This window comes from Ochlerotatus camptorhynchus, unplaced genomic scaffold, assembly GCF_037179485.1.
Source record: "Ochlerotatus camptorhynchus isolate MF236.1 unplaced genomic scaffold, CSIRO-AGI_Acam_v1.1 ptg000539l, whole genome shotgun sequence".
Lineage (NCBI taxonomy): Eukaryota > Metazoa > Arthropoda > Insecta > Diptera > Culicidae > Ochlerotatus > Ochlerotatus camptorhynchus.
The window spans coordinates 1282251-1354339 of record NW_027041022.1 but is presented as its reverse complement, the minus strand read 5'-3'; the positions used below and the strand labels follow the sequence as shown (position 1 = coordinate 1354339).

At 40.5% G+C, this 72089-nt stretch overlaps 7 protein-coding genes across 7 annotated transcripts in view; 4 read left to right on the top strand and 3 right to left on the bottom strand.

Annotated features, from left to right (window-relative positions):
* The window catches only part of LOC135713135 (cytochrome P450 6A1-like), a 1667-nt gene extending 783 nt beyond the window's left edge, over positions 1-884 (top strand). The window contains exons 1-2 of the mRNA XM_065236250.1: positions 1-411; positions 469-884. The exon at positions 1-411 is cut by the window's left edge and continues 783 nt beyond it. Of these exons, the coding sequence (XP_065092322.1) occupies positions 1-411; positions 469-884 (827 nt within the window). The remainder of the gene's footprint in view (positions 412-468) is intronic.
* The window catches only part of LOC135713154 (uncharacterized), a 25035-nt gene extending 22336 nt beyond the window's left edge, over positions 1-2699 (top strand). Inside the window, exons 3-4 of the mRNA XM_065236269.1 lie at positions 1125-2223; positions 2278-2699. Of these exons, the coding sequence (XP_065092341.1) occupies positions 1125-2223; positions 2278-2699 (1521 nt within the window). The remainder of the gene's footprint in view (positions 1-1124; positions 2224-2277) is intronic.
* Positions 2700-8369: 5670 nt separating this feature from the next.
* On the top strand, positions 8370-13706 carry LOC135713153 (uncharacterized). The gene has a single exon (XM_065236268.1). The coding sequence runs from the start codon at positions 8370-8372 to the stop codon at positions 13704-13706; it is 5337 nt and encodes a 1778-aa protein (XP_065092340.1).
* Positions 13707-29754: 16048 nt separating this feature from the next.
* Positions 29755-31376, bottom strand: LOC135713152 (probable cytochrome P450 6a13). The gene is made up of 2 exons (XM_065236267.1): positions 30299-31376; positions 29755-30245 (listed from the first exon to the last, which is right to left on the bottom strand). The coding sequence occupies exons 1-2, from the start codon at positions 31374-31376 to the stop codon at positions 29755-29757; spliced, it is 1569 nt and encodes a 522-aa protein (XP_065092339.1).
* A 15486-nt stretch (positions 31377-46862) lies between these two features.
* On the bottom strand, positions 46863-48482 carry LOC135713146 (probable cytochrome P450 6a14). The gene is made up of 2 exons (XM_065236262.1): positions 47405-48482; positions 46863-47340 (listed from the first exon to the last, which is right to left on the bottom strand). The coding sequence occupies exons 1-2, from the start codon at positions 48480-48482 to the stop codon at positions 46934-46936; spliced, it is 1485 nt and encodes a 494-aa protein (XP_065092334.1). The 3' UTR covers positions 46863-46933.
* Positions 48483-49279: 797 nt separating this feature from the next.
* LOC135713151 (uncharacterized) lies at positions 49280-50236 on the bottom strand. Its single transcript, XM_065236266.1, has one exon. The coding sequence runs from the start codon at positions 50234-50236 to the stop codon at positions 49280-49282; it is 957 nt and encodes a 318-aa protein (XP_065092338.1).
* A 9322-nt stretch (positions 50237-59558) lies between these two features.
* LOC135713130 (probable cytochrome P450 6a14) lies at positions 59559-61198 on the top strand. The gene is made up of 2 exons (XM_065236239.1): positions 59559-60703; positions 60762-61198. The coding sequence occupies exons 1-2, from the start codon at positions 59620-59622 to the stop codon at positions 61181-61183; spliced, it is 1506 nt and encodes a 501-aa protein (XP_065092311.1). The 5' UTR covers positions 59559-59619; the 3' UTR covers positions 61184-61198.
* The last annotated feature ends 10891 nt before the right edge of the window (positions 61199-72089 follow it).

The following is a 72089-nucleotide window of genomic DNA, read 5'->3' as shown; positions in this document are numbered from 1 at the left end:
TTAGGTTCAACGATGAAGACGTTTCGGAGTTTTTCTTTGGAGTCGTAAGGGAAACGATTCGATATCGGGAGGAAAATGGTGTTCAGAGGAAGGATTTTATGCAGCTGCTGATAGAGTTGAAGAACAAGGGATACATGGAAGGCGACAGTGAAGGGTTGGTCGAAGAAGTGGGAAATGGTCGTTTGGAAAAGCTGACGTTCGAAGAGATTGCTGCTCAGGCGTTCGTATTCTTTTTTGCTGGATTTGAAACGTCTGCCACTACTATGACATTTGCTCTGCATCTGCTGGCATCGAACCAGGAAGCACAGGAGCAAGGTAGGAAATGTGTGACCGAGGTTTTAGATAGGCACGATGGAAAATTCTCGTACGAGGCTTTGTTGGAGATGAACTACATCGACTGCATAATCCAAGGTGAGTTCGTCTGAAGTCAGTTACAATAAGATCATGTCATCACTTTTTTTTTTGTAGAAACCCTAAGGATCTACCCTCCGGTAGCGACAATTCATAGAATGACCACAAAGCCTTACAAACTACCAAATGGTTCCGTTCTTCCGGAGGGTATCGGTGTTGTCATTCCAAACTTGGCCTTTCATCGTGATCCTGAGCTTTTCCCTGAACCAATGCAATTCCGTCCGGAACGATTCTTCGAAGCGGAGAAAGAAAAGCGGCATAATTTCAGTCATCTTCCATTCGGCGAGGGACCTCGCGTTTGCATTGGAATGCGATTCGGTTTGCTACAAACGAGAATGGGCATTGCAATGCTGTTGAAGAACTTCCACTTCCGATTGTGTTCGAAATCGGATGTTCCTTTAAAAACTGATCCGGTTAACTTGATCTACGGACCAGCCGGGGACGTTTGGTTGGGTATTGAGAAAATCCAATAAGAAGCCGCCTATTATGTCATGCGTTTGTTTGTAAACATACTGCCGAAAAGCCTTGAAATTACTAATACGATGAAACGGGATGCTTCACACACACACTGTTGCATTTTAAATGAATTCTTTTTGATGAACTCATTCATTTGACCGGAATTCATGGTAGCACTTAACTGTTCTACTAAACATTAGATTGATCTTCTTTTTCCTTGATCCATTCACAATCAGTTTAGTCTCCTATCGTAACAGATGCAATTTGACTCGTTCCCAATGTGGATCTACTTGTTGATATCAACCACCGTGCTTCTAACGCTTTTCGTTCGAAGAAAATATTCCTATTGGAAACGCCATGCGGTCCCGTTCATCCAGCCACGTTTTCCCTTTGGCAGCATCACGCCCGTTGGTGATCGCGTCCATTCGTCCCAGCTGATGGCCCGATTCTACAACCAACTGAAAGGAACCCATCCCTTCGCTGGGATGTACTTCTTCACCAGTCCGGTTGTTTTGGCCCTGGACCTCGACTTCATCAAAAACGTACTCGTGCGTGACTTCCAGTACTTCCACGATCGAGGTCTGTATCACAACGAAAAAGACGATCCCTTGACGTGCCATCTGTTCAACATCGAGGGATCCAAGTGGACCAATCTTCGCAGGAAGCTGCTTCCGACCTTCTCGTCCGGCAAGATGAAAATGATGTGTCCAACGATCCTCGGTATTGCCGATCGGTTCCGAACGTCCGTTGAGAAGTGTCTGGCTCAGCAAACGGAAATTGAAATGAGGGACTTCCTGGCACGGTTCACCACCGATGTGATTGGAACCTGTGCCTTCGGAATCGACTGCAACAGTTTGGAGAATCCTGATGCCGAGTTTCTCAAAATGGGCAACAAGATATTCGAGGTTCCAACTAGTCGGATTGTCGCATATTTTTTCGTCTCTACGTTTAAAGAGTTGGCGAGAAAGTTGCACATCAAGGCAGTTCCCGCAGATGTTTCGGAATTTTTCTACAAGATCGTCCGGGAAACTATCGATTTCCGGCAGGCAAGTGGTGTTCAACGGAATGATTTCATGAATTTGCTAATGCAATTGAAGGAAAAGGGTGAACTGGAAGGTTCAGATGAGAAGCTGGGAACGTTGACGCTGGATGAAGTGGTCGCACAGGCGTACGTGTTCTTCTTGGGGGGATATGAGACTTCCAGTACGAACATGTCCTTTTGCGTGTATGAGCTAGCGTTGAATGAGGAGATTCAGAGCCGAGCGAGGGAATGTGTTCAACAGGCCGTTGCCAAACATGGTGGGCTAAACTACGAAGCTCTGATGGATATGCCATACCTGGAGCAGTGTATTTTTGGTGAGTCAATTTACCGCAAATCAGGAAGTGGTTTTCATTCATTCTCGTTTTCAGAGGCCCTCCGCAAATATCCACCAATCGCAAATCTGTTCCGAAGCGTCACCCAAGACTACCAAGTTCCGGACTCAAACGTGATTCTTCCGAAAGGCATGAACATCTGGGTACCAGTGTACGGCATTCATCACGACGCAGAGTTCTTTCCAGATCCGGAACGGTTTGATCCCAACCGGTTCAGCCCGGAAGAATGTGAGAGCAGGAAACCGTTCACGTATATGCCCTTCGGCGAAGGACCGAGGACTTGCATTGCCACTCGATTTGGGATGATGGAAACGAAAACCGGACTGGCAACGCTGTTGATGAATTTTAAATTTTCGAAATCTGTCCGCCTGGAGGTTCCGCCCAGGTTTTCACCCAAGCATGTGATGTTGACCCCGGTTGGGGGGCTGTGGCTGAAGGTGCGAAAATTGGATCAGTGAATCGTCGTTCCTAGGGTTTATTGTTTTACACTCATTTCTATTTTTGTGCGATTTTATTTTTTCGAATGTGCCCTCATGCAGGATGGGTTCAGTAATTTTACTACCACCATATTTTTCTTTGATTTTATTTGTGATTTTTGAAATCAAGATGCATTACATTTGGTTGCAATCTGAGTTTACACGATCATTACTAAAGGCGAAAAAAAAATCGCGTATAAACAGAATTGAGTGTATGTGAATAAATTAAAAATATATATGTGACCTTGAAATAATATACCATTAATAAACATGAGCTTGGAATTCCCTTGATCAACGCGCTAATCAAAACAAATAAATTAGTCAACATCCCAGTCAAAACAATCCCTTGGCATGAAACTATGCGTCTCATGTTGATAATTTTGTCTAAATTTCAAATCAAACAGTATGATGGTGTAACAGTTAACTATTACATTTTGCATAAAAAAAAGTTAGATCTCTTCAGGTTTCACAAAAGCATAAAAAAGTTAAGTCCGGAGCACTACACTCATAAAATTCATCTAATTTTTATTACAAATTTATGAGCATCCATTAATTACGTCTCTCCGGCCTTTGGTCATTTTCCTCCTAAATCTCTTGGATTGCTAATCAAAGACAGGATTTTAAACCCCCACTCCCCTCTGAGAGCGTGTTGTACTTAATGGATCACCCCTTGGGCCATGTCAAATTGAGCATTCTGAACTAGTAATGAGAGGGTGGAGGAAAAAACTCCCACCAAGGAGGGGCCCCCCTAGGGGCGAACTAAAACAGTTTTAATCTAATAGATTTGGAACGAAATTCATTACAATTACATTTAATCTACTATGGAATCAGGGAGGTCCGAAGAGAAAATGTTATACAATATAGGCCCAAGAATGCTACCCTGAGGAAATCCTGATCTAACAGGTAGTCGTTTTGATTTGGAATTTTGATAATTTACCTGCAGAGTTCTGTCAGTTAAATAATTTTGAACTAATTTCGTAATAGTTATAAAGTGGAAAATCAAACTTTTTCAATTTAGCAATCAAACCTTCATGCCAAACACTGTCGAATGCTTTTTGTATGTCTAGAAGAGCAACTCTAGTTGAGTGGCCTTCAGATTTGTTTGAACGAATTAAATTGGTAACTCTTAAGAGTTGATGAGTAGTTGAATGCCCATGGCGAAATCCAAACTGATCATCTGCATAAATTGAGTTCGTATTGATGTGACGCATCATTCTATTTAAAATTATCTTTTTCAAAAAGTTTACTTATTGAAGAAAGCAAACTTATTGGACGGTAGCTAGAAGCTTCAGCTGGATTTTTATCCGGCTTCAAAATTGGAACAACTTTTGCACTTTTCCCTTTATCAGGAAAGTATGCCAAATGGAAACAGCTGTTAAATAATTTTACCAAGAAAGACAAGGTACTCTCTGGGAGTTTTTGATGAGGATATAGAAAATTCCATCATCACCTGTAGCTTTCATATTTTTTAGTCATAGATATTAATTCGTCCAAAGCAGTCCCCAGGAATTATGAAAAATATTTCCCGAGAAAAAATGTTCAGCAACCTGACCCAAACTGAAATTATGGGATCTCTTGAATTGCTTAGCAAGTTTCTGAGCATTTTCAGAATTTGTGATCAAAAGTTTACCACCTTCTGCGCTGGAATAGGATTTTCGGGTTTTTTTTTCAAAAATTTTGTGTGCCTCCAAAAGGGTTTGGAACTTGGGTCTAATTTCGAAACATTATTTGTTCCTCAGGACAGAGAATCGCTATTTTATTTGTTTTTCAAAATCTCGTCAGATAAATTGCATGGCAGGATCGCGTGTTCTTTGATATTGCCTCCTACGGACATTTTTCAGACGGATCAAGAGCTGAAGATCATCCTCTATTATAATTGAATCGAATTTAACCTCGCATTTCGGTACTGAGGCAGCTCTTGCTTCAACTATAGAAGTAGTCAGAGATTCAAGAGCATAATTAATTTCATCTTTGGTTTGCAAAGGAATGTTTGGACCAAAGCTATATTTCATAAATGTTCGATATTGCTCCCAATCAGCTCTATGGTAATTGAAAGTAGAGCTGTTGGGATTAGAAACTATTTCTTGGGATATTTCAAAAGCTACTGGAAGATGATCAGAACCGAATCCATGCTGACAACCAATTGGCTACAAAGTTGACATGAATCAGTTAAGATCAAATCAATAGTTGAGGGATTTCTTGTAGAAGAAAAGCATGTTGGGCTGTTTGAATATTGAATAGTGAACCTGCAGAATAATCATCAAACATAATATTACCATTAGAATTTCTTAGAGCATTATTCCATGAGCGGTGTTTTGCATTAAAATCACCAATAATGAAGAATTTCGACCCATGATGGGTAAGTATCTGAAGGTCATCCTTGCGAAAATTCTTTTGCTGGCCTACACATTGGAATGGCAAATAGGCAGCTTTAAACATAAGTTGTCCAAATTTGGTTTCGACTGAAACTCTCAAAATTTTAAAAACTTTGGTATCTAACAAAAAATAATTTCTCTATGAACAATGATGGCAACGCCACCAAAGGCTCCATCATGACGAGCATTTCGATAAATGAATAATTTGCGTCCCTTTAACCTTATGGTCAGAGTTAAGGAACGTTTCAATATGCAATATACACGTTATGAACTCTCAAAAAGTTAAATAGCTTGTCTTCATTATCTTTAAGAGATCAAGCATTCCAATTCATAATATTCAATGATTTAAAATCCATTAATAAATGTCAAAGTTGTTCGCAAATTTAACTCCATAAATAGCATCAAACGTGGAGTAAGTTTTAAACACATCAGTAATCATGTCATACTATGATTTCTGTAAAAATTCCATGTAAGGAGCAGTAATGCTTCCTAAGTCAAATTATCAAACTTTCCGTTAGAATCGTGTTGGCTAATATTTTGATTTCTACCCGTTGTAATAGCAGCAAAAGTAGCTCCATGTACTCACTGAACATTGTTAGCAGCGAGGAAAGCGAGTATAAAAATGAAATTTTGAAGCAGTGGTGATATTTGTACCTCCGATTACGAATGTAGAATTTGTTCCTCGCTGACCGTTGTTAACGGCAGAGGAATTTGTTTCTGGTCGGGAACGTGGAGTGTTTCCTACCTGTCGCTTAGAACGAGATTGTAGGATCGCTAAGAGAGTCTTTCATTCCCAAAAATTGGATTTGTGGTTTTCACCACAATTTGAACATTCAATTTTATTAGGATCTTCTTTCACAGGATATTCGTGCTTTGCGTGAGATGAATCACCACATGCATGCTGACATGTAGCATTTTTTTTTGGTTCCGTGATCCCATCCCTGGCATTGACGGCACTGAGTGAGGTTTTGTAAATGGAGCATAATGCTAGCTTATTCTAATGCCTTATGGGGTGTTTACACTTATGCTATTTCGCTAGCGCTAACGGAATTCGTGCTAGCTGGCGAGTACACTAGCGCGAGTAAATCCGCATGGATGTAAACACCTCATTAAGGTCTTTTAGTTCACTAGACTTGAAGTAAACTAAATAAAAATCATTGGAAATCCCGATGCCTGAATCGCCAGGATGGGATTTCATTTTCATTTTGATTATTTGGACAGGCTCAACTCCAAGAAATTTTGTCAGTTCTTCTTTGATCTGATTCAGGGATTCACCACTGGGCAGACCTTTCAAGACAACCTTGAACAGACGTCCAGTTTTGGTGTCATCAGTAAAAAAATGTGTGTTGCTTCTCAGCACATAACATATGTGGAACTTCATGCAAAACTGCTGACTAAAAGTTGACCCCTTTTTTGTAGAGTTGGTTGGAAATGCTAACATGAAGCTTTAGTGTGATAATTTATTAGCTAGAGAATGATCATTAGAAGAGAGTAGGTGGATAGTTCCGTTAGAGTACGGCAGTATGAAAATTGAATAGAAGTTGAAAATGAGCGAAGGGCCATTAATGCGACAGTTTTTAAAGTTAGACGCACATCTTTTGCCTAACCCGTACGATGTACGCGGAGACTTGAAGTATGTCTCCAAGTCTACAGGCAAAAAATGTGCGTCCTTTTTTGCTCATGTTAGGTACTGATCTAAACCTAAACTTATCTAATAGCTTAAAAGTAGAATTTGTTCCTAGAAGTAAATTGAATTTCTTGCATCTAACTTAACCTAGAGACATTATTTGCTGTCTACCTTACAAACTACGAAACAGATCTAATTTCTTATATACTAGTACCTACGAACTACGAACAAACCACACAATGCAAACATGCAAATACACCGATCGCGATTACACTACTCGATCCCGATCTTTTTCCTTTCAACACATACATACATGCAGAGCAGAAAGCAAAAGCAGTTTAAAACTGCGATCATTATGTACGTAGGTTAGTTGCCATCAAAGGTTCGGGAAATATAGACGTTCCAACGAGAAACGCTATTTTTCAAAGTGATCCGAAAGATTTTCTCTTGGTTGACAGAGGTCGGTGTCCGCCGTGTGGTTTTTGCTAAGTGCCGTTTTAGCAAGACACTTTGTCACTTCGGTTGTGTGGTCGAAGAAGGTTTTTCTACTAAGTCCCAAATTAACGGGGGACTTAGCCGTTGATGGTGAGAACTTGACCATATGTGCGTCGGCCGATCTTTAGTGAAAAAGAGGGCGAGCAACGATCAAGTTCTGGGTTAGGAAAACCCCATCGCCGCGTGTGTGGGAAGCGAACGCCTTCGTTCAATTCCATCGTGACGTTTTTTTGTTTCAACGTGCCGCAGATACGCTTTTGGGCCCAGAGGCCACCAGTGCCGTCAAGAAAGCCTGCGTATGTCCGGAAATTAGTGCGTGGCGCGTACATTGGTCCTTCGAGCCGGATACGTAGGACAATCCGGGGACCAGGAGTGTGTCAGTTTTGTGGCCACGTTGGCACGAAAAAGTGAGTGGCATTTTCGGCCATTGTGAATAGAACCTTCTCGACCCAAGCCAAGCCACACCGGGCTTTGTTGGGTGAAGGTGAACGAACGATTATTGTAGTGTGGCATCCCAGCCATTTTGGACGGCCTTTTCAAGTCCCAAACCACACCACGTTTGCCATTGTTGGTGGGTTGGGTGAAAAGAAGAATAGATAAAGGACTATTGTTCTTTGTCTTTGGGTGGCGTGCCCAAGCGACGCCATCGATAGAATTCCCACGCGGGGGAATTTCGCGTATTCGTGCGCTACGTTGAAAGTAAAGTGCATAGAACGTTCACCAACCTAGTGGCACCGAAAGTGATACGTGAAGAGCAATTGTACTCCAAAGTGCAATTTGCTAAAATTCATTACTGATAATCAGTGTATTGAAACTGCACTCCAAAGTGCAAGTGACAGTGTATGACAATTGCTGCACTCCAAAGTGCATCCGTGGACACTTGTTCGCTCGATCACTCGCGAAAGGTGCCATAAAAGTGAAGTGTTATCCTGGTGGTCCCACGTCCGCGTCGGGAAGGATTTGTTCGTTCCGTTCTCGCGTTCGCGATCCGCGTCGGGAAGGAGCAATTCGTTCGTTTCCGCGATCCGTGTCGGGAAGGAGTTTTTCGTATCGAATCGGGAAGGATATCACGTGCCGTCGCACCCACGTGTCGTCGCGTGTGCGAATCGTTTAACCCGTTAGGAAAGTCGTTCGTATAACGACATCGCCGGAAGCATGGCCACCAGGAAGAAGCTTAAGGACCGATTAACGAACCGAAAATCGTTGATGTCGTCGTTCGAGGCAATGGAAAACTTCGTCGAGAATTATGATGAGGAGCGCGATATTCTGCAAGTGCCTGTACGCCTCGAAATGCTGAATCAGCTGTACCAAGACTTCATCAAGGTACAAGCTGATCTCGAACGTTTGGATAGTGGTGATGCGCCGTTAGCAAGGCACTTCCAAGAGCGCAATGAGGTAGAATCGCGGTACTGTGCAGTGAAAGGTTGGCTGATGAGCCAAATTGTGGCCGAACCGGCTCCTGTCAATGAGACCATCACTACCCCATCAACGTCAGCCAGCTTCCATCTGCGCCTCCCCAAAATCGACTTGCCAAAGTTTGACGGGGACTACTCTCGTTGGCTTGGATTCCGAGACACGTTCAAATCCATGGTCCACGATGTTCCAGAAATCCCACCGGTGGCGAAGTTACAATTCCTGTTGCAATCTTTGGAGAAAGATGCAAAGAAACCATATGAGACGGTGGACATCGAGGCAGGTAATTATGGACCAACTTGGGAAGCCCTCCTCAAACGATACGATGACCAGCGGTTCCTCAGAAAGCAGTTGTTCCGGGCCTTGTATGACCTGGCCCCCATTCGCAAGGAATCTCCGGAAGGTCTCCACACGCTAGTGGACGACTTTCAACGCCACGTCAAGGCATTGGCAAAAATGGGGGAAGCAGTCGACACCTGGGACACTCCACTGGTATGTATGCTTTCTTACAAGTTGGACTCTTCTACTTTTCGTGCCTGGGAAGAACATTCCTCAAAATTGGACCAAGTTACGTACGCCTTATGCGTCGAGTTCCTGTACCAACGAATCAGGATTCTCCAAACGGTCTCATCGGAGATGGAGCATCGTTACACATCGGTCAAGGTGGCCGGTGTCAGCCCGTTCAAGAAGCCCCAGCAATCGAGGTCGGTTGCCAATACCGCGGTTGCTAGCCCACGATCCAATCCCCTATCGTGCATCTCCTGCTCCGAAAAACATCTGTTGGTTCAGTGTCCAACTTTCCAAAGGCTCTCCGTTGGTCAACGGAGGGAACTCATTGCCCAGAAACGTCTTTGCTGGAACTGCTTCAAGTCATCCCATGTCGCTCGGAACTGCGACTCAAGGTTTTCCTGTCGCCTCTGTCACGAAAGACACCACACGCTGCTCCACCAACCTCAAGCATCACCATTCCCACAGAAAGGCAGTAGCACTCCAGTCGTTGAGCAACCAGCTTCCTCCTCCACGGTAAGGTCCGTGGAATCAAGTGTATCAGCGCATCCAGCCACCGAAGTGAGTATGCCAGCTCATGTTCGCTCGTCAAGCACAGCTTTCCTTTGCACGGTTGTTCTGACAGTCCTCGATGAATACGGAAACGAGCATGCCGCTCGAGCACTCATCGATTCCGGATCCCAATCCAACTTAATATCCAAGAAGCTGGCTCGTCGTCTGAATCTGAAACCAGAACGAACCAATATCCTTATCAGTGGTGTTGGGGAGTCGATGACCACGGTGTCACAGCTAGTCTATGCAACTATCCGCTCACGAGACGAGTATTACACTAGTGAATTGGAGTTCCTAGTGCTTCCAAACCTAACCACCAAGCTTCCAGGCAGAGACGTAAACATTTCGGATTGGTGCATTCCCAAGTCAGTCGAGCTTGCCGATCCTAACTTCAACATTTCTAGTAGCATCGACATGATATTGGGAGCTGACCAATTCCATGAATACCTGATGAGTGGTAGGATCCACCTCAACCGTGGCTCACCGACGCTAATCGAAACAATCTTTGGTTGGGCAGTGTCGGGTCGTTGGTATAATAATACTGCACGGGTTCCTCTACACTGTTGTACCGCAACTACCACCCACAACCTGGAAACACTAATGGAGAAGTTCTGGGAGATTGAGTCCATCACTACCGGTCGAATTTACTCGGCAGAAGAAGTCGCTTGTGATGAACTGTACCAAGCTACTACGACCAGAAACGCAGACGGGAGGTATGTAGTCGCTCTTCCAAAATCTCAGAATCCCCATATTCAACTCGGCGAATCCCGTGCCATCGCCGAAAGACGTCTGCGAAGTCTGGAACGCAGGCTTGAGAGGGACGAAGCTGTCAAGGTAGCCTACCACGCGTTTATGGACGAGTACCTACGACTTGGCCACATGCGACGTTTAGAAGATCCGGTAGATGATTCCCTGATGCACTACTACTTGCCACATCACCCTGTTTTTAAGGCCAGCAGCACTACGACAAAGGTACGGGTTGTATTCGATGCCTCCTGCCGCACATCATCCGGCAATTCCTTGAACGACATTCTCCTCGTTGGCCCAGTCGTGCAAGAGGATCTCCAGTCCATCGAAATGCGCTTCCGGACGAAACCTGTTGGAGTCGTGGCGGATGTGGAGAAAATGTACCGGCAGATTGGAGTTGTACGCATCGACCGATCGCTCATCCGAATTCTCTTCAGAAAAAAACCAACAGATCCAATCTCCACGTTCGAGCTTCAGACCGTTACATATGGTACATCCTCTGCACCATTCCTCGCCACTCGAACCCTAGTCCAACTCGCAAACGATGAAGGTGAGAATTTCCCGATGGCGAAGAAGGCCGTGTTAGAAGACTTTTACGTCGACGACCTCATCAGCGGTGCCGAAACCCCAGAAGAAGCCATGGAACTTCGTCGCCAGCTCAGTGAAATGCTACATTCCGCCGGTTTTCCATTGAGGAAATGGGCCTCCAATAGCTCAGCCGTCCTGACCGAAATTCCTTCGGACGAACTAGCAATCCAACCGTTTTACGAGTTCTCCGATGAACAGTCGGTGACCACCCTCGGGCTGATCTGGGAACCGAAGTCCGATACACTGCGATTCCGAATCCAGCTTCCAATTCCTGCTACCGTGCTCACCAGACGAAACGTCCTTTCGTATATCGCGCAGATCTACGACCCACTGGGCCTCGCTGGTCCGGTTATCTCAATCGCCAAGCAGTTCATGCAACGCCTGTGGGCGTTGACGACCAACGACGGGAAGACTTACGCTTGGGATGATCCACTTCCACCAAGACTCCAAACCGAATGGAAAACGTTCCATGATCAGCTGAATCTCTTGAGTAACGTACGAATTCCCCGATTTGTCTCGGTGGCCGGTGCAACCAACAACCAACTACACTTCTTTTCGGATGCTTCCGAGAAGGCTTACGGTGCATGTGTATACATGCGCTCCGAAGATAAACATCAGAACATTTATGTCCATTTGCTGGCAGCAAAGTCAAGAGTCACGCCTTTGAAGACTCGCCATTCCATTGCGCGCTTAGAACTCTGCGCGGCGGTTTTGTCTACGGAACTCTTCCAAAAGGTAATTGCTTCCCTAAAATCAGACTGTCCTGTATTCTTTTGGGTAGATTCCACGACGGTGCTGCAGTGGTTAAAGTCATCACCGGCCTGCTGGAAGGTATTCGTGGGCAATCGAGTCTCAAAAATCCAACAAGCTACGGTGGGACATCCATGGAATCACGTCGCTGGGTCCGACAATCCGGCCGATGACATCTCGCGTGGCCTTACTCCGGCTGATCTTCTCCACTGCGAACGCTGGTGGACCGGACCAACATGGTTGAAACTTCCGTCGGACCTGTGGCCAAACCAATCCATCGGAGGCGATAATACTTCAACAACCGTCGCTGAAGAACGCAAGATTTGTCTAGTAGCCAACGCAGCACAATCCAACGAGTTCTCCGAATTCTTATTTGGTCGCTTCTCGGCATACTCCAAGCTACGCCGAATTGTCGTTTATGTTTCCCGCTACCTGCGTGCACTGCACGCATCAGCCGCAAGCAACCATCCAAATGGTGCTTGTGCAGTCTCATCGAAGCCTATGGTACAACCCGCCGCATTCCTCACAGCGTCGGAACTACGGGAGGCCGAAATCGCCTTATGTCGCCTGGCTCAGCGCGATACGTTCTCTGGAGAAGTGGCAGCTCTACGAAACGGTATACTAGTTGATAAATCTTCGTCGATGAAATGGCTCAACCCGATCATTAGCATAAACGACGTCATTCGGGTCGGTGGACGACTCGAAAACTCCAAGGCTGCTGAAGATACCAAACACCCAATCATCATTTCCGGCAAGCATCCGCTGGCCACGCTACTGGTCAACCACTACCATCGATTGCTACTGCATGCCGGACCCCAGCTGATGATGTGCACCATTCGTCAAAAATTCTGGATTCTCGGAGGTCGGAATCTCCTTCGTCAGGTGTATCACCAATGTCACACCTGCTTCCGACGAAAGCCAACTCTCGTGCAACAATCAACAGCCGATTTACCAACCTCACGAGTAACTCCATCCCGTCCGTTCTCTGTATCGGGAGTGGACTACTGCGGTCCAATTTACCTCAAAGGAGCACACCGCAAGGCTGGACCAGTGAAGGCATACATCGCTATTTTTGTATGTTTCTCCACCCGAGCGGTCCACATAGAACTTGTTCACGATCTTTCGACGGCGGCATTCCTTGCTGCACTCCGAAGATTTGTTGCTCGTCGCGGTATGGTCTCAGAGTTGCATTCTGATAACGCGACCAACTACAAGGGAGCTGCAAACGAGCTCAACCAAGTGTACCGAATGCTCAAGACAAACGAACAGGACCGCAAGCTTATCTTCAACTGGTGCACCAACAGCAACATCGAGTGGAAGTTCATACCACCCCGCGCGCCCCACTTTGGTGGACTATGGGAGGCGGCGGTAAAATCGACGAAAAATCATCTGTTGAAAGAATTAGGCACAACAACAGCCACCCAGGACGAAATAATAACTCTACTCGCTCAGGTAGAAATGTGCCTGAATTCCAGGCCAATTACCCAGATGTCACCCGATCCAGCCGATTTGGAAGCACTCACTCCAGGTCACTTCTTGGTCGGCTCCAATCTTCAAGCGATTCCCGAGTGCGACGTCAAACCAACACCGGACAACAGGCTGTCACGATGGCAGTTAGTGCAAAAACGAGTCCAGCAGATTTGGAGAAGGTGGTACCCCGAATATCTCCAACAACTTCAAGCCCGCTCCGCCAAAGGCTGTCGATTGCCCGTTAACATCGAAGTTGGTCGTTTAGTCATCATAAAAGACGATAACCTCCCTCCGGCACAGTGGCCACTGGGCCGCATCACGAAACTCCATCCTGGGCAGGACGGAATAGTACGAGTCGTCACACTCCGGACGGCGACCACCGACAGTGTTACCCGGCCAGTCGCCAAAATCGCTCTTCTTCCGATGCCATCCGACGACACCGAGATCGATAAAGGTAAAAACTGATGTATCAAACTAATCAATCTAGTTTCTTTTCCGGTTACGATAATCGTCTGCATTCTACGCACACCAACCTTCAAGATACCAGGATGTCCAATACCCTCTGCAAAGGGCACACGGTGCATCTACGCCAGCAGAATGATTTAGAATTAGGTTCGTTAAAATGGGCTATTTTAAGGTGGCCGGAATGTTAGGTACTGATCTAAACCTAAACTTATCTAATAGCTTAAAAGTAGAATTTGTTCCTAGAAGTAAATTGAATTTCTTGCATCTAACTTAACCTAGAGACATTATTTGCTGTCTACCTTACAAACTACGAAACAGATCTAATTTCTTATATACTAGTACCTACGAACTACGAACAAACCACACAATGCAAACATGCAAATACACCGATCGCGATTACACTACTCGATCCCGATCTTTTTCCTTTCAACACATACATACATGCAGAGCAGAAAGCAAAAGCAGTTTAAAACTGCGATCATTATGTACGTAGGTTAGTTGCCATCAAAGGTTCGGGAAATATAGACGTTCCAACGAGAAACGCTATTTTTCAAAGTGATCCGAAAGATTTTCTCTTGGTTGACAGAGGTCGGTGTCCGCCGTGTGGTTTTTGCTAAGTGCCGTTTTAGCAAGACACTTTGTCACTTCGGTTGTGTGGTCGAAGAAGGTTTTTCTACTAAGTCCCAAATTAACGGGGGACTTAGCCGTTGATGGTGAGAACTTGACCATATGTGCGTCGGCCGATCTTTAGTGAAAAAGAGGGCGAGCAACGATCAAGTTCTGGGTTAGGAAAACCCCATCGCCGCGTGTGTGGGAAGCGAACGCCTTCGTTCAATTCCATCGTGACGTTTTTTTGTTTCAACGTGCCGCAGATACGCTTTTGGGCCCAGAGGCCACCAGTGCCGTCAAGAAAGCCTGCGTATGTCCGGAAATTAGTGCGTGGCGCGTACAGCTCATAAACTGACTGCGGCTGTGGAATAGTTCTAGCGACGTTTTCATCACTACCTAAAGCCCCACGTTGCGAGAGCATTTCCAGTCGATGGTGTGTTATAATGCAATTCTTCTCTTACCCAACTATTGTGTTGCTCCTCTCGTCATGATCCTTTTTTGTGTTTCCTCACTGGTATAACTGGTATAGTTGGACATCGATCTGACAAAATTAAATTTTCGCGATTTGACACTGAGTCTTCATATGGGCCAATGTCGGAAACTTAAGCAATGGTTTCTTTCGTAAATATCTTGTGATTCAAAGTCAATCCATGTAACCCAGCAATTCTATCAGCTTGGGCACTTTCCCTACACACAAGCATCGTGGTGGCTTACTTGAGCGAGTTTTCATTCTCAGGAAATTCGTGAAAAGTCAGTGTTTACGTTTGTGAAATTGGCCCTTACGAAAGAAAATCATATATTTGGTTGCATGCTCAGTACACGCTGTTTGAAAACTACCCAAATTTGAGTAAAACTGAAATTGTCAAAACTGAATCGATCAAAAAATGGGTCAACTATGTTGGTAGTGGCAGGTTAACAATTGAACAACGTCGTTCGGATCCATGCCAATGTTGCTCATGTGTCAGCTTATCACTCCCAACATAGTTTACCCATTTTTGAGTAGGTTCAGTTATGATCGATCTGGGAAGATTCTACCCAGATTTGAGTAGTTTTGAAATAACGTGTAAGTATTGACGTTGACGGTGGCTTTTTAACTCTTTACTCCTATGGTAAAATCCCGAAGTCTAGCGGATTTTGTCTTATCCCTACACTCCATCATGGTACCAGCGAGCCACCGTCTCTTGTGTTTCGCTGTGAGATCCTTATTCTCGTAACCACTTCGAAACTTTAAGTGCAGAAATATCAGCTTCTACGATACCTACCACAATGAAACTGTTACTCCACTTACTGCAGCCTACATGAAGTAGCAATTTCAGGTGAAATTGGGCATTAATTTCCGAGATGTGTGTAATTGAAAATTCGAAGTGGATGTGAATTTATAGCCTACGTAGTGGCCATTTGTGGACTCTAAAAGGAATCACCTTAACAGGATCTTATGAGATTTTTCACTGGAGTGAAAGGGTAAAGTAATGTCTAACATGTTTCTCGCACAGACTGACGTTTGCTTATAGGATTTTACCATAGGAGTAAAGTGTTACAGAGTGACCGAAAAGGCTAGTTGTCAAAGTAATGCGGCCATTCGTTTTTAGACTAGCTCTAGGGAACAGAGGGCTTATGAAAGGATTTAGAAACATTCAATTTTACGTAATTGAGAAACATAGAAAGGGGTGAAACCTTGGGTATTACAGGTATCGATAAGCGCTCGATTTCGTTTGTCATCATTCTTGCAAAATTCTTGTGAATGGAAAGATGTAAGGTCAGCTCAAAACACTGTATATTTTCCACAATATCAAGAGATTCATACTTTGACTATATGTCATAGTATAACTTCTGCGTGAAGTCAACGATTTACATAGTTGAAGATGCTGATTTCAAATAACAGACTAAAGTGTTAATTTTTATTCGATAGATGAGGAGGAGATGAAAGTATAGAATTGATAGTTCCGGTTTAGAGTACGGCAGTGTGAAAATTGCACATAGAGAGTAGACAGCGAGCTAGGACAACTTTAGGAAGGTACAAATCGGTTTTATCATCTCACTTTACAAAACTCCCCTTTTGGAGAGGGATGGTGAGGGGTGTTAATAAAGAACGTTAGTTATTATGGCAATACAAATACATGAGTTCAAGAGCGCTAAAAAGACATAGAATTATAAATCACGTTAGAAATATTTTATTAGAATTGACTACCCCCTTGATTTCCTTTCTCAATTTACAGCTGGTATAATCAGTTTGACAGATCGATGTCCTACTATACCACTTGAAATCACTGAAATGGGGTCGACTTTATATGATCGAGTTGCACATATGTTATGTGTTCTCAGTAAGGTACTTGAGAAGACGTTTCAATCCGTCTAAGATTTCAGCCAACGCACGGCATTCACCCCGATGGCCAATTTGAAGCGAAACCTTAGATTGAAAGAAGCTCCAAAGTTCCTTGCGAAGAGCATGGAAATCGGAAGTGGTTACAACAGTAGGAGGTAGGAGGAACCTTTTCCTTTTTGGCATTAAGTCCGGAATGTTTAATGGATAATGCATTTCTGAACAGTTCCAGTTGACGTTGCTGCCAATTCCTTTCAGCTCTGTTCCCTTTCACTCTGATCCTTTCCTCCACTTAAGTTCCACCGACAGTTTTCAAATCTGATCCATCCTAAGCATCCTATTGCTCAACTAAGGTTCCATTTCTCCGTGCCCATTGGATTGAATCTCTATCGAATCCGTTGACAGAGTTCCGATATTGTACGTCATCCCTGGGTTCTTGAAAGACGCCAGTTACCTATAGATACTATAGATTCTATAGATAAATCGGAATGTAGAGTGTGGAAAGCGTTTTTTGCTCATAATATTAAAATACTTCTTCCTCAAACAACACAATGATGACGTCATGCTCGTTTGGCTACACTAACTGACAGTTCGTTTGGTTACATTACAGACCTTTTTGACGTTTAATCATCTTTCTCTATCTAGCACACATGCACAGGAGTGGAACTTTGGATCAGAAAGTGGCTCCACTTGTCATTTGCGAACACTAGCGCACCTAGCGGTAGAATGCATCTTCTGCCTGCAGTCAAGATAGGCAGCATGCTATGATAGTGTGAGAGCACATAGAAAGCCCGTGTGGAACGCTACCACAACACATCGCTTGTTGAGCAGAAAAACGAACACTTTTTGATTCACCGATTTGTTTGCACTTCTCCTTCTGTTCTGTGACACATGGATGAATCGACGGTTTGTTTTCCCACTAATCTGTTTCCCTCTTGCTCGCACTCGTTCGCTTTAAGGGGGTAATACCATAGAGGTAACTCTAAGACCACTGGGTCCCGAAGAAAATCATTATTATTTTTAGCTCACTCAGTACCAGAACAACGGTCCCAAGCAGTCCCAAGCTATTTCACTCACCCCTGCATGTTCTGCATGAATCCACACACCCCTGATGTTATCTGTCAAACTTTCATAGCGAATCAAAACAAACATAGTGTAGTAATAGAATTTCAACTAGAATAGGGTACGTTAATCGTTTGCTTGGGACCAATAGGCTACTAAAGTGGTGAGCCAATTTAAAATCGTTAGTTTCGTATTGATTGTTGGTAATACACTTTGAACGTTCAAAAAGTAAGGCATTTTCGTTAATTTTTTTTAAGCAATAAAACACTCAGGGAGGGCAAATATGTTATAACCCATTTATTAGTCATCCTTCGAACTACAATTTGTATTTTTTTGAACTCGATTGGCGTCTCCCCGTGGCCGGTGCACCAGGTCCCACGGGTGTCCTCGCGTGGAAGTCGGAAAACGGCGTGGGAAAATACTCCTTTCCATGTGATCCTGGAACATAAATCGAACAAAAATCCTGATTAGTAATAAAATTTGGGTTAGTAATACGTATTCCGAATTTTTTTTAAATTAATTTTTTCAAAAGTTGTGGCCTTAAGAAAAAAAGTCGATTTTTTCACCCTTAAAATGCTTACAAAATCGTGGATTAAAACTCCATTTTTGACAAAATCGAAAATGTGGATACGTATTTCAAAGCAGAATTTAATTCTGAACAAGAAAACCTAGGCGGTACCCAAATTTGATGATAACTGGTTATAGTTATTTTCCACGCCAGTTTGAAAAACCCTGTTTCGAGATAAACGCGTTTAGAGATAAAAATGCTCTCTCAGCGCGCCGGTACATGTTTTAGGAAATCGCTTCGTAAAGCGGTAAGGAATATTCTGGCGGACTTAGAGTCTTTTCTAAATTAAAGTATACATCCCAAGGAACATTTTAAGCCAAAAAATGCATTTTTTTTTGAAAAATCAAAGTGTATTCCCCCCTTAAATGGTACAGTATTGTGCGCCGATTAAACGTCAAAAAGCTCTATACTTTGCCTCCGCTTATCTATGGAATCTGCTTTATTCCTCAAGCAACAATGTTCCTATCATATGTCCTTTTTGTTGAATTGAGCACTTCTCCTAGTAGCGCTCGGGTTCCATGAAGTTATTGTCGGTCAAGTTGGACACCGGAAAACCCCACACGCGACATTCGATTTTACTCTTGTTCTGTACGTAAAAACATAATGCCGGACATTGTGTGCAATGTTGGCCTATGGATCTAAGATTGGGCCCAAAGCTAAAAATCTGCTATTTATCAATTTTATCTAGCTGAGCGCATCATTAGGACGGTACCAATGGATATTTTTGGTCGCTATTGAAAATTTAGTCGATTGTTGAGTCTATGTATGGGCCCAAATTGGGAGCATTTGGGCCGACATTACATCTATTTCCCCTATGACTTGCTGATCCTGATCAAACAAGTGTGGATTAAGTTGATTTCGCTATTGACGGATTTCACGCCAACTCGTCTTCGGAGTTGGCAGCACCCTCTTAGAACCTTATGAAACTTTGTGGGTGTGGAGACTTAGCAATTTTAAGCAACTTTGAGTACTTATTTTTTTCAAAATTTATCTCGCCTAACATTTGATAAGGGTCAAAGTTTTTTGTCGATTTTTTTTTCAAATCGATATAGCTTAAAAATGACAAGCCCTACAAAATAGTGATGTATGGCGAACTTTTAGCAAATAATCTGAAATTTTATAAAAAAAATTAAATAAATTAAAAAATTGGTTTCTACACTCTAAAAAAATATATTTAAAAACTAAAAGTCATTTTCCCAAAAATGGTACCCCTCAGATTTGCTTGATATTTTTTCTCATGAAAGGCAATATAATTACCTAACTTTTCTTCATACATCGCAAAGTGGGCGCTTTTAAGAAAAAAAAGTTGTTCGAACAACAACTTTTTCATGTTAATTTTTTTTTAGCGTGTTTCACTCAAAGTCGAATAGTAATACGCGCACAACCTTATTAAAATCCGTTGAAACTTAATGAGCATAAAGATTTTGACCTTTTGATAATCTGGGCGTGCTTAAAACAAAAATCTAGCCTAACATTTGAAAGGGCCTAATACAGAGGATTTTCCTGCATTTCGAATGGTGTTTTAATAAATGAAAACTCTAGTGTTTTTGTTTAGTGCATAATTTATTTTCCTATAATTCTCCATACATAATTTGAGTTTTTCATTGATTATTAGTCTATCGGAAACAGAGTGAAATTTTTCGGAGTTTCCTTTGAATGTGAAAATCGCTTAGTAGAAATTATGTTTTGAGAAATAGGTGCAAAACAATGAAATTTTTGTGTACCAGGTATAGTTTTTACATGACTGAACAGCTCCTTGAGTTCATCGGACATCTTTGTGTATTGCAGAAGTTCAATTTTGTTATGCTTGTATCTGTTTGTTTAACTGCCCAGTCATACAGTTCTTGTGGAGTTGTGATTGTGTTTCCATAATCTCGAGCAAGACTTGCTCTCTTTGCCATTCGTTTGAGAGTTCCTCCAATTGCGTCACATGGGCCTTTCCCATGAGACGTTGCGAAGAAGTGCCATTCTGCTTCCAATCCATACTTGGACTTGAAGTTGCACAAACTGGCAAAATTCTTTTTATTTTTGTAATGAGCCGCTGCTCCATCTGACATGAAAGTAATTTTTGTGAAACTAATAGATTGTTTAATGAAATCTAACAATTTTGATATAAATAATTGAACTGCTATTGTATCATGGGTCAATACTTCTGAAATAATAATAAAGCTTAAATTTTCCAACTTGTTTTCTTTTATGTAGTAAATTTCGAAAGCATGTATCGTAGCTTGATTATTGTTCCAATGATACCCCTGTGCTGAGTTTTGAATAATAAATGAATAATTTTCAGAAAAGTCGCAAATCACTAAAATTTCACCGTTTTGAAGAGAATTTTTTTTATTACTTAGGTAAGATGATTGCTCTTTATGAATAAAATCATGGGTTATGAGCTTTTCAACTTTTTCCGTCATATATTGAACAAACTCATCTGCAGGTTTAATAATAGTTTCCAAATTACAACGGTCGGTAGTCAACCACTGTTGAAATAAAACTTCTTCCATATCATCTGCTTCTAATACTGATGTAAGTTCCCTCACGATACTATCTGTGGAAATGCATTCTTCACATGTACGATAAAAACAATCTATGGTTCTAATAGGACTACTGCAAAGTATTTTGTCTGCAATTTCTTTATATGAATCAAATTTTACACTATTAATAAGCAGCTAAGCCAAAAATTTATGACTTAAGGCACATCGTACGCAATATTTTGGATAGGAAACCGATGTTCCCTTCCAAAATAATGAATACGAAGAGCATTAAGTCATAACTTTTTGGATTAGCTGCATTATCAAAGTTACCTCCATTATCAAAGACATCCCCGTTTACGGTACATCGAAGCCGCATCTGAATTTTCCCCATGTTTGTGGAGCACGAGCTGCATAAACCGCATATCGTACAGTCGTGAAAATTTGATAGATTGTTCACCGAGGTTGGCCTACCAATCGATCAAATTTGTACGATAAGCGGTTCATCCAGCTCGTGCTCTAAAAAAATGTTGAAAATGAAGTTGTATCTTCGATGTACAATCCTTAAACCACACAGTTGAAACAGTTAAAGTTATTATTATTTACCTAGTGTATCATCAAATTCCTGATGTTCTGATTGCTGATGACTTGTTGATGGTTGCGGCTCTTCAAACTTCCGAGCATGGCTTGATTCTTTTCCATCCGATCGCCTCTTTTTCGGGAGAGGTGTCCTATTGTGCACTAAAATTCCACGACACGATTCACAAATACGCATTGTTACATCCAATTGATGATCAAAGCCCCATGAATGTATTTGCTCTATGAGACTTGATGATAAATTACGTAAATTATTGCGGCTGCAATTGGGATTGTTTATGTTGGCACTACATTGCACCCTTTTAATAATCAATTCAGCAGATTTTTCCATTGTTGTATATATAAACACTTTTTCGTTTCAACAACTATGCAGCACTACACTTTCAACAACTATGCACTACAGCAACTATGAGCATTGTTGTGATATCACCAAACTTAAATATTAGATTATGTCGGTAGAAACAGACTGCGGTGCTTTAAGTTTATACCTTATATCTCTCATGTGACTACCTGCGTTGTTATATAACTGCTATATAGCAGGTAACTTAACGATTATTTTAGGCATGCCTTAAATAATCGTTAAGTTACCTGCGCTATTATATGTATTCACTTGAGAGATGAGGTATAAACATATATGCATATTGCTTACTAATGGACACACCTAATACATAAAAATAAATGAATGATTATTTTTCTAATTAAATTAATCACAAATACATGAATTGAAATCTTTTCATGAATAAAACATACTAAGTGATTTTTACTTAGTTTACCTGTTGATTTGGAACAATTTGAGGGTGGTTTTATAGAAGTTGGATAGAGTGTATGCATATATTATAATACAATCCATCACAGGAAAGTGCAAACCATGCTGAGATGGCTGTTCCTCATTAGAACGTTTTGTTCTGAACTCTTATTGGACGATTTGCAGGTAACTTCTCTGTACCCTTTTCAAATGTTAGGCTAGATTTCGCCCAGATTATCGAAAAGTAAACCCATAACGTTTAATCGAATTTTAATAAGGTTGTGCGCGTATTACTATTCGACTTTGAGTGAAACACGCTAAAAAAAAATTAACATGAAAAAGTTGTTGTTCGAACAACTTTTTTTCCTTAAAAGTGCCCACTTTGCGATGTATGAAGAAAAGTTAGGTAATTATATTGCCTTTCATGAGAAAAAATATCAAGCAAATCTGAGGGGTACCATTTTTGGGAAAATGACTTTTAATTTTTAAATATATTTTTTTAGAGTGTAGAAACCGATTTTTTATTTTATTTAAATTTTTTTATAAAATTTCAGATTATTTGCTAAAAGTTTGCCATACATCACTTTTTTGTAGGGCTTGTCATTTTTAAGCTATATCGATTTGAAAAAAAATCGACAAAAAACTTTGACCCTTATCAAATATTAGGCCAGATAAATTTTGAAAAAAATGAGTACGCAAAGTTGCTTAAAATTGCTAAGTCTCCACACCCACAAAGTTCCATAAGGTTCTGAGAGGGTGCTGCCAACCACTGGATGAGTTGGCGTGAAATCCGTCTATTGTTGTCCATAACAACAGTATCCAAATCACGCTGCAGATTCAGTTCTGCTACGCTGATAGTCGCCAAATCAAGACCAACAATTGAAATGACCTTAACTCCATTTTGTAAACAAACCTTGTAAGGCCATTTTCTCACGAACCGAAACCTTCATTCGCAAACCTAAACCCTCATCGGGTAGAGGAGAATTTCCCCTTCCTGTTCATTATGTTGGTTTGCCTTTGCGCACTTCGGTTCGCGAGAAAATGGCCTTACAAGGTTTGTTTACAAAATGGAGTTAAGGCCATTTCAATTGTTGGTCTTGAAATGACCAGAATACGAATAATGAATGGAACCGTAAAATTGTTGCCCCTAGCAACGATTCGAATACCGATGTCGGTGAGGTGGTGGTAGATCTAAATTTATGAAGTTGAGTTTAAATTCTACCTGGCTTTGCGCCCTGGTGATTCGGAATCTCAACCATTCCAGTATGCATATATCCTGCTCCCATCCGTTTCTAAATAGATTATATCCACGTTCAATACGCATCGACCAGCTCATGTATTGAATCATCGTCGATCGTTTTCGTATCCAAAACAAACCATTGCACAGTGGTCCAAACGGTAAAAAACAGGATCGCGTGGAATTATTTCAAAGCCTTTCATTTCAGAAAATTCAGATGATCCTAGGAATGCAAAGCCCTATCTTTTGACGGTACACGTTTGTTAAATAATACCTCTAAGTGAGACACAAAATTAAGTTTTTTCTTAAAGTGGAGATAGAGGGTTGGTGTCCTGGGTCAAAGTGCAGTAAATGACAATACAAACAACTGTTTCCAAGACACCAGTCCTCTGTTTATTAACACAATTAAGCTATGGAGTGATTTTTTTACGAAAGATCCCTAGAAATCTGTTTTTAACCTTAAACTTTTCCCGTAAACAAATGTAGTGCCTGGAAATGTTGGTTTTGATGTTAAAATAAGTGTTTTATTAGTGCACGGAGAATCTTGAGGATGGACTGGCGCAGAGCCCCTGTAAATATGAATTTCCTGGAACCCCAAGATATTGCTCGATGTTGAGATCGCCATCTCCCAGCAGTTCCACTCTATGAAGGATTCGGGCCACTTCCCAACATATTCCATTGTTTATTTTTATAACCAAGTCAAAACTAGTCATTTTGTTCCAACTAATACTTCTACACAACAATAATAAAATCATGAAGGGCGGAAACATCGCTCAAAACTAAATAGAAATTTGTTTTAACGAGAGCGAAAATATATTCTGGCAACCGTGACTCTTTTTTGTTTGAAAAACATTTGACCGATAATGTTGATTTAGATAATTATCATACCCATCTGGTGGGTTGCGAATCACTGTGGGAATTTTGTTTTGTCCAAACCGTTTCAATGTCAATCTGTTTATAAATAAGTTTCAGGTTTTGTATACGCATACAGCATCATATTATTTACATATACAATATGCAACATTAAAATTTAGATTCAACATATCCAGTATTCAATATTGATGGGTTGTGAGCTTAACGAATGGAAAAAAAGAAGAAAAGGAATATCGAGAAACGCTGCATTATAGGGGAAATGGCTCTAATATTGGCCTATGGATCGCTTAAATCTGCTATTCATCCATTTTATCTAGATGAACGCGTCATTGGGACGGTACTAATGGATATTTCTGGTCGTTATTGAAAATTTAGTCGATTGGTGAATTTATATATAGGCCCAAATTAGGGAGATTTAGGCCGACATTACATCCACAGGAATGTACGAATGCTATATTCAAACTGTCACTGAAAGCGAAGACAACATATCAAGAAGACTGGCAACTCTCCCGTTGTTTTCATACAACTGCTATGAGACAGGTATGATCGTGACACGGACTCCCGGAGAACTTTAGGAATCCACTTGGTAACGACCCTTCGATGTTGGTTCCACACAGAGTCAATGTTATAATAAAAATCCCGCCAAGAGAAAATGTTGCGAACAATCAGCACTGTTTGTAATTTATTTTTCTTCAGAGTAAACGGCAACCAGATTTTTTGCGGATTGATGATGATTTTTTGCGGATGACTTTTATTCAGAAGTGAATAATTTTATCTCGATAGCGGAGCTTCTAGGAGACAAAAAAAAACATTGTAGAACCTGAAAAATATTCGAACAAATGCCTGGTATAACTTATAAGCGGCTGTTTATTAACTACGTAGACGTTTTTTGGGATTCTTGATCCTCCCTCCCCCTGCGTAGACAATTGTCCATACAAAATGTTTTAAATTTAAATGGGTTGTGGATAATTGTCAACCTCCTCTCCCTAAACTGTTTACGTAGTTTAGGAACAGCTCCTAAAGAACACAATGTACTAAATTAAGCGAAGTAATGTTTATCATCTAAAATTACTAAAATATTGTCAGTAATGAATGCAATACTGGCTGTGGGAACAATAATGTTTATTTACTTTGCTTGTTTGGGACCCCACTTGACAGTTCGATTCGTACTTCTGGCTTCACTCTTGGCGGGACTCTGATTATAACTTTGACTTTGGTTCCGCATATCGCTTTCTTGAAGGACGCCCACCTGTACAATAAAATCTAGCTCTCTCGACGTTGGCCGCGCTGATCGTGATCTCTTCACATTTCTATTTGTATTCGGCCGTCGAGTTATCTCTGCCGGACGGGGCACTGCCCCCTACGGTGGAGCTTTACCTTGTTCGCGCATCCATTCATCACAACAACCCCAATACAATTCTCGTTCTCATTATTTTTTTTAAATTTTGTCTGTATATTAAGCCGGCTCCGGTGGTGTAATGGTAAGCGTGACTGCTTTCTCACCCCAATAGGTCTGGGTTCAATCCAAAGCCGAGGTCAGTGGGATTTTTCTGAGGCATGCAAATCTCTGGTCACGTCTTCCTTCGAAAGGGAAATAAAGCCGTTGGTCCCGGCCCATGTGTTGTGTTGAATGGGTGCGATATCCTACGCATGTGTGAAAGCTGTCTTCCTGCACATTCAATTGCCGTCAATGGATGGCAATCGATGTCCGTCGGTGATTGGCACTAGATTGCGGAACAGACACCGACGTTAAATAAAGGAATGAAGAATGAAGAAGTCTGTATATTTCGCTGTTAATTACAGCCATGAATGTATAATTTAAACCTCGCTTTAGAAGCTGGCCACAATTTTTGATGTCGGTTTTATTACTTCAACAAGTCCTTATGCACACTAAGATTTTTTTTTCGTCTTCGGTAAATTTTACCGAAATCAGAACAGCTGAACGTTCGGTAAAACTTTGACCTTTAAGGTTATTGAACTTGAAAATAATTTCAAAACATGTTCAACCTTGCTTAAATGATCAATTCTTGTCATTTTAGAGGAGATTTAGTTTCAAAGTAGCTGAAAATCAATTGAATTGAATTGCATAAATTTTACCGAACGGTTCAGCTGTTCAGATTTCGGTAAAAATTACCGAAGTCGGCGATAATTTCTAAGTGTGTAGCTGATTCACGGCTGATTGAAATCTTGAAAGCCCTATGGCATGGTACTCAATGAAATCCCGCAGATGGTGATTATCAGCTTCTTTCCCAGAAAATGTTACATTCGATTCAAAACCATTTATCACAACGGTCAGTTCGTACAATAGCTTCATCGTTGGGACCAGAATTGACAGGAAATTGTCACTCGCCATAACAGGATAAAGCACCCCTAGCGGCGTCGGTAGTGTAGTGGTAAGCCTGGGTTCAATCCCAGTCGGCGCTGCCGGGATGTTCTGAGGCATAACATCTCTGATCACGCCTTCCTTCGGAAAGGAAATAAAGCCGTTGGTCCCCGGTTCGTGGGAGCTGCCTCCCTGGCGTCGGTAGCATTGGTGCTCAGCATGGAAAGCAAAATCGACGGAAAACAAATCAAGGAAAAAAAGGATAAGGCACCCGAAATACCGTGTAGATCCGTTGCACAATGTTCACCATTTTTGGACTGGAGCTACCCAGATTAGGGTTACCATTTAAAAAAATTGAAAAGGAGGACATTTCATTTCAATTTTAGAGGAAAAGGAGGACAATGTATGTAGATATTCTTTATCATCAATAGAGGAGGCCCGAGTAACACATTTCCGTCACAATAAGTTGCAGCAACTTGTTTATGACTGATATTAGTTGTATAGAAGTTGCCACAATTGATTTGTGACAAGCGTCTAAGCGTGCTACTAGGGGGACAACGAGTTTTTATCAAACGTTTTGAAAACATATGCACTTACTCAAAATTTATTATTTTCAGTGTAGTGTAGTGTAGTCGTCATCAATTCGGTAAAAATCATCATTCTTTTAAGGGAAAAGGGGACGTCATTAATTTTTGGAAATTCAAAAGCAGTTTTTTCGAATAAAACCGAAATTCTGTCAATGATAAAGTGTTCACTGTGTTCCAGTAGCCAAGTAGAATCCAATGAACAAATTTTCGTTTGCGTTATTTTGGTTTTGAACGAAAAAACTGATTTTGAATATTTAAAAATTAATGACTTTCCCTTTTGGTAATTGGCAGTTTGTCTATTGGGTTACGTTATATTAAAAAGCAATAATCCTTTCTAAAGGCTGCAACTACCTAGCTTTCAAAATTAATTATACAGTACCGGTAAAATTAGGGTACTAATGCTGGATTTTTTGTCCTTCTAAACAAGTTTAATAGACTGCAATTTTTTAATATGAGCATTGAAAATTATGAAATTCTTACTGCAGGTTGGTTAAATAATAAAAAAAAAATAACGGAATTATTGTGAGCTTAAACAGTTGAATCAGCTTAAACTTCCAATGATTTTAGTAAAACGTATCTTATTTGGCAACCATTTTCCAAATTGTTCGCTCGTCAAGCAGAATAAACTACTACTATTTTTTTCTAGTCGAAACATTATTTCACAGACAAACAGACATAACACATTGAATATTTCTCACTGTAAAACATCGTCGCTAAAACATTACCGCCATCTGTTGAGTACACTGTGGTGGGTAGTACACTGCACAGGTGGCGGTAGTGTGTAAACGTCAAACGCAAGGGAAATGACTATGCACGCCACAGGTGGTGGTACTACCAACTACGATACTTTTAAATTGACCGTTAAATGCTTGTTCGATGAACAACTTGCGAGTGTTATGTCTGTTTGTCTGTGATTATTTTATTCGAAAACATCAGAATTTATGGTCAACGAATAGTATCATTTCTGAATCCATGATGGTGACTTTCATGTTTCAAAATTGCTTAAAATACACTACACTATGAGTATTTTGAGATTAGAGAAGACGAGACTATAAATTAAAAAAAAAGTTTGATTGATTTGATTGATTGTGCTTCAAGAAATTACAATTTTAAAAACGGTTTTCAAACAAAAAGCGTTTTACCACTTTACCGAAATAATTCATCCTTCATGCAGAGTCAACTTATCATCGTCCTAAAAATACCGGTAAATTTTGAATATTTAATCAACCAGCAGCCCAAATTTGTAGTAGCACAGCAAACAAGGAGTAGCAATTTCAAATTTGTATGTTTTGTGGAAGCTGACATTTGTGCCTTTAAAGTTTCACGCTAAGGCTTCCTTAAAGTTTCACCTTAAATGCACATACTAAAAAATTACAGCTCTTTGAACATTTTTTGGAGCGCAAAACACTTTAAAATTAGCCCTTTAATATGACTTAAGAGAGGAGTAGATTCAAAACAAACTGCCTTGGCAACCTCTGCCTGGTATGCTATCCAGATCTAAGAGGAAGATGAGACAACTGGCTTCTTACGTTTTTATCTCTATCTCTATCTCTCTCTTACGGACTTCAAATCGGCCAATCACGAGCTGGTTCGCGTTTGACAGAAAAGTGGTTCGTTTTCGTCCCCGGATTGTCTACTCTTCTCTTAGATCAAGATTGTCGCTGTTTGATTGGCTCTGGCTTTGACAGTTCCTTTTGGCTCAAAACCAGCCAGTCCGCTCCTCTCTTATACTAGACCCTTTATAATATGACCAGTTCTGTACATACTTGAAAATGAACCAGTGAACTGTTTTGCACGAAAACGTCAGTTTAATAACTTCAAAGCATTGGATGAGGTTGAGTCAAAATAAAATGGAAAATTTATTTATTAACATTTTGCTTGAAAATATTCATGGATTAAAAAGGAGGATATTTTGAGGCAAAAGGAGGAAATGTAAAAACATTCGAAAAAGAAGGACATGTCCTCCTTTAGGATACCATATGGTAACCCTAACCCAGATCGAATAAGAAAATCAACGCATCTGCCTCAACCCTACCGAAGATGGCAGCCATCACTTGAAAGACGATGTTTCCCACCAAAAAATAAATAGCTCGATTGATGGTTCGCTATCCTCTGAGTTTGATCCCGTTGGCATTTTCATCATTTTTGCGATAATCATGTCGATGAAACTCGCAGATGCAAATTAAATTTCTTAAGGATGATAAAAGATGGACCAAAAATAGTAGCAGATTCAATTAAAACATGCATTCCTTCTAGAAGGTGTGCAAGGGTTGGCTGAACGGTAAATGTTCCAAATTGTTCTTGGTAATTTAATGCTTGTATTTAAATGCACACCTGCACCAGCAAAAAGGAAGTCCAGAAGCAAATGTTGCATTGGGAGCACAAGCTTTTAAATCGATAATTTCCCCAACGAACCATGTTCAACAATGAAAATGCTTTGCAACACAGCGGTCACTCCAGTGAAAGCCAACTTTTTATGACGAGTTCTGTGTATGGTTTAGTGAAGGTTATGCGGTAAAAGTTTTTTTTTTTCTTGAAGGTAGTAATTTATTAAGCAATGGAAATAACAGCGTAAGGCAATACTTTTCGAAATATTGAATAAAGTTTTGAGAACCTTGTGATTGTCCAGTAGTTAATTTATTGCCTTTTTCATCATTCATTACATTACGAGCCGTTCTGGTTTCGATTTTCCCATTTTGATTGAATCGGAAAATCCCAACATGGTCACCTCCTCCTCCAACTGTTCCACTTTCAGCCACAGGCCTCCCGCTGGCGTCAGCATCAGATGGTTGGGTGAAATCTTCAGCGGGAAGCTCGATTTTGAACACTTGGAAAATTTGAAGCCCATCAACATCGCTGCCAGGCCAATCTTGGTTTCCATCATTCCGAACCGCGAAGCCACACACATTCGGGGCCCTTCACCGAATGGCATAAAGGTGAACGGTTTCCTCTTGGCACACTCTGCCGGGCTGAATCGATCTGGATCGAACTGCTCCGGATCCGGGTAGTACTCGGGATCATGGTGAATGGCGTAGATCGGTACAATGACATCCGTGCCTCTTTTCAGTGTTACGCCCGAACCCGGAACAATGTAGTCCTTGGTTGTGCTTCTGAGTGCATTCGATATGGGAGGATACTTTCTCAGGGACTCTGGAAATGCAAGTATTTTTATCCAAAGAAAATTAAAACCGCCATCCACTTACCATTTATGCACTGCTCCAGGTAAGGCATATCCATCAACGACTCATAGTTCAATCCACCATGCTTGGCCACAGCACTTCGAATACAGTCCCGCGCCAGGCATTGAGCCTTCTCGTTCAAAGACAGCTCGTACAGGCAGTAGGACATAGTTGTTCTCGACGTCTCGAATCCTCCCAGGAAGAACACGTACGATTGTGCCACCACCTCATCCAGCGTAAGCTTTACAGCGTTCTCTTCCGACCCATCAAGATCCCCCTTCTTCATAAGTTGCATCAGCAGATTCATAAAGTCATTTCTTTGAACATTATTCTTCTCTCGATAGCTGATCGTTTTTTGGACGATCGTCGAAAAGAAAGTCGCTACTTCGGAATCAGTTATTGTGATGCGACACCTCCTTGCAAAATCCTTGAATGTGGAGAGAAAGAAGAACGCAAGAATGGCAAAGGGAGAAACGTTAAACACCTTTTCACCCATCTTCCTAAATTCATCCTCGGGATTCTCCAAACTGTTACATTCTATGCCAAACGCACAACTCCCGATCACATCGGTGGTAAACCGTGCCAGAAGTTCTCGCATCTCGATATCCTCCTGTTTTGCGATGCATTTTTCGATGCATGCTTTGAAGCGATCGGCAACGCTGACAACCGTCGGGCACATCATTTTGAGCTTCCCGGAGGAAAACGTCGGCACCAACTTCCTGCGCAGGGTTGTCCACTTTGTTCCTTCTATGTTGAACAGATGACTGGAAAGGGGATCGTCCTGTTCGTTATAGTAGAGTCCGCGATCGTGGAAGGACTGAAAATCACGCACTAGGACATTTTTCACGAACTCCAAATCCAGTGCAAGAGCTACGGGTTGTAGAAAATAGAAAATGCCAGCGAAGGGATGGGATCCTTTCAATTTTTGGTAGAATTGCGCCAGCAGCTGAGACGAATGAATACGAGTTCCGATGTTCCCGACACTTCCCAGCGGGAATCGTCCCTTGATGTAGGGAACTCCAGCGCGCTTCCAATAGGAGTATCTTCTTCGCACGAGATAAACTGCTAGGATGATTGTAGTTAATAGCAGGATAAGCCACATATTCGGACTCGATGAATTGTCAACGAAAAAACGGTTGGAATCGAGTCAATTCAGCGTGTTGTTCCTGCAAATGATTTCAAAGAACTGATGATATTCCTCAATGGAACCAATCTGTTTACAAGCAAGGCACAAAGTTCTCAGCAAACGATCGATAGTAGAAAATTTCGTCGTGGATCTCGTTCGCCTTGTCCCATTTTGATGACACATATTTACCTTGAACACAAAGGGCTAGACTGGGAGGGTGTCGTCTTTGTTTTTTTATCGGGCACAACAAGCATAATCTACTTTGCTTAATATGTTGTTGGTTTTGAATTTTGAATTGTATTTGTATTTAATATTCGCTTCCGCGGGAAATCCATTGACTAACCATGAGACTTTTATTTTTTCAATGACGATGAAGATTTGAAACTTTTATTTTTATTGAACTAGTGACAAAGCAATGTGGATCAGGAAATTTTGGGTGTGCGTCTAGGGATCATTGATGGTTGATTTGGAGGACATAAAACCATTTTGTATGTTAACGAGTGTTTTGTGACAACTACACAGCCCAGCACACATTCAATTCTGAATTAAAGTACATTGTGTTTTTTCAGCTTATATATGGCTTATTCAGCTGTTGATCAGCGCAACTTGTCTGTTAGATGATGATGATGATGATGGTTTGAGCTAGACGATTTATCTTTATGATAATTAAATATGACAATTTAACAAGGTTTGTAAACAAAATCGAACTGGTTACAGTTACAGATATAAATTCTCTCTAGAGTTTACAGTTGCTGCACAGCGATATAAATGTGGAAAAACTCAGGCGTCCACCTCTTAGTTTGCCTTTTTGTCTACCTAAAATATTCATAAGTATTTCAAGCGATCAAGAATTAATAAACAATCAACAAAGCATCCTATTACACTAGCAACCCCGTAAACTGATACTATCATAATTTTCAGCAATGTCAGGAATGCTCACGAACCCCCAAAATTTGCCAGGAAACTTACTACTAACTCCGAATAAGCTTCAAAATTGCATTTTTGTTTAATCAAATGTTAAATTCAGTCCTCTTTGTCCGTAATACGTGCGCGAGGCTCAAACCTTTATAGACTACTATTTTTTTTAAATCTACTACTATTAAATCAAATATAAAAAAAATCCATCATCACCATCGAGGCGAACAAAAATTGTTTGTGCAGTGCTGCAATAATTATGAAAATGTCATTATGAGATAACTTCGTCAAGATACATACTTTGTCTATTCATGAATAAATCATTGGAAAATTGTTCAAAAGACAGTGTTGACGCGTGAAATTCAGTGTCTTTTAAATTTTGTTTGTGATGCTGAACGTTTGATATGCATAGGACTCGAATTGAAAACATTTATTCCTATAAAATATAATGAATTTTGTGAAGCACAGGTCAAGAAATGTTGTGTTCTTATTTCAACCGCGTTTATAGTATTATATCAAGGAAAGTCACTTCCTCTTTCAATTCGATCACACAAATAACGAAGCAGCAAACCGTTAACTACTTTAAAAATGAACACCATAGTCAAATACACAATTCTTTGCTTCACCGACAACTATTGTAAGGCATCTAGGATCAAAGTTGAGGAAGTGAATCTATTACATCCCTATATCAAACGCATTTTTTTTATTCTGCAAGCGCTGTAATTTCGATATTTGTGTTTCATTGGTCAGAAATAAAATGGAAGGGCAAAACTCTAGATGAGGAGATATGATTGATTTGTATGGCTATATGTTACTGGCAATAGTTAAATCGTTTTTCAGTCGACTTGGAATTCCATACTTCTTGGCAATTTTCCTAATGTTATTGTCAATGTGAGAGTTTAAATTAAGTTTGTCATCAATAATCACGCCAAGATATTTAATCTCCCGAACGCGATTAAAAGTCTCATCATCAATTACAGCAGAGACATTCTTATTAAATCGATTCCGAGAATTTACCATAAAGTTAGTTTAACTTGTTTAGCTGCTTATACTCCAACAATCTACTTAGAGAACGCAAATCTTCATTCAAGTGTAAATCGGCATCATCTAAAACAGTGAATAACACAGTATCATCTGCAAAAAGATTAATGTCGCAAAATCGTAAGACTCGTCGCAAGTCATTTATATACATAATAAATATCAAGGGCCCTAATACACTTCCCTGGGGTACTCAAAGATAAGTCCTCACGGGACTGGAAACAGAATCATTGAAAACAGTCCGTTTAGTTCTGTCAGACAAATAGCTTTCAAAACATTTACATGCAGTATTCGTAATTCCAATATGCTTGATTGATCTTTACAATAAGGGCAAAGAAATTGTTTCAAAAGTGCGTTTTAAATCCAAAAATCAGCAACAATCGTATCTTTACACTCGAAGTTATTTTCCCACTTCGCAAATACTAAATTCAACGTGGTTTCACAAGAATGACCTTCCCGTTATCCCGATTGTTCTGGTATCAAAAAACTATAAATTTTTAAATACTTCAACACCTGGCCTTTAACAACAAGTTCGAAAATTTTCTCTAATGTGTTCAACATGTTGATGGGACAAAACTCTTCGGCTTTAATCTTTCCAGCAACTTTTTGAATAGGAACCACTAAGGATTTCTTCTAAATTTATGGCACATGTCCAGTTTCCAATGATTCATTAATAAGGCCCAGCAAAATGTGGCCAATGACATGAAAGCAATCTTGATTAACTCTAGCATTGTCTACTCTAGCCGATTTTCCTAAAGAAAAACAAATAACTCTAAGTTCATCTAATGTAATTGGGTGAAAAACTTCAAATCTACAACTACTTTTAATTGGCTGTGTTATTTCGTCAGGTTCATCGACCAATTCAACGGATTGATTAATCAATGAAACACTTTCGATAAAATAATCATTAAACTTAGCTGCAATTACTTGTTCTTACTGTTCTAATGTGTCATTAAAAGTTATGGACCGCGGTTTGCAATTACTAGGTTTTAATAAAGATTTGAATTATCGCCACTACTACAAGTTTCTTTACAAGAGGTATGTAATTCGTACTCAACATAATCTGCAAAGCCACCCCAAGGGATTCTGGTCGTTTGTGAAAAAAAAAAAAAAATGTTTCCCGGCAATAACGGTGCATTGACAACTGAGGACAAATCCAACCTATTTGCCGGGCACTTTTTAAGTGTCTTCTCGAATGACTCACCATCGCAAGCAGAAATCGAGCTAGCCGTCCGTGATGTGCCAATCGACGTCGTAAACATGGATATTTTTACCGTAGATGTGCAATTGGTTCTTTCTGTGATAAGTAAAACCGAATCATCATTTTCACCAGGTCCGAGGGTTATTCCATCGGGTGTCCTGAAAAAATGGTCCGATATCTTAGCTGCTCCGCTGTCCTTGCTCTTCAACCTGTCGCTTCACCAGCAGAAATTTCCCGCGCTTTTCAAGAAAGGAGACAAACGCAATGTGGAAAACTACCGTGGAATTACCTCGCACGGGGTTGAATCTAATGTCGTTTTCGTTTTTGCGGTGTAGCACTGGTGTAGTGTCAGCAGGAATAAGCGCGAGTCTTTGACAGCTCAACATCATTTGTTTGTAAACAAAGGTGCATCCTATATCTACACCCTAAAATATTTCGGTGTACTGCAGTGTAGCACCGGTGTAGCTACACCACAAAAACTAAAACGACATAAAGTGTTTGAGTCGCTGATAAATGAGAGATTGTTTGCTTCCTGCAAGCATTACATAATTACATGTCAACATGGCTTCTTTCCTGGCCGCTCCGTGGAAACGAATCAACCTGGTCTATACAAGGTGTGGAGATCTAGCCCTCACGTATGTGTTGGTAGAGGGAAAAAGGTAAACATTGCTGGAGAGGATGACCACGACGTCATAGCAGTCGAAAGCAAATTTGTGAAATATGAAGTACAGCAAATTCTAGATATGTTTGCATGATGATTGCTCTTGCTTGTATGCTTTTGTAAAGTATCCGGGAAATATCAGCAACCGTTTTGTATTTTTATAGTAGCTACTTACTTGAAAACGGGCAAAAACTGACCAGGAGGCTGCTTTTTCTTGGTATACAGTGTACTAATAAAATAATCAATACATTATCTCAAAATTCAGTGGAAAAAAATCATATATGTTGGCTTCATACAGAAATTCTATAATTCATATTCAATTTCCAATGCAAACGCTGATTGAAACAAACGTTATGACGTAACTACGAGCGTGTTTGAGCGTACGGAAGAAGCAAATCGTGCGAAGCCGACTGAAAGCCGAGTGAAAAACGAACTGCACCAATACGCACAGGCCATCAATTCCACACCTTGTATAGACCAGGTTGGAAACGAATCTCGTCAACTTTACGTCGTTCTGCATGGAAAATGTATGCAAGAAACTTCAAGTGGATGCCATATACACTGATCTTAAAGTTGCGTTTGATATCAAGAGCAAATTTTCATTATGTCGTAAGTAACATTCGCACCGATCCGAGAAAAATAAAGTTTTGTTTTGATGACCGAAAAGTTATTCCTATTTCCAATTAAACACATATAATCTCATAGTGATAGCAATGTTTAACATATTAAGCCGGGTTTTAATCATACAAATGCAATCGCTAGCTTTCATGCTAAAAAAATACTGGTTTTTGAGTCAAAAGTTATTATACGTCGTTTGGTGGCCCCTATTGTTACTTAAATCAAAGTGTATTTACCAGGATATTCGGGAGAATTATCAATTACGTCTACTTACGTGCAGCCCATTTAACATTTTAGGACCACCGAAATGATCTAAGCAACAAACAGTTCTATTTATTCACTTTAATAATGAGAAATCGAAACGACGAAAGTACACTTTTCACGGGTTTCTCAGTGCTGTTACTTAAGGCAAACGGCATCTCCATAGAAATCGGGTGACTTAAGTAACATCGAAAACTATTTTGATCGGAAGGTGATTACGTCAAAAAGCAATTTGACTGGTAAATAATTTTAAAAATGGGATGTGATCCTATATTCAGACAGTATATAGTGTAATAGCAGGAGCATCGATTGACACTGATAGCTCGACTTTGTTTACCTTTGTTACATTCGACGTAATGAAAATTTGCACTTGATATAGTTGTGCTGGTTACCTTGATAACTGGTGGTTCGATGTCTGCTCTGGTGTTTAGTGACTCTAGACCAGGGCGGGGTTCTTTGCAGCCATCACTGCTTGTCGCTGCTTGACTCGACGTACCTCGTGCTTGTCGACGGGTCAGTAACTCATCGGATTTTGGGTGCTAGGAAGCGAGGGCGAACCCACCAGACCTCACTTGACCCACCCCTCCAAAGCTTCGGCTACTGCTCACCCGTCGCGTGTGGTGACGCATTGATGCAACGCTAAGCAATAGACTGATGCAAAATTTGAATTTTCGCTCCGCAGTGCTTAAACGGATCCAAATTGGGTCCTGCTTAGCCTCCCAAAATTTGAACTACTTTAGTAAGAAACTGACTTAGCACAAACCATTTCAAGTTTATATGGGAAGTACTATGGGAAAACTTATGTTTTTGTCCATATCTATCTAACAATTCACCACATCACTATGCTTTTAAAAATGATAGCAGTTATTGTAGAAAATTTTCTCAGCTACAACTTTGTTCAAAACCACTTTTCAATCAAATGTAAGGAACAAAAGTTATTAATGATTCAAGTCACTGATGTCTTATGATTATGCTCATTCAACTGTTCAGCAGGCAACATTGGTGTTTCTGGTGCGAAGAATTGAGCATACATATCATGGCTACTATGTCACACTGCAGAATACAGTGTTGCCCACAGAACAGCTGCTTGATCATGCCATAAGATTGTCAACCTCTTAAACAATTAATAACAATTTAATTTGACATTTGGCTGAAAAACGATATTGTGCAAAGTTGTAGCTGAGAAAATTTCCTGTAAGAATAGTTATAGAAATTTTCGAAAAAGCAATATGGAAAATGGGTAGAAGAAAATTAACAAAAGTTTCGTTTTCACATAGTAATTTCCATATAAACATCGAATAGTTTGTGCCAAGTCAATTTCTTACCAAATGAGTTTAAATTTTGAGAGGCTAATCAGGACCTGATTTGAAACCGTTTGAGCACATTTCAAATTTTGCATCAGTCTACTAAGCAACCACCAGCACGGGACTCGCCAACTCGGGACCTTCCAATAACTACCTTGACTGGGTTGGTTTCTTCGCTCCGGGCCCAAATTTGCCACCAAGTGCCGATTCCTCCCACTTTGTGTCCACAGTTTTTCGTCCGGGATGCTTTCCGACGTCCCTCGTGCTCGCCGACGGGACAGTAACGCATCGGATATTGTGCACTAGCACCCTCACCTCCAAAACTGAGGTTACTGCTCGAGCGTCGTGTGTGGCTCAGCAATGGCTTGACGCTCGTCAGCCACTAGCACGCAACTCGTCGAACTTCGTCTGCCGAGATTCCTCGTACCTACATTTCCGGATCGTGGCAGTGATGGCACTCCACGTGGTGCTCCTAACCTTACACACACACTCCCGAAATTTTATTTCTTGGCGAATTCTAACGAACGGATCGTTATCCGTACTTCACTCACGGGTACAAAATCACACCCGGCGCGATGATCTGCCGGACAAATCACTCCCAGGACTCGAATTCTCTCGAACGCTTGTGGTAAACCTGATCAACGCACTCCGACAGTCGTGTTTCTCGAAACAAAAAGGTTTTTTTATCTCTTCTAAATATCTCATCCCTTCTCCTTTTCCCAATGATCCGTGGTGCCAACATTGGAGACATAAATACACGGAAAGAAAAAAGTACTTAATCTAAAGTTCTTCTAGAGTTGTTGTCATTCACTCGCATGTAAACCGGTTTACTCACTTTTAAGTTTTTTTTTTTCACTCAACGTCAAGTTCAGACTACTCAAAATTAAGTTTTAAACAACTTACTCAATTTTATCTTGGCGCACGGTACTGTCGAGCTGAGTGAATAGAACTCAATTTCGGGTTGTTTTGCTCTTTTCGTTTTTAACTACAACAAAAGAGCAAGTGAGAGGCATTAACTCAAAGGTATGTTTAAATAGCTCAACCTATGGGTAGTTTTGGTTCTCCGTGTATCACTGACGTTACGGATAGGATGTAATTGTCAGGGTTGGGTAACTAATTATGTATACGGGTTATATATTTATGTTAGGTTCAGTTTACAAATTATAAGTGCCAATTTATACTAAATTTTAAATATGAATTTTATTTATTAACTTTATATACAAATCTACCCTAATAATAACAAAACGAAAGAATGAACCCTAACCTTAACTGACCTCCTTGAACATCCTACCTTTAACTGAACCATTGTTCTAAAATTGTTGCCCAAGTAACACAGAAAACATGTTTTCGAAAAAAATAAAAACTTATGTTGTATAAAAGTTATAGAGAAGTAACAAAAAACTTTTTTGGTATTTTAAAAGCTATAACGATGTTCTTTTAAACAATATTTCTGCATCTAATTTTCTGAAATTACTGGACAGATCATGTTCTATAAATGTCGTATTGTTTAATTTCATTCCTTATTGACTTGCATCTACCTGCCCTAGAAGCACGCTTGTCACAAATCAGTTGTAGAAACTTATTTACGACTTATTTCAGTCATAAACAAGTTGCTGTAACTAAGTGTGATGAAAGTGTGCTAGTTTGTTTGCTAAAGGGTGATACGGTGAAAATTTGGTCAAGGGAAAACGCGTGTAAATCGGTGAAATCGTTTATTTAAAAAATCAAATTAAATTTCTTTTTCAAGTTCAATTAGTATAAAATTCAGGAAAAATATTCAGTTAGGCCTCCGCTTTTCCAAATCCGAACCGCCGGGCCTTACGCTTGACCCCTGCCATCAGATTTTGTACAGCCACCTTGTCCACCTTCTTCGCCGCAGAAAGCCAGTTTGCCTTGAACTGCTGCTCGCCCTTGGTAGTTTTTTTGGTCTTCTTTAGGTTCCGCTTGACAATAGCCCAATATTTCTCAATTGGGCGGAGCTCTGGCGTGTTGGGAGGGTTCTTGTCCTTGGGAATCACCTGCACGTTGTTGGCGGCGTACCACTCCATGGCCTTTTTACCGTAATGGCAAGATGCCAAATCCGGCCAAAACAGTACGGAACAACCGTGTTTCTTCAGGAAAGGCAGCAGACGTTTATTCAAACACTCTTTCACGTAAATTTCTTGGTTGACAGTCCCGGAAGCTATGAAAATGCTGCTTTTCAAGCCACAGGTACAGATGGCTTGCCAAACCAGATATTTCTTTGTGAACTTTGACAGTTTCATGTGCTTGAAAACATCTGCTACCTTTCCCCTTCCTTTTGCCGTATAAAACTCCTGTCCCGGAAGCTGCTTGTAGTCGACTTTGACGTAGGTTTCGTCGTGCATTACCACGCAGTCAAACTTCGTCAGCATCGTCGTGTACAGCCTCCGGGATCGCGCTTTGGCCGTCGTATTTTGTTTATCATCGCGATTTGGAGTCACTACCTTCTTGTAAGTCGATAGTCCGGCTCGTTTTTTGGCTCGATGCACGGTTGTAGACGATACACCCAGTTTATTTGCGGCATCTCGGAGAGAGAGGTTAGGGTTTCGCTTGAAACTACCGGCAACTCTCTTTGTCGTCTCAGCGATTTCCCCCCGATCCAGACTTCCTGGCTGTCGACAAACGTTCCCCAAACACTTTAATTACATTTGTTACGGTTGATTTGGCAACTTTTAGCGATTTTGCCAACTTTGCGTGCGAGTAGCTCGGATTTTCGCGATGCGCGAGCAAAATTTTGATACGCTGCTCTTCTTGCTTGGACGGCATTTTGACAACTGAAGAGTGAATTCCAAAATCAAAAAAGGAGCAACATTCTACACACACACACACCTTCAAAATGAGGGGTGTTCAGGTTTTTTAAATGCAAAATTGAAAGAAATACGTCAAGTTGATATTGACCAAATTTTGACCGTATCACCCTTTATTCAATCGGCAGTTTATTTTTTATTTTCATGACACCATGTGTCATTTTTGCTCCCGTCGATCTTCTTTTTATAATTTTTCATATTGAGCGTTATTTCCAGATGAATCACAAAGATAATATCTCAAATATTGTAAAATTTAGCAGGCCCACTTTAATTTTGGAAGCAAAACAACACATTTCACGATTAATTTCAAAGTGCACCTAAGATTCGGGCATAAATGGCAAGATAAAAACATATTTAATTATTTAAAATGTAATTATCACGTAGAAAACAGTTCTTAACGATCCAGAAATTTAAGAACTTATCAGTTGAAAAAAAAACAAGAAAACAGATATTTTGTTTTGCTGTTAAAAATTGTGAGAGTATGATTTTTTCAGCTATAGCCAACTTACATTCAGTTTTATAAATGTGTTTCTGACATATTTTTAAACCTTTAAAAAGTATTAAATGGAGATAGTTGAAGCTCATTAGTCTTAACGATGTAGCTAATAATGTTTACAGAACTTATCCAGTTGTGCTATAGATGTTTTGAAATAACATCTTATATTACAAAAACTGGTTTTAAATGACGCAATCCCTTGCGCTTTTTTGGTTGTGTAGATGTAAGTATTTAAGTTAATCCTTAATACCTACAGTTAGTATTGAAGATGTATTTTCAACTTTTGCATTACATCCCGTGTTGCTTGGGTGGCAACATGACGCCGATGACTTGAACATTTACCTAGTTGTTCGAGACTATGCTGACTATCTAGAACTACAAAACCCTCTGGAAATCTTTAATGATGTGAACGTAATTTCATGATCCTGTGCGTCTCAAAGTGCTGCCTAATTAGTTTCCGTCGAACTAGGACTGCCGTTTTCAACCACGATCGACAAAGCAAATCGTCAGCTTGCATTCATGTTCAAGATCTCTAAGAAATTCCGTGATCCTCTGTGTTTTAAAGCCCTTTACTGATCATTGGTTCGAGCACTACTGGAATTTGCGTTTGATGTCTGGAATCCCTTAAGGCCTCCCTTAGCTCGGTCGGTAAAGGCGCAGCTACAAAGCAAGACCATGCTGGAGGTGGCTGGGTTCAATTCCCGGTCGGGTCTAGGAATTTTTCGGGTTGGAAAATTTCTCGACTTCCCTGGACTTCAAAGAGGTAACTCTAAGACTAGTAGGTCCCGAATAAATATGCTCAACTTTTTGGCTTAGCTCTGGTACTATCTTCGGTCCCAAGCTAATCGATCCACCCCTCGAAACATAGGAAAATCCACGAACCCCTCATTTTATGTGTCAAACTTTTATAGCGATTCAAAACAAACATAGTGTAGTACTAGAATTTCGACTAGAATGGGGTACGTTAATCGATTTACTTGAGACCAATAGTCTAGTCAAGTAGTGATCCAATTTAAAATCGTTACTTTCCACCGGTTGGTATGATTGTACTTGCCACACAATTATACCAACGCAAATGAAAAGAAGAAGAAGAAGTCTGGAATCCTTACCAGTGTGGAGTACACGATTCGAAGCTGTTCAACGCTAATTCATCAGATACACACTGCGCTATCTTTTTGCTGGCGTTTGCTGGGTGTGGATACTCTTGCTGAGCGACAAAACGTCTCGCAGACCGTCTTCGTTGCTAAGTTACTGAGTTCCTGAGTTACTGAAAATGTATGCTCCTGCCCGAGAGCCTTGCTGCATGAAGGAGCACATGCAACCAACTATGCTGCAAACAGTTCCTTTGTCACCATGATTCATCAATTTAACGAAGTATCTGACCTATTTGACTTTGTCATCAATGCCTCCATCGTTTGCTGTTGGCCAATTTTTAGTTTTTTATTGAGTGACTGGGCAAAAACCAGTCGTAATGCGCACAGGAAAAAACTCCTACAGTACTTTATTTTATCAAACTTCCATTTCTGCCAACACGTTTCTAACTACATCTATCCCCCGAAGAACGCATTACCCACTGAGTTGCACCCACCGCTTTTTCTCGGCGGGGTTTCAACCAGTCGATCTACATTTTTGCATGTGAGTAGGGTCAATGGAGAACTAGTCACTCGTAGAAAATTAGAGCGCATGGTTGAAATCCCTCCGAGACAAAGCGGTGGATAGAACTCAGTAGGTAACGCGTTCTTCGGGGGAAAGCTGTATCTGACGTTTTTTCGTCGTCCTTTGCTTCTTTTTCGGGGCCTCACACAGTTCCAACCACCACTTTTCTTCGTCGACTGCTTCTCTTGGCTTCCTCCTTCTTCTCGGTACACCTTTCGGCGACTTCCTCCTTCACGAGCAACTCGTTTCTATGACCAGTGCTGTGACATATCACTTTCAATAACAACAAGTTGATTTTTATTAGCTCCAGACGTCTGTACCCGAGCAAAGTCAGATATCAAAATACTATTAAAATGAAATATCATTGTGTTTTTGAAATCATGTTGATAAAATATTTTGATATGCCATTTTTTTAATTTCGGTAGGATTCATATTTTGATATTTCTAAAAAATTATATGTATTAAAAACCAAATTTGATATTTTATAAAAAAAAAAGAACATCCACATATATCACTGAAATCTACGTTTAGTTTTATTATTTTTTCTCACCAGTCAATCAGGATGATTGCTGTTTTCTTTATGAACATCACAAAGACAATTATGATTTTTACAGTTATATTTTACAACATTTATTGATAGTAATCTACCTGCGAATTGAATTAACAAATCGATATAAAATGGTTTTCGCCCTGCTCGTCTTTAATACTTATACTCACTAGCGTGCACAGGAATCTTGTTAAGGAGGGGCGATTTTTTTTTCTATGGTGCATTTAATCTGGGGATGGGGAGTACTACAAAGTGCGTGGGAGATGGTGCTGTCCACCCACCACTGTTTCCCTACTGTTTAATTTAGATAATTTTATATATTTTTTGCTCCGGTGGTGGTTCATCTTCTTGAATACAAACTGTTTTCAGACATCCAATGGAATTTGGCAATTTAATCCCATCCATCGTGAACCGTCCCAAAGTACCGCCAGTCGGTGACAGAAAATGATTCCGAGCATTCAACATGTAACTTTTTAACTACGGTTAAAAATGACTTGAAATTTTCAGAGAAGATTCTTAGACGATTTTTTTTAGTAAGATCAAGGTTCAATGGCAAACTAATACCCACTTTTCAAGGGTGTTTCAAGGGAATCCAAAAGCTGTCTTTAAACTTTGTACAGTTGCGAAAAAGTTCATCCTCAGAATCCCTTGAGGTTCTTTTCGAAATTTTTAGAACTCTGTGATCTCTTTTGAAATTCTTCTCAGAAGTCCTCTGGAATTATTTTTAGATCTCTTCTTGACTTTTACTCAGAACACCTTGCAACTGAAATTCCCATAGAGTTTCAGAAGAACTTCCTCAAAAAAATTATTCCCGGCTTGAGCTAGAAATTATCAATACTCCCCAGAAATTCTTTGGAACTGTCCTCAGGATTCTGTAACCTTGAGGTTCTTCTCGAACTCTCCTAAGAGCTCTTTTGAAATTCTTCTCAGAAGTCCACTGGAATTATATTTAGAAATCTTCATGATTTTTTCTCAGAACACATTGGAACTGAATGAGCTAAAAATTATCCTCGGAATTTGCTTGAAATTTTGCTTAAAATCCCTTTGGAATTTCACTCAAAATTCAGTGCCAACATTTCAAAGGGGCGTAATTGTATTTGTAAACAATGGCTTTAACAGTCGATTTCTCGTGAATTAGAGCTCACTCATAATGACACCAACACGTAGAGAAATGTTTCCTCTACCAGCAGCATTTTGGAGAGGTGAGATTTCATTCGCGAGAAATTGACGGCTTAAGCCATTGTTTACAAAAGCAATTACACCCCTTTGAAATGTCGGCACTGAATTTGATTTTCTCGGTATTCTTTTCGAAATAATCTTGGAACTATCTGCAAGATGCACTAAAAATTATACGCAGAATTTTCTTTGAATTCTAACCAGAAATATTTTGGAACTGTCATAAGAATTCAATATCCTTGAGGTTCTTCTCGGAATATTTTTGAACTTTTTTTTTTAGAACACCTTGGAACTGAAATTCCCCTAAAGTTTCAGAAAAATTACCTCTGTATTCTCCAGAAATTCTTCCCAAAATGCGCTTGAAGTTATCCTCGGAACTCCCTTGAAACATTTCTCAACATCCCTTTGGAATTTCATTCAAAATTTTATTCCATGAAATCATCTCCAGAAATATTTTCTTTTAGAACTGTCGTCAGAATTCAATACCCTTGAGGTTCTTCTCGGAAGTCAAGTTTAAGTTGTCCGTCCATTCACCAAAACGTTGTAGTTTTTCTACCAGAAATGTTCAATAAAGCTTGCCCCTCCATTCACACGAACTGTGCAATTTTTACATCAGGAATTTTTAATTCAGCTTGCCTTCCATGCACCAGATTGTTGCAAATCTTACACCAGAAATTTTAAATTCAGCTTGCCTCCCATGCAGCAGATTGTTGGAAATCTTACACCAGAAATTTTCAACACAAACTTGGCCCCATAAAATTTTACACCAGAAAATTTCAATTGATCAGACCGATGCAAATTTTTCACCGTTAATTTTCAATAAAAATTGCTTCTCCAATCTTCTGATTGGTGCAGATTTCCTTATAGCTTGCTTCTCCTATCATTAGAATGTTGCAGGTATTCCTCCAAATAAAGTTTGCCCCTATTTTCAGACTTTTCATCATAAATTGTCAGTAAAACAGCTTCCCTCCAATCATCAGAATTGTGCAAATTTTAGACTGGAAATTTTTATTAAAGTTTGTTTCTCTATTCAGCAGAAGGATGCAAATTTTAGGACACAAAATTTCCAAAAAGCTTGCCCACCCGTTCACTACAACGGTGCAGATTTTCCACCAGAAATTTTCAATATTGCTTAATTTTAAATAAAGCTTATGCCATCATTTACCAGACCACCAGAAATATTCCGTTCATTTCATGTATCAGAGCAATGCAAATTTTGCACCAAAAATTTTCAATAAAGCATGCTCCTCCATTCACCGTTCTGTGCACCAAAAATTGTCAGTGAAGTTTGTTTCACCATGCACCTTTTTATGGTGCAATTTTCAAGCTTTGTCTCTTCATGTACCAGAATGGTGCAAATTTTCCACCATAAATTTTCAATGAAGCTTGCATTCATCAGAACGATGCAAATTATGCACCAGAAAAATGAATAAACCTTGCTTCTACATTCACCACAATGTTGCAAACTTTCCACCAGAAATTTTCAGTAAAATGTGCTCCTCCAAATGTTTAGCGTGATTCCATTTCTACACCAGAGTTATTCAGTTTGATGAGTCCCTCCATGCCCCACCTTGATGATATGTTTGCACCGGAAATATTAAATAAAAAGCTTTTTCTTCGATTTATCACCACGAAGGTGAATTTTTTCACACAAGAATTTTTTTTTGTGGTGCAATTTTTTGACCCAATTGAAGTTTGTCATTTCATGCACCTTTTGGTGCAATTTTCAGGCACCATCTCAAAGAAATTGACGCAATAAAAGTATTTCAGTGGCCTTATATTATGAAATGAAGTTATTTTACCTTCAATCTAAGTTATCAAGAAATCAAGTTATTTTATATCATAGTTTTGTAAATGTGAAAATAAAAATCTTATTTATAAAAGGAGGGGCAATTGCCCCACATTGCCGCACCCTGTGCACGCCAGTGCTTATACTAATACATTGTCGAATATTTTTATTTAACTTTCGCAGGCTTATACCCCGTACAAACTATGGCTTATATCATGTAAAAGAGGCGGTCTTGCAATGAAAACTCATACATAGGATTTCCAGTGAAAACTAGATGTATGAGTGCTCATCTAAGTTTTGTAAGTTAAGCAAACCAAATTCCGACCTTATTAAGATATTCACATGTTAATGATTCGGTATCGGTTCGTGCTTTTTAAATTAAACCTGTTGATTAGAAGTGAAATTTTCAAATATATTTTCAAAATCCCCCCTTACAAAAGCCAGATTTCGCATAGAATTAATTTTTTTTTACATTTGATTAACAGTAATTCTATGTTAACAAGGAAACAGAAAACGCAATCCAGCACAAGATGATGAGCAGTTTATTTGATTTCAACCTTCGTATTTACATAATTTTTAAAACCGGACCGGAATAACGAATTCCTATTGGATTGCCCTTCAGCGAAAAAACCAGCTTTCGTTAATCACCATGCTTCATATGACCTACACCAATCAAGCCAAACAGGTAGAAAAAACCTCTTCCGTGTCACCAATGGTGTTTGTTTTCATTTCAGTGCTAACATTTGAAAACGGCGCAAAAGCCATTTGTAAACAAATGGTTTGTGGGCCCTTTACTCGCTAACCGAAGAACGCCCACGCAAACCAACAGCATCGTCAGGAAGGGGAAAATTTCCCCTACCCGATGTTGCTGTTGTGTCGCGTGGGTGTACTTCAAGTAGTGAGTAAAGGGCCCACAAACCATTTGTTTACAAATGGCTTTTGTGCCGTTTTCAAATGTTAGCACTGATTTGTTAACCAGGTGTGAAAGTAGGTGTATAGTTTCTGAAATGAAGGCACGTCATATTCATCGCACTTCATCCCTTTTAGATTCTTTCAACTCTCATCCACAGCCCGCCAACGGGTGTCAGAATGAAATGCTTCGGCGAAAACCTTAACGGAGCAGACGAGCAGCTTGAAAACCGATAGCCCATCAGCATAGTTGCTAGTCCGATTTTGGTTTGCAGCATTCCGAGTCGAGCAGCAACACACATTCGGGGACCCTCACCGAATGGAATAAACGTAAGCGGGTTTCTACTGGCACACTCCTCGGCACTAAACCGGTCCGGATTGTACCGTTCCGGATCCGGCCAGTACTCCGGGTCATGGTGAATGGCATATACCGGGACCATGACGCTCATTCCTTTTGGAAATACTACATCTGAGTCAGGAACCTGGTAGTCTTTGGTCACTATGCGATACACCGTTGTAGGTGGGTATTTTCGTAAAGTTTCTGTAACAAAATTGTATTTTTTTTTTGTATATCGATAAAACTATCTTGTTGGATAGAATCTTACCATTTATACACTGCTCAAGGTACGGCATATCCATCAGAGCATCGTAATTCAACTCGCCATATTTTGTAACAGCATCCATCACACATTTCCTAGCACGCTCTTGAACGTCTTCATTGGACGACAGCTCGTACAAACAGTACGACATAGTTGTGCTGGCTGTCTCAAATCCACCCAGGAAGAACACAAAAGAATGTGCCACTATCTCATTTAACGAAAGAGTTCCAAGTTTCTCCTCGGACCCTTCCAGTTCACCTTTCTCTTGAAGCTGCATCAACAGGTTCATAAAGTCATTCCTCTGCACAGAATTTTTCTTTCGGAAATCGATCGTTTCGCGAACAACTTTGAAAAAGAATCCCGATATATCGGCATCGATCAGCTTCATGTGACACTTCCGTGCCAGGTTCCCGAAGGCAAACACAAAGAACAGTTTCATCAGTTTCCACGTCGAGACATCAAACACCTTCGTACCCATGCGCCTAAATTCGTTATCCGGATCGAGCAAACTGCTGCAATCGATCCCAAAAGCACACGTTGCGATCACATCCGTTGAAAATCGTGCCAAAATATCTTTGATCTCAACCTCCCGCGTTCCGGCGATACATCTGTCAAGGCTCACTGTCAGATTTTTCGCTACGTTCACAATCGTAGGGCACATAATTCGTAGCTTCCCGGAGGAAAAAGTCGGGATCAGTTTCTTGCGCTGATTGGTCCATCGGGTTCCCTCGAGGTTCAGTAGATTTCCCGAGATGGGATCATCCTTTTCGTTGTGATACAAACCACGATCGTGGAAATACTGGAAGTCTCGAATGAGAATGGTTTTCACCAAGTCCAAATCCAAGACCTCAACCACCGGTTGCAGAAAGTAGTACACTCCAACGAATGGGTGTGATCCTTTCGTTTGCTTGTAGAATTTGGCCAGCAACTGTGAGGGGTGGGCATGGATTCCAACGCCATCGAAACTTCCGACCGGGAACTTTGCGGGAATGAATGGCACACCTTGTCGCTTCCAGTACGAGTATCTTCTCCGTACGAGTAGAAAAGAAAGCGAGACTATCAACAGAAACAGGTAAATCCACATGTTGGCATTGGGTGGTTAAATTGGCTGTTTTGGCACTTGCTAGCGTTCGACACGTGTTGTTCGATTGGGATGTTGAGCGGTACTGATTTTAAAAAGTCAAGAACATCCCACAACTCAACATGTAATTTTGGCTTTTTGTATAACAGTTTACGGGTGGATGAATTCTCAAGACGCCCAGAATGATCACGAGTGAACTGCGGTCACTATTCGTGTTTATGAATGGGCGATCAATGTCTCAACGACACGAACATTTTACTGGTATTAAGCTGGGAGTGTGATTATGATCAGCAACACATCCTCACACCAATCCAAGTGTATTTGTTTGCAAACAGAAATGATTCATTCATCAATTCCGGAGCAAATTGTGATTAGTGCAAAACTAGGAAAATGTAAACAAATTGAGAAAAACCGAGCGAGTTTGCACGTATTAATATAACTTTTTATTGAACCACACATTAGAAAAAAAAATTAGATCTTTTTGTTAAAGGCCAGCAGTTGGAGTATTTAAAAAATAATAGTTGGTTGATACCAGAACAATCAGGATATCGGGAAGGTTATTCCCAGTTGAACCACGTTGAATTTGGTATTAGCGAAATGGAAAAATAACTTGGAGTGTAAAGATACGATTGTTGCTGTTTTTTTTTTATCTAAAACGCGCTTTTGAAACAATTTCTAGGCCCTTGCTTTTTTTTTTATTTCTTTATTAAAGAGACTTTCAGCCGTAGGCTGGTTCGTCTCTGAAAAATAATATATGAAAATACAGTTAATTCAAATTATTTTTTTTTTTCACTTTCTTCCTAGCTGCTTATTTTTGCTCCTCGTCTTGACTGGTGAGTCCGGAACTGACAATTCGTCTTGTTTATCTTCCATCGAATTTTAATTTCCTGCTGATTCATTATTCTGGCAACCCTGGTTCGCTGGTTCGTAACATATCGTTTCGCATTGTTGTGTTTTTGTTTCGTTGACAGCCTTCGTTTGTTGGTGACGGTTAGAAATTCATCCAATTCACTATCCGTCGATTCTTGTGCGCTATTGTTTCCATCGGAGTGTTGGTGCTGGGTGTTTTTGCTGGTTTCGCCTATTGTAGATTGAGTTTGATTGGTATCCAGTAATGTTTGTTCGCTGTTTTCATCGTTTGTGACCTTTTCTGCGTCTGTAGGGTCATTGCGGTCATTGACAGTAATGCGTGATGTAGAGCTATTGCAGTTTAGTCGGGGATGAGCCTTTTGTCCACAGAACCTGCAGGTTTTTGCTTGATTGCGATATGTAATCAAAATTGTCTCACCGTCGATCATCAGATAGGAAGGGATGAGTTGTTTGATCTTCATCCGTACTACACGTAGTCCATTGTGGATGCCGGGAAAATAATTCTTCCACATTTCTCTGCTGATGGAAAGAATTGTACCGTATGGTCGCATACTGTCTATAATCACCGTGCTAGGTGTTTTCGGAGGGAGATCATGGATTCTCACGTTAACGGCTTCGTCTTCCACGAACACGGGAATTTTGTTAGCTTTTTTCTCACACTGCATAGTGTGTTTTAGGTGGTGTGATGCAAAGTAGCGCTTGGCTGTTGCTGCATCTACCATCCCGACGTAGACACAGTTTCTAACATTGTGAAACTGGATGTTTAAGGCGTCCGCTATGTCCAGTTTCAACTCACCGCACATGAATTTCTGTACGGCAGATGCATCTGGTCGCTTCGGCAGCACACTAAAGTCTACTACCAAGGTGTTCTCCCGTTTAGCATCCATATGATAAAAAAAACTCATTAGCTTGTAACCTGATAACGAGATGGATAAAAGAAACACGTCTTTCACGCACAGGGCTTAGCTGTCAACTCTAGGCCCTTATTGTTAAGATCAATCAAACGCTTTGGAATTACGAGTACTGCATATAAATGGTTTGAAAGCTATTTGTCTGACAGAACTCAACGGACTGTTTTTAATGATTATGTTTCCAGTCCCGTGGGGAATAACTTTGGATTGCCTCAGGGAAGTGTATTAGGGCTCCTGATATTTATTATGTATATTAATGACTTGCGATGTGTTTTAAGATTTTGCGACATTCATCTTTTGCAGATGCTACTGTGTTATTCATTGCAGCTATGGATTTAGGTGATGCCGTTTTGCACTTGAATGAAGATTTGCGTTCTCTAAGTAGATGGTTGAAGTATAAGCAGCTGAAATAGAATACAAGTAAAACTAAATTTATGGTAATTTCACGGAACCGATTAAATGAGAACGTCTCTGTTGTAATTGATGATGAGACTATTGATCGCGTTCGGGAGATTAAATATCTTGGCGTGATTATTGATGACAAACTTAAGTTCAACTCTCACATTGACAATGTCATCAGAAAAATTACCAAGAAGTATTGACTTTTATGTCGACTGAAAAACGATTTAACTATTGCCAGTAAAATACAGCTATACAAATCAATCATCTCTCCTCATCTTGACTTTTGCCCTTCCATTCTATTTCTGGCCAATGCAACACAAATATCGAGATTACAGCGCTTGCAGGATAAAATAATGCGTTTGATTTTGAGATGTAATAGATTCACTTCCTCAACTTTGATGCTAGACGCCTTACAATGGCTGTAGGTGAGGCAAAGAAATGTATATTTGACTATAATGTTCATTTTTAAAGCATTTAAGGTGATACGATACGTCACGCTTTTTTTGCTTTTTTTTCTCTCCTTTCTATGTGTCAGTGAATTGATTATCATTGATGCTGTAGTAGTGTGAGTGTACATCATGCACTACCGCAACTACCGTAAACATAGCTGCTAGAGTTCGTTATTATTAGGTCGAATGTGTAACAGAGACTATCACTACATTTCCATTCAATTTGTCAATATTATCGACCTACCTACGACCCAGGACACCCCTTCCTATACAGAAAACAATTTTACGCCTAGTCTCCAAGACCAACATGTCAAGTCATCATAGAAATTAATTGATTCAACATCACACTTTGGTTACATACGACCTGTCCAAAAGTGATTTCAGAGCTCAAACCTCCAGGTACACGGTAAGAAAAAAGATCCCAAAATGACTTAATTTCACAAATCTCGGCACTATATTGTAGGAAGCCAAAAGCGAGGCCGAAAGTAGGTAATGTGGGTCGAAGAGTTTTTATTTGATTGTTTTCAATTAGTATGGAACTGACAATTCGTTTCTACCCACTCAAAGTCAAAAGTAGGCAAAAATGAACTGGCCGCTGGATATTTTTTCTTATAGTGTATGTTTTTGTTTTTGAATCATCCTTTGCCGCCTTTTGCATATCAGCTGATGGCTTCGAGCAGTGCAACCAGAACGACACATATTTTTTCTATAGAAGATTTCTAGGATCATTTACTATCATTTTTTTGCCTTGAGAAACAAAATAAGAAATTGTTTTAAACATTTTTTAGTGATGGTTTCTAAATTGCACCCAGTTTAAGTACCTTAAAAAGCAATAAAAACATTGTTTTTACACACTTTGTTTCAATAAAATCGACAACACTGGATACGATGAAAGATAATTCTTACACACACCTCCATAATGCGGTGTGTAGAAAAAAGGTAATCAAAACAGTTTCAATTTGCAAAATTATTCGCGGCTCGCGTTTTTAACGATGAAAATGATATTATTTAAGTAAATATCGTCTTTAAAAGTGAATTAACTTGAAAGTACTTGTAGAAGCACGTGTCGTAATTGTTTTTAGTGTGGTTCTGAGAAGTGAAAGCTAGTGAAAACAGTTGTTGAAATTTCATGCCCTGAGCAGAGCAAAATCCGCTGATCGTACTTTTTAATGTAAATATTACCAATGAGTGAATGAATTGGCAATATTTGGGTGGCAAAGTATTGAAATATGTATCCAGATCTTATTCATACAATTCAGGCCCATTTTTTAAGGTATGTAATTAGTAATTTACTGTTTTGTAGGAAGATGTCTTTCGTACGCATACCATAATACGTTTATTTAATGATTTTAGGGACAGCCATTGTTGCATGACGTGCCGTATCACCTTAACGGATTGCTGCTTCAATATTTGTGTAAACGAATTGAAAGTGGAAGGGACTTTCATAGATATAATACAAGAAACGCGGTTGCAATAAGAAAACCACATTTCTTCACACATTCACATTTCACAGAATTCATTATTTTTTAAAGGAATAAATGTTTTCAATTCGATGCCTAGACATATCAAACGTTCAGCAACACTTACAGAATTCTAATCTAATCTAATCTAATCTAATCTAATCTAATCTAATCTAATCTAATCTAATCTAATCTAATCTAATCTAATCTAATCTAATCTAATCTAATCTAATCTAATCTAATCTAATCTAATCTAATCTAATCTAATCTAATCTAATCTAATCTAATCTAATCTAATCTAATCTAATCTAATCTAATCTAATCTAATCTAATCTAATCTAATCTAATCTAATCTACTCTACTCTAATCTAATCTAATCTAATCTAATCTAATCTAATCTAATCTAATCTAATCTAATCTAATCTAATCTAATCTAATCTAATCTCATCTAATCTAATCTAATCTAATCTAATCTAATCTAATCTCATCTAATCTAATCTAATCTCATCTAATCTAATCTAATCTAATCTAATCTAATCTAATCTAATCTAATCTAATCTAATCTAATCTAATCTAATCTAATCTAATCTAATCTAATCTAATCTAATCTAATCTAATCTAATCTAATCTAATCTAATCTAATCTAATCTAATCTAATCTAATCTAATCTAATCTAATCTAATCTAATCTAATCTAATCTAATCTAATCTAATCTAATCTAATCTAATCTAATCTAATCTAATCTAATCTAATCTAATCTAATCTAATCTAATCTAATCTAATCTAATCTAATCTAATCTAATCTAATCTAATCTAATCTAATCTAATCTTATCTAATCTTATCTAATCTAATCTAATCTAATCTAATCTAATCTAATCTAATCTAATCTAATCTAATCTAATATAATCTAATCTAATCTAATCTAATCTAATCTAATCTAATCTAATCTAATCTAATCTAATCTAATCTAATCTAATCTAATCTAATCTAATCTAATCTAATCTAATCTAATCTAGCACAGCCAGTTCTTGAAGGCATCCTGAAAAATGATATATATACCTACATTATTTTTCTTGGCTAATTGATGTATGTTTCACATCGAAGATGCGTCAAACATATCAAAACAGCCAGGCCTACTGTGCAGCATTTAAGGGACAAGATGATTCAGAAAACATTGGGCATCAAAGCTAGAAAGGTTAAATTGTGCTCCATTTTCTTCTGACGGTTGGGGCATGAGCACAAAGTCTTGTCCTAGCCTTTTATGACTTATGGCTATAGCGCCATTACACGCTTTCTGAAAAGAAAAGAGGGAAAGGAAAAGGAGAAGGGAAAAGGTTATAAGGGAAAAGGATTAAGTGAAATCATAATGAACATAAACAATATTTTTGATTTGAAATATACAATATAAAAATACCCGAGTCTTGTCACTAAAATCAAGTCATAAAAAGTAACAAGGACTAAAATGTGATCCTTTGATTACTGGAAAATCCTGATGCTTGGGACTAGCAATCATCTTCAATGTGTAAAAACTGGTGATCTCAAACTTGGCAATACCAGCGCCGGCCGCGCCCTAACGCAGGCCAAGAAAGGAATGGGAAGAAATGTGTTGACGTGACACTCGCTTTGATGGAAGACGAGAAATCCTCTGCACTTCCACGAGGTAAGAGGGTTGGGTTTTCGCGTACAAGATTTAAAACGTTTATTAACAAACTTTTAATCCACTTATTCCTTTTCAGTTTAATTGTACCCGTTCATTTCTGGCAGCAAGCCCAAAAATTTAGTGTTGCCAAAATCGAACAGTATTATTTTCAAATTCAATTTATGATTTTGTTGACATTGGACCACTGCGAGGCATCGCCATAGACGTTACTAATAATAAATTTTTTATTAAAAGCTGTAATCACAAGGAGAAAAAACACACTATTTTCAAATTCCATTCAATCTTGGCTCGTTGCCAAAATTAAACCCCGTGCCAAAAGCGAACGGTTTTGTGATGTTGTTGCTAAAATCGAACCGTGCCTAAATCAAACGACTGCTGTACAAATATTTAAATTGAATAAATGGTAAGCTCTCACCAGACTCTGCAGATGTTTGTGACAATTCAGTGGTGGCCATCATAATCCCAAGTGTTAATAAGTAGGAACGAACTCACCAAATGGATCCATGAGCAATGTCAACAGAATGAAATTGCATGGTGCTACTGGTACTTTCATGGTCCACCTTTCTTGCTTGAATCAGGCTGTTATCCACCTGGTACTATTCAACAGAATTAGCATGTTGCCTCTCCTTGAGTACATCCCGATTCCTAGTGATTATTTTTCTTCAGGGAGAATTTCCTGTAGTCCTGTATCTGTTATCCTTTTGTAAATTTCACATTTTGATCATCCATATCAGGTTCAGCTAATATAAAATATCACCAAAAGAGTCCCCAGGATCAGCCCTTGTGGTACGCTTCTCCGTGACGTCGTCGCAAACGAAATCACGTCGGGGGTTCACTGGAGGAGTTTGTTTTCGGAGCTTCTGCCCTGTGAAGCTCCGAAAAAACTTCATGACACGGGTTCTGTTGAGAGTCACGGAAAGACAGCCCCAAACTTGAATAACTTTAGAAATCACTATCAGATTGGTTTCTTATGCCTTGTTCAGACTACAGAGCTATAACATGTTATAGCGCTATCTTGAGGGTGGTTTCTGTGTTGCAACTATTTGACAACTGTTATGACATGTTATAACTCTGAATTTAAAATTTGATAAAAAAAAAATACAATTTTGAAGCTTATTTGGAAGAAACCTTGAGTTAGAAGTTAGTTTTCTGGCAAATGTTAGGGGTTCGTGAGCATGCCATTGCTGAAAATTATGATAGCATCAGATTCCAAGGTTGCTTGTGTAAAAGGATGCTTTATTGATTGTTCATTAACTCTTGATTGCTTGTAATACTTATGAATATTTTAGGTGGACAAAAAGGCAAACTAAGAGGTGGACGCCTTAGCTTTTCCACATTTATATCACTGTGAAGCAACTGTAAACTCTAGAGGGAATTCATATCTGTAACTTTAACCAGTTCGGTTTTGTTTGCTAACCTGGTTAAAATGTCATATTTAATTATCTTAAAGATAAATCGTCCAGCTCAAACCTTTGTATATATGTGATTTCTAGTGCACGCGTAATCAACGCTATATGTAAAATATATATCATGTAAAATTCAGCGCAATATTGCATACATCAGCAATGTTGTAAACAAGCTTGCAACCAGTTGCGAGGGTTATGCCAACATTAGCTTCAAATTAAATCAGAGAAAATGGTTAACATTCAGAATGTTAGTCTGTGCAACTCAGCAATTGGTTAACAACAAGCTCAGATGTATTGGAAGGCCAACGTATAAAATTAAATCAGAAGTTCTGAACTAAAATTTATGATTGAACATAAAATGAAAATTATTTGCTTTAGCAGATGAAATGTGCTCTATTTAATAAAAAAAACAACAAATATTTACTTAGCCTCCTGGCCGGGTACCCTCTCAAATCTGGCCCTGCAAGTATCTAACCGCAACAACAGAAAAATACCACCTCAAAAGGTCCTATTTTCACGTATCCAGTCTCTACACCGATCCTGTCGTTTGTCAACCACCCAAAAACATTTCCTGCTGTGTTCGATGCGTTGAGCGCTAGATTTATCAAGCTATGTGGCAAAAATATCACCTAATCTGCCTGCACAGCCATGGTCATCATAAGAGAAAGTCGATGAAGAGACTCTATCAACGCAAAGAGGACCCCCCGAAACGTTCTTCTAGAATAGATCATGTTCGATCGAGGATATCCTGCCGGGGAACAAACGGAATTCGAGAACAATGATGATTAATCTAAATATAAGAATGTTTTTCAACTGGAACAAACTCACCAAATCTAACCATGATCAATGTCTAATGGCGCGGATTCATGCATGCATTCAAATTGCACCACCTTTGCATTAAATTGATTCAGAAAAGGCATAAAACGACCCGGAACTCATCCAACATAGTTTTCTTCACCCGATTCTGGCCACACAATAATTAAATGATGAAAATTAACGTTATAAGGATAATGATTATCATTGTTGGTAATTCAAATACAATTAGTTCCATCGAAATCACCTTAAGCAAATCCAGGTACTGTCGATGAAAAACTTACTTACTTACTTACTAAACGAACCTGTGCACCTCCAGGAATGCAAAGGGCCTTTGTGAAAGATTTCCATCCTGGGCGATTACTAGTTTTGGCCTTGACCTGTGCTCAAGTCAAAATTCGGTCAACGTTCTTAATTTCACTGTTTAGGCTCCGCCGCCACGAGCCTCTGGGTCTGCCTCTGCTGCGATGTCCTGCTGGATTCCAGTCCAGTGCTTGCTTGCAGATTTCGTTTCCACTTCCGTTCACGAATTTCTGTCTCTAACGGCTTCTGATGACACAAACGATGAAGCTCGGAATTTGCGATCCAATTGTGGTGCCACCAGGCACGAATTATGTACCGCAGACATCGGTTGATAAACACCTGCAGCTTCTGAGAGTTCTCCGCTGATACACACCATGTTTCACTGGCGTATAATAGCACAGACTTCACGTTCGAGTTAAACATTTGGATTTTGGTGCGTCGACAGATCTGATTCGCTCTCCAAACATTTCGCAAACTGGCAAAAGCAGCCCTCGCCTTCTTAATCCGTGCACCTATGTCGCTCTTGATGCCGCCGTCCAACGATATCTGGCTGCCAAGATATTGGAAGTTTTTGACTTTCTCCACTGCCTGCCTAGCTACCATGAAATTGGAACGGTTTTCCGTGTTGACATCCAACGATTTGGTCTTGTTGACGTTGATGGTTAGACCTGCTTCAGAGGAGCGTTTCGCAATGTCGTCGAGCTTACTCTGCATGTCAGAGCACCGTTGTGCTAATAATGCAACATCATCAGCCAAATCAAAGTCGTTGAGATGCTCCATGGTAATAGGCTGCCACAGCAACCCACGGTTCGGTACAAGGTCAACGGCTCCAACCATGATCTCGTCGATTACGATGAGGAACAGTAGCGGTGATAATATACATCCTTGCCTCACATGCGTGGGTGCCTTTGTCGGGTCAGACAAAGCTCCGTTGTGCGACATTCTGCATGTGAAAGCCTCGTACTGCGCTTCGATGAGGTTGATCAGGATCTTATCAGGGACTCCCTTGCATCTCAGAGCGCCCCACAAGTTTTCGTGGTTTAGTCAGTCAAAAGCTTTTTTGTAGTCAATGAATACCAAGTACAGGGACTCTTGGAACTCATTGACCTGCTCCTGGATGATGTGGAGCGTGACAATATGGTCCACACAGGATCTTCCAGCACGGAATCCTGCCTGCTGTCGTCGGAGAGCCGCGTCGATCTTCTCCTGTATCCGATTGAGGATAACTTTACACAGAACTTTGAGAACATGATGCCTCGCCAGTTGTCGCATACAGTTGGAACCCCCTTCTTGGGGACCTTCACTAAGATGCCCTGCATCCAGTCGGCTGGAAAAGTCGCGGTGTCCCAGATATTGACAGATAGTTGATGCAACATTTGTGAGGCTAGCATGGGGTCAGCTTTGAGCATCTCTTCTGATATGCGATCGACCCCTAGCGCTTGGGCGCTATGCAGAAAGCCAACTCCACGATGTCGCGGAGCGTTTTCACCTCGCATACCAGAATATGAAAGTACCTGTCCCGAAGGCAGCTTGTGTTCTCCAAAGTTCGGCCAGAGGACTTCACTAAGTTCCAAGATTTCTAGCTTCATACGGCGGGCCTCACTGGTGAGTTGTGCCAGTTTACCGTCTTGGGCTAGCGTCAGTACATTCCAGTACATTCTTGTCCGTTGTTTAGCGCTAAAAGTCGTTGCCATAAAATCAGTTCGTAATCTTTCATTATAGGTTTCTGTAACAATTTGAAGGTTTCGGATACAGTAGCTGGTTGGCCTAAGGTCTCCTATCCGCCATGATTGGACTGCCATCTTGGGTATAGCTTTCGGGGAGAAGCATTTTGTATTCAGCCGCTGGATGCCAGTCAGACGCTGTTTGAGCCGCCCCTAACATGGAGAACAGACGCTCGGGTTTTGTAAGCCACATCCTCCGAAAAGGATGCAGCTCCCCCTTCCCTGTCAGCGTACGACCAAAGTTCCCACCGGGGTTGGTTTCCCGATCTCCCCTAAGGTTACTCGTACCCCAGCCGGCGCGGCGGGGGGGAAGGGATAGGAGCTACTGGGCAAGAGGCTATGGACCACTTTCACTTGCGTGACGGGTCTATTTTATGACCTTCAAGTACGCGGTACGGTACGCATTATCCCAGTCATTTGCCAGCCGTCGATGAAACACGCTATACTAAAAATAATCAACCAAACAACTCTTACTAATTCTACTTAGCTATTAAATTAATGCAACCCCTTCCAACTCCTGGAATTTAAAAACTACAGCGGTATTTTTGTTTTCAACATATGCGTGCTAAGCTTTTCTGCCTATAAATAAAATTCAATAGAAAACACTTGGAATTGTGTTTACATCCCATCTCTTGATTACAAACAAAAATTGCTTTCTTGATAAGCGTCTGCAGTCCCACTAAAAATGGGAAGGCACTATACGCAATCAATCATAAGTTACAAAAAAAAAGAAAAAGAAAATAAAATAGATAAGGCACCGAATTTTGCCACTTCATCCTTGTCTGTCCAGCAAATAAATTGAGAGTATTGATTCATTATTGAAAATTTCTTCAGTGTGTTCCATTGTCTACCTAGATCTCCTCACAGCCGAGCACATACCACTTATTTGTGTGTACAAACGAAATAACCAATATGTTGAACACGTTGTCTCTAAAGTGGATCTTATAACAGCTAGAATTGTGTGCACAATTCTAAACTGTTTACGCTTCCATGAAGAATTACTAACACTACATTAACCAACAACTTGCAGCTAGTATACAGAACTCAATCCGGTTCATTCGGTATTCGATTGCAAGCTGGTGCAGCGAACAGACCGGTGTTTTGTTTGCGTTACGCGTAACATTAAATTTTCCGTATAAAGATGATTGTATTACTGCTAATCGCTGTCGTGACCTTGGTGTTTCTGTTCGTCAAACAACGGTTCAACTATTGGAAAGTGCGAGGAGTGCCGTACGTAAATCCCACCTTCCCCCTCGGGAACCTGGGGGGAACAGGTAAAACACAACATTTCTCCGCAGCCATAGAAAAGCTGTACTGCAAACTGAAGGGAAATGCTCTGTTCGGAGGAATCTACTTCTTCATCAACCCCGTGGTTCTGGCACTGGACCTCGACTTCATCAAAACCATTCTGGTGAAGGACTTCAACTCCTTTCACGACCGTTCGGTTTACGTCAACGAAAAGGATGATCCATTGAGTGCCCATCTCTTCAGCATGGAAGGCATCAAGTGGAAGAATATGCGCGTCAAGCTAACGCCCACGTTTACGTCGGGTAAGATGAAAATGATGCTTCCGATTGTTCGGGACTGTGCCGATGAATTGGAGCGATGTATCGTGAAGGAGACTGCTGGTGGTGGTGAGATTGAGTTGAAAGATATTCTCGCACGCTTCACGACGGATGTGATTGGAAATTGTGCGTTTGGACTGGAGTGTAACAGTTTGCGTGATCCCAATGCCGAGTTTCGCAAATATGGCAGGGAAATATTCAACTTTGGGAAAATTGGATTCGTGAAGCTTCTTTTGACTCAGCAGTTTAAATCGCTGGCACTTGCATTAAGAACCGTGACGCTGAATCCGAAAGTTTCGGAGTTCTTTTTGAAAGTTGTCTCGGATAATATTGAGTACAGAGAGAAGAACAAAATCGAACGGAATGATTTCATGGACTTGATGATAAAGCTGAAAAATGGACAAGCTTTGGAACAGGGCAGCACGGATCAACAGTTGGGCACGCTATCCGTTAAAGAAGTTGCTGCTCAGGCGTTCGTTTTCTTCTTTGCTGGGTTTGAAACCTCCTCGACACTGATGTCGTTCTGTTTGTATGAACTTGCCCTGAATCAAAATCTCCAGGACAAAGCCAGGAAGGATGTCCTCGACACTATTAGCAAGCATGGATCACTTTCCTATGAAGCAGTTCATGAGATGAAATACTTGGAAAAGTGCATTAATGGTTAGATCTAGTTTCTTAGTCATCAAAACGTTGCTATAAAAGTAGTTACAAATTTCAGAAAGCCTTCGGAAATACCCACCTGTACCGAACATTCTTCGTACGGCAACTCAGGACTATAATGTTTCCGGATCGTCGCTGACCATTGGAAAGGGTACGTCGGTTATGATTTCCCCATTCGCCATCCACCACGATCCGGAATTTTATCCGGACCCTATGAAGTTCGACCCGGATCGATTCAACCCGGACCAGGTGGCAGCCCGTCATCCGATGGCATTCCTTCCGTTTGGAGAGGGTCCTCGTGTCTGCATTGGGATGCGCTTCGGACTGATGCAGACTCGCATTGGATTGGCGACTTTGCTGAAGAATTTCCGCTTTACGTTGGGTGCACGAATGGAGACTACCCCGATATTTGACCCTGCCAGTGCGGTTTTGACGCTCCAGGGTGGACTGTGGGTGAAGGCGAAGAAGATGGATGCTTGAGTTTACTCGTTCATTGCTATGTAATACAATAATATCAATAAATTGAATGGCACCTAGATATACTGACTCATCCCTTGGATATGTTGCAGTTAGGAATCCAAATTTCTGGATATTGTTTTTTAACAATTCTGTTGAGCAGACAAAACTTACTTTCAGCTTCTGGTTTCCAATGTGCAGAAGATTGAGAAAACAACAAAATGAACTACAGCCGACTTTCATATCTTAGCCAAATTTTAACGGATTTCATCAGTTTTCTTATATTTGCTAAATTTTAATAATAATACTTACTACTCAGATCGATCTCATTCAATTTCCATAGCTTACTCTACGCGTTACACTTCTAATTTATTAACTTTTCACAGCTTACTGCTCCCATTTTACAACTCATATCTCACTTCTATCATATAACTTCATGAATTTCGGCCTGAATTCAGCGTACTTACCTTACCAATCAGGTTCTCCCAGCAGCTGGTGCAATTCGTGGTTCATTCGCCTCCTCCACGTTCCGTCATCCATCTGCACTCCACCGTAGATGGTACGCAACACCTTCCGTTCGAAAACACCAAGGGCGCGTTGGTCCTCCACGAGCATAGTCCAGGTCTCGTGGCCGTAAAGGACCACCGGTCTAATCAGCGTCTTGTAGACAGTCAACTTCGTGCGGCGGTGAATTTTATTCGACCGGGGCGTCCTCCGGAGTCCAAAGTAGGCACGATTCCCTGCGTCTTTGAATTTCTCTGCTGGTATCGTTTTCAGCGGTCACCAGTGATCCCAAATACACGAACTCATCGACCACCTCGATTTCGTCACCGTCAATCTGAACTCGGGGTGGGAGGCTAACATTGTCTTCTCTAGAACCTCTTCCTTTCATGTATTTTATCTTTGATGCGTTGATGGTAAGTCCAATCCATCTAGCTTCAGCCTTCAGTTTGATGTACGTTTCCGCCATCCTCTCAAAGTTCCGTGCCATGATGTCAATGTCATCGGCGAAGCCAAGAAGCTGGATGGACTTCCTGAAGATCGTGCCACTCGTGTCTATCCCAGCTCTTCTGATCACACCTTCTAACGCGATGTTGAACAGCAGACACGAAAGTTCATCACCTTGCCGTAACCCCCTTTGAGATTTAAAGGGACTCGAGAGCAGCGTTGGAAAATATTGCGATATTTCACGAAGTTCACCAAGGGAAAAGTTCGCGAGTCATAGTGAGTTTTGGTGAACTTTTCCAACACTGCTCGAGAGTGTCCCCGATACTTGAACAACGCACATCACTCGATCCATCGTCGCCTTGACCAATCGCGTGAGTTTATCCGGAAATCCGTACTCGTGTCGATCGATTGTGTCGTATGCGGATTTGAAATCGATGAACAAATGATGTGTGGGCACGTTGTATTCGCGGCATTTCTGCAGAACCTGCCGAATCGCGAAAATTTGGTCCATGGTAGCGCGGGCACCCATGAATCCCGCCTGGTATTGCCCCACGAACTCTCTTGCAAATGGTGACAGACGGCGGCATAGAATTTGAGAGAATACCTTGTAGGCGGCGCTCAGCAGCGTGATCGCGCGGTAGTTGCAATCCAACTTGTCGCCCTTTTTGTAGATTGGGCATACGACACCTTGCATCCACTCCTCCGGTAATATCTCCTCCTCCCAAATCTTGGCAATTACCCAGTGCAGCGCTCTAGCCAGTGCTACACCACCGTATTTTAATAGCTCACTTGGTAGTTGATCTACACCAGTTGCTTTGTTGTTCTTCAGCCGACCGATCTTCTCCTCAACTTCTTGAAGATCAGGGGCTGGTAGCCTGTCGTCTTCTGCGCGTGCCCCAGAAGACCAGCTACTTTGTTGTTTTTGAGCTGCTGAATAGCATCCTTAACTTCCCTCCGCGTGGGAGTTGGGTCAGTTCCGTCCTCTGCTGCACTGACGTAGTCGTTTCCTCCATTGCGCTGGTCTCCCGTGCCTACATATGTTCTCCTCGCCATTCAGGTGCGCCTCGAAGTGCTGCTTCCACCTTTCAATCACCTTACGTCCGTCCGTCAAGAGGCTCCCGTCCTTATCCTTGCCCATTTCGGCTCGTGACACGAAGCCGTCGCGGGATACGTGGAGCTTCTGGTAGAACTTCCGTGTTTCTTGGGAACGACACAGCAGTTCCATTTCCTCGCACTCCGCTTCTTCCAGGCGGCATTTTTTCTCCCGAAAAATGCGGGTCTGCTGTTTCCGCTTCTGTTTATATCGTTCCACGTTCTGTCGGGTTCCATGCTGCAGCATTACCGCCCGCGCTGCGTTCTTCTCCACCAAAATTGCTCTGCATTACTCGTCGAACCATTCATTCCGTCGACTTCTTTCCACATACCCGATGGTGCTCTCGGCTGCGTCGGTGATGGCTGCTTTTACTGTACTCGAGCAGTCCTCTGGAGGGAGCACATCGATCTTGCCCTCCTCTGGCAACGCTGCCTCGAGATTCTGCGCGTATGCTAAGGCGACATCCGGTTACTTCAGTCACTCTAGGTTGTACCGTGGCGGGCGTCGGTACCGTACATTGTTTATGACGGAAAGTTTTGGGCGCAGTTTGATCATCACCAGGTAGTGGTCAGAGTCCATGTTAGCGCCACGATAGGTCCTGACGTCGATAATGTCGGAGAAGTGCCGTCCATCAATCAGAACGTGGTCGATTTGCGATTCCGACTGCTGTGGTGATCTCCGGGTGTAACGATAAGGGAGGCTGTGTTGGAAAAAGGTATGGTCATGTTCTTGGAGGCGGTGAAATCGAGAGCCCCTAACATGGGGAAAAGACGCTGTTGTGAGCCGCTCCTCCTGGAGAACAGACGCTCAGGCTTGCCGAAGCAGACCCCCCCCCCCTCCCTGTCAGCTTATGACCAAAGCTCACACCGGGGTTGGTTACCCGATCTTCCCTAAGGTTGCTCACAGTTCCCGGCCGGTACCACGGGGAGGTAGGGATAGGAGTTGCTGGGTAGAGGCTAGTGATTTCAATAGGATCTGTATTGCGCATTACCCAGCATTTACCGACCCGTATAGGCCAATATGCTTGCTGGATACTGTCGGAAAGCTCTTGGAGAGGATCGTCCTGAACAGGCTGACGAAATGTACGGAGAGTGAACACGGATTGTCGGAGAGGCAGTTTGGATTCCGTAAAGGGAGATCGACGGTGGATGCAACTCGGACAGTGATTGACAGAGCCGAGAAAGATTCCAAACAGAAGCGGAGAGGAAATCGATACTGCGCCGTGATTACGATTGATGTGAAGAATGCATTCAATAGCGCCCGCTGGAAGGCCATCGCCAAGTTTTTATTTTGCGGAGTTGAATGGTGGTTGCGGTTCCAGAAGGGAACTTATTTTGCCTTACTGTCCTATGTTGTTGTCATCTTTTGTGTTTTCTGTTTTGTTTTGAGGACCCCAGCAGAGCCCCACCGGTAGCAGCTGCCAGGAGATACCTGGCACCCGCTACCGGCAGGGAATGCCGGGCCTACTGTCATAATATATACGGGTTAAACCCTCTTGTAGATTCCAGCCTCCTTCGCGAAACATATCAGTTGTGCCTCTGCTACCGGGTTGTTCTGAAGGGCGTCTCGGATGTTGCTCGGGATCCCGTAAAGTTCTCGTGGTCCGTGGAAACAAGGGCAGTTTATTAGAATGTGCTCGACCGTCATTATTGTTCTGCAGGTGTCGCATCTTTGGTGGAAGTTTCTGCCACTGCTGCTCCCCATGTTGTGGGTGGGTACGAATTATGATCCGACGCGGGTTTACCGGGCTTCTGGATGGCGGTAACTCTCACTTGTCTCCAATCATCCGGAACAACGTTGAGCTCAAGGAATCGATTGAACAAGTTCAACAATTGCCTCTTTGTGACTTCTGGGAGGTTCTTGAGCAGGTTGAACTTGATTCGATCAATTCCCGGAGCCGAGCTATTGCATGAAAGAAGAGCAATTGAAAATTCTACCATACCCCCATGTCATCGTTTTCCAGCGACGGATCGCGAGTGTTGCATCGAACCGGAACCGAATCGGGAAAAACCTTACGCGCGAAGTCGAAAATCCACTTGTTAGAGTACTCCTTGTCCTCGTTGACCGACGATGCCGCGTTACGCATTCTCCTGCCGACATTCCAGAGCGTTTGCACGGAAGTCTCTCGCGATAGCCCTTCGACGAACCGACGCCAGTAACCGCGTTTTTTGGCCCTGACCAAGCTCTTAAACTTTTCCTCTAGCTCCGTATACCACTCAAAGTATTCGCTGGAACCGTATTTACGAAATTGTTTAAACGCGGTAGACTTCTCGTTATTCACGAAGGACGTTTGCGTTTGCAGGAACAGGCTTCGTTTGTGCATGAAGCGCGCAATCTACTATGAGCCACGATAGGAAGGAGTACTCATCCAACGGAGAGAGAACGTCGCACGGAGGGGTATTTGTTCTACGCTAGCTGGCCAAAAGTCGATTTCGCAAAATAAGCCAAACCAGATTCTGAATACATGCATTGTATACTTCAGAGGTAGGGTAACAATGCCCTGTACTCATAATTTCTTTTTCTAAACTTACCGCGTTGTGGCATCAGTTCAAACTAGCCTGTTGTTGAATCGTGTTAGTTTGTTAGAAAAAATCGTTCCGCAGTGCTATTGTTTACGTGTCTCTACTTGTTGTTGGGATAATCACAATAATTTGCAAAAATGGATAGTGATCAAGCAGGTATTGAAATATTAATTCCAGATGACATCAGCTGATTTCACTTAGTTTTGACTTTGTAGAAGCAGTTTATGAAAATCTTGTCTTCAAGTGCTATTTAAACTATAACAAAGATATATCATGATAAAAAAGTTGACTTATCCTGTAATATCCTGTAAAGCCGTATATGAGGCATTATATGTACATGTGTATAGAAGATTATAGCAAAAAATAAGCTGCGATTATTTGCGATCTTTCGAGAAATTGGAAAATGAAGATGGCGTGTCCATATAGGTGAATTTATCAAAAAATGTACACAAATGCAGTTATTGACATTTTCATGCATTATATGGCAGTAACCTAGGCGGACAAGGCCTTGTTTTGGAAGGGGGAAGGGGGGGGGATGGTTTCCTCTCAGGTATATTTTTAAGCAATTTTTTTTTGTCTTGTTTAATAATTCCATCAGGTGCGCGTGGATATGGATTCTGATACGAGTGTGTTCCAAAGTTCATTTGTACCGTTTGTGGATCCAATGCAAAAATAGTTTGGCAAAACCCAACTCCATCTTCACCTTGCTATTCTCGCCCAATCCGCATTAGGTTTATCAAGGAATCATCTTAGGTAACTAATGAAGAGATGCAATTAATTCGCAACGGCCGACAAAAGTTGCATTAGATGGCAAGCAGATTACTATTAGACATACTTTTAAGCTCACTATGGTTGATGGTAAAGTGTGTAATACTGCAGCTGAAACGACATCAACGATGAGATGTTGTATATGTGGCGCAAGTTCAAAGGAATTTAATAATCTTGGTGTTAAAAAAGAAATCAACACAGATTCCCTTAAATCCTGATTATCCATTTTTCATGCCAGGATTCGAATTTTACATCTTTATTACAAGTTGCCGATCAAAAAATGGCGGTTAACTGGCAATGAAAAGCAAATCGTCAAAGAAACAAAAGAACACATTCAAGAAAACTTCGGAAAATTGGGACTCCTTGTGGGTTTTCCAAAACCAGGCTTTAGAAATTCGAAACGCTAGTCAAAGATTCTTTGCTGATCCGAAAACCGCTGCTCAAATCACAAGTGTTGATTTTAATTTGATCTACCGGCTTAAAGTTATATTGGAAACACTAGCTAGGGGTTTTAAAATTGATACGAAAAAGGTTGGGAAATTGACTCAAGAAACAGCGGAGATATACGTTCCACTGTGTCCGTGGAATCCGATGATTCCAACTCTGCGTACAATTTTAATTTACACTATCATTGTTATAGAACATGCACTGCTTCCAATAGGGCAGTTGTCAGAAGAAGCTATAGAATCAAGAAACAAATATTTAAGATTACACCGCCATTTCCAGAAAGTTCTCAAGACAGGCTTGCAACATGGATGTACTGAATAGACTGCTGCTTAGTTCTGATCCTCCACAGGTAAACAACGTAATGATTATCATACAAGAAAGTAAATAAATATTCTTTAAGGATTTAGAAAAATCCCGCGAAAAAAGTAAAAGGCATTGACGACAGAAAAATTGTAATTGTTACTCCCACAGGACCTCATCCAAGAAAGCGAAGATCGTCTGGAAAAAAATAGAGATGCAAGAAACATATGAAACAGACGAATAATAAAATGTCTTCTCAAATTCGGAATGATTTTTTTTTCTTTTAATTTCATTTGTTTTTTTTTTTACTTGTTGATTTGTTATTGTTTTTGAATTGTTAAATTTGTTGTTGCTGTGTAATACTTGGTGTAATATAATTATTATCTTAAAGTAAAAGTTGGTGGAATCCACAAATGGCCACTATTTTGTTTATTTTTCCTTACCACTTCTAATTCTTGGCGGCACGAATCTTAGAAACTACAAAGTTTGCGTGCATGAAATTGTAATGACATGTATGGTGCAGTGCAGCATAAGATTGATTATAATTTGGCACGCGAAATCCTTTTAGTTTCTAAGAATCGTGCCGCCAAAAATTCGAAGTGGTAAGGAAAAATAAACAAAATAGCAGCCATTTGTGCATTCCATCAACTTTAACCTTAAATATCAAAATCTAAATATAATAACCTTGTTCTCTTTTAGCTGAACTTATTTTACAATGACTACAATCAACGTCAAAAAAATCTTCAATTTTTTACATTCTCATAAATGTTTACACCTGCGGCCAAGAAAATAGCATCATAGGCGGATTTTCATATAAATTAGCCAACTTTTATGTAAATTTGTTTGTTATGATCGACTAATTGAAATTGTTATGCAGAACGAAAGTATTGTGAACTTTGCGTGTACGAAAACAAATTTAAAATAAGTATCTTGAAATATTTCGAATTTCAAAAATGCTTTTATTTTAAACGTTTTTAACCATATCGCCAATTTCCGGCAGGAGTTTCAAAAAGTTTGGCCTTTCACGCAAAACTCAGCATATTTGTGGTTCAGCAATTGATCATTACAGAACAAATTTACAGCATGTCAAATGTGACTAGTTTGTAAACCAAATTCGGCTTTTGGTGCTTTTTTATTGACCGCAGGTGTAATTGTATTTTTATATTTTTTTATTTAAAGTATTACTAGTTCCCAATATTTCATCCTTTGACGGTAACTATATCCGAAGAATACTTAACGACTTACAAATTAAAAAAAAAACACATCATTATAACATGACCCCCTCCCCCTCCAAATCATGACTACGCCCTTTTTTTACAATAAAATATTATTATCCTTGAATAATAAGATGTATGTGACAAGTTAGAGTGGTTAAATATTTTTGGCCAGCTAGAATTAATAAATACCCCACTGTGCGTCGACCGATTCTAAACCGTCACGGACCGCGTTTGCGTATTCTTCCCAAATGAAGTTTCAAGTGGAAGTGTTGTCAACCGAAGTGATAATTGATACAAGGAGAGAAGCTGCAGATAGCCCACCACAAAACAGAAGTGATGTTGGTCAGTAACTGCAAGGTGGTGAATGTCATCAACGCAATAGCCAGAATCATGCCGAACAATTCTGGTCCAAGCAGCAGCAAGAGGCGTCTTCTGGATAATGTGTCCTCATCGATACTAAGGTACGGAGGTCCAGTCTGGATTGAAGCGCTGAAAACGAATCAGAACCAAAGGAAATTGAGTAGTACGTACAGAACCATATCGAGGGAGGCAGTATGCATTATCGCCGGTATGATCCCAATCGGCATCACCTTGACGGAGGACTACGAGTGCTATGTGAGGAAGAAACCAGAGTAGTACGAAAAATGGTAGGAACGGTATCAATGGCTCAGTCGCAGCAGGAGTGGGCTAAGACCGATTCTTTCCACCTGGGTGAACAGGAAGAATAGAGAATTCAACTTCCACTTGACGCAGTTCCTGTCTAGTCATGGCTACTTCAGGAAGTATCTACATCGGTTCGGACTCACAACGTCACCCTTCTGTCCGGAGTGGGGGAATGAGGAAGAATCACCAGAGCACGTGGTTTTCGAATGTCCTAGATTTGATGCTGTGCGAGAGGAGATGCTCGCCCTTAGTGCGGAGAATATCGTCGAAGAAATGTGTCGAGAGGAGGGCCCCTTTAACACCGTCAGCAGAGCAGTAACGCAGATCATGTTAGCGTTGCAGCGAAAATGGCGAGAAGACCAGCTAGAATGTAATAGCCGGGGGAACTCTCCGTTTGCGTAGGCTGAATCCATCGCCGGGGTTAGCCGAGTAGAATGTGACTACGCTGGGAGCTAAATGGCTTACAAACGGAAAAGTAATGGGAGAACTTTCATCGCCAGGGAGCTTCAAGCGGACGCGCAAGACTTCCCGCATTGGTTCATCTACACGGGCGATGAGATCGACTCAAAATTGAGTTCAATTCGATTCAATTTTGCACAAAAGTGGATTTTCTCACGTCTACTAAGAATGAACGTAAATGGGACCGATATTTACCTCAACACGAAGCATGCACTCGCCAGCGGGAAATAGCGAAATATTATATAAAAAAAATCCTAGAAAATTAGCACTCCCTGTTTCTCGTAATAAAATTTACGTGAATTTAATATTTTCCCCAACTTTTTAAAATGATGAAATAGCAAAACAAAATTTTATATGAAATGTTCTTCACAAACGCAGGAAAAAAACTGATTTTAATGTATTTTTGATATATTTTCCCATTATTTTAGAAAAAAACCACAAACCAGCAAAAAAAATTATATTCGGTACTGTGAGCTTCACGTTAAGATAACACAAATTTTTAGCGTTCAGAATCATAAGGGCCAAACTGCGATGACCGATTCTCTTCATCAATTTTCTCTTTGGATTGCATTGTTGGAAGCGGTCCAATTTTCTGGTATTTTTTTCTAACACAGAATGGCTAAAAGTTGTATTAGTTAGCAAAAGCAACATCAAACGCACCGTGAAATGTTAATCGAACTGAGTCATTATGAAGTAATGAAATTGGGTTGTTAGCGGAATGCTTAAATAAAACAGCAAAAAAAGGTTATCTTCCATTCAATTCCACTTAATTAATTTTGGTATCCATGACAGATACGTATTTCGACTACAATGTACAGTCTTCATCAGTGTCATTCCCACTAAAGAACTATTCACAATCTAACCCCTTTAAGTACACTTAAGAATGACACTGACGAAGACTGCACATTGTAGTCGAAATACGTATCTGTCATGGATACCAAAATTAATTAAGTGGAATTAAATGGAAGATAACCTTTTTTGCTGTTTTATTATAACTGAGTCATTAGCTAAAGATAAAATAAATTAAGGGAATCGATCATCGCAGTTAGGCCCTCATGATTCTGAACGCTGTATTTCAAAGATATCATATTTAGGATTTCAGCGGTAGCCAATTATAATCCTGTTAACTCCTCAAATGCCCAGTGTGCGGTGATGGTCTTCCGGACCATGTGGAGAAATTACGAATATGGGATTTTTAAAACACAAAAAAACGTCAAATTTATTTCAAATATTCCAGTTAGTAATAATAACAATCAAAACATCAATGTCTGAGTAGATTTTGAACCCTACATGTAGCTCGAAAGATTCGCCTTGAATGATTCAGTCTCGTGGTTGATTTGTGAAATAGTATCCTGATGAATGTTGACGTCTACAGTGTAATTCCTAGCCAAAAGTTGCTGAATAAATGGTGGTCCTCTCGAATTGCTCAGCTTGAACAAAGGCGAATAGCGAGAAACTAACAACAAGCAACAACGTATATTGAGAATGTCCAATCTGTAGAGAAACACCCAAATCTATCAACTACGATTTCTCCACCAAAGCCTTCAAATGCCACAGAAATGTTATTATAGAATAGGACATCTTCATCAGGCTTGTAAAGCAATGCTTATCCATTTCAAAAATGCCTCCACAGCTGATTCTCAAGCTGCGCTGCGATCGAACCATCAACATCAGGAGTGACGCCTTTATGGATCGATATTTTAGTTTGTAGCTTGACGAATAGGGATGACTGTGTAACCACTCCGTTTGAAAAATAACCTGGCCAATTCTGGAATTCTGTAAAAAAAAAAAAAAAAAACATTACTTCATACTTGATGCAATGACGTGTTTGTACGGATCCTACATTCTCATTTAAAACCGTCACCAATTGGCAAAATACGAAGCACTCAATCAAATATCGTGAAGTGTAGTCCAGCAACATAAGAGCGTACATATTAAGCTTTGAAATCCAAATGAATACAATTGTGCCGAATGCCATACTCATCATGGCAGTGAAGTAGATCAAAAAGAACGACCATTTCGTGACTCGGCTAAAGTCCTTCAGTTCATTGAGAACGGCTGAGTGATCTTCTATGCAGTTGTTCAGCTGGTCTATTCCTGGAAACTTTTCACCAAATTCAAAAGCTTTCACCACAACTTTCAGTTCGTATAGCAGCCCTATCATTGGTATAAAAATGGTCAGAAAGTTAACGCACACCATGAAACAATAAGGAATCAAAAGCAGTATGTAGATTTTTTGCACAATATCTGCTGCAACTTGGCTCCAGTCGCTTAAATCAAACGGCAAGGTCACCACTTCAGCTTCAAATTTGCCGGAGAAGGCTAACGTTGTTTGAAATATTAAATTCCCCAGGAAGAAGTTGATGGCTCGGTTGATGATTATTTTTCCCTGGCGCCTTATCTCAATGTCAGCTTCGTCGTTTCTTCGATGTTCCAATCGTTGTATGAATTTCGTCACTTTCACATACAGGTGATAGTTTTTTTTGATAATGAACAAACGAGTGAATATGGCA

Bases quoted from the DNA above. Each gene is read 5' to 3' on its own strand.
- LOC135713153 (XM_065236268.1), top strand. From the start codon at position 8,370: ATGGCCACCAGGAAGAAGCTTAAGGACCGATTAACGAACCGAAAATCG.
- LOC135713152 (XM_065236267.1), bottom strand. From the start codon at position 31,376: ATGTGGCTTATCCTGCTATTAACTACAATCATCCTAGCAGTTTATCTC. The intron at 30,246-30,298 runs GTAAGTGGATGG...TTGCATTTCCAG, and splicing joins CCTGGAGCAGTGCATAAATG to AGTCCCTGAGAAAGTATCCT.
- LOC135713146 (XM_065236262.1), bottom strand. From the start codon at position 48,482: ATGTGGATTTACCTGTTTCTGTTGATAGTCTCGCTTTCTTTTCTACTC. The intron at 47,341-47,404 runs GTAAGATTCTAT...ATTTTGTTACAG, and splicing joins CCTTGAGCAGTGTATAAATG to AAACTTTACGAAAATACCCA.
- LOC135713151 (XM_065236266.1), bottom strand. From the start codon at position 50,236: ATGGATGCTAAACGGGAGAACACCTTGGTAGTAGACTTTAGTGTGCTG.
- LOC135713130 (XM_065236239.1), top strand. From the start codon at position 59,620: ATGATTGTATTACTGCTAATCGCTGTCGTGACCTTGGTGTTTCTGTTC. The intron at 60,704-60,761 runs GTTAGATCTAGT...TACAAATTTCAG, and splicing joins CTTGGAAAAGTGCATTAATG to AAAGCCTTCGGAAATACCCA.